At 39.5% G+C, this 55,070-nt stretch overlaps 2 protein-coding genes across 6 annotated transcripts; both read right to left on the bottom strand.

Moving 5' to 3' along the window:
* Positions 1 to 4,427: 4,427 nt before the first annotated feature.
* Positions 4,428 to 18,993, bottom strand: il21r.2 (interleukin 21 receptor, tandem duplicate 2). 4 transcript variants are annotated; one of them, XM_088612528.1, is made up of 10 exons: positions 18,895 to 18,961; positions 18,225 to 18,409; positions 15,619 to 15,713; positions 15,032 to 15,161; positions 14,032 to 14,201; positions 13,622 to 13,770; positions 13,177 to 13,372; positions 11,064 to 11,154; positions 10,079 to 10,163; positions 4,428 to 9,504 (listed from the first exon to the last, which is right to left on the bottom strand). In XM_088612528.1, exons 3-10 carry the CDS (start codon positions 15,698 to 15,700, stop codon positions 8,872 to 8,874), a joined length of 1,536 nt encoding a protein of 511 aa, XP_088468654.1. In that variant the 5' UTR covers positions 15,701 to 15,713; positions 18,225 to 18,409; positions 18,895 to 18,961; the 3' UTR covers positions 4,428 to 8,871. The 4 variants fall into 4 exon arrangements, with proteins under 4 accessions (XP_088468654.1, XP_088468655.1, XP_088468653.1 ...); XM_088612529.1 differs by having other exon boundaries at positions 18,225 to 18,390; XM_088612527.1 differs by lacking the exon at positions 18,225 to 18,409 and having other exon boundaries at positions 18,895 to 18,993.
* Positions 18,994 to 29,190: 10,197 nt separating this feature from the next.
* On the bottom strand, positions 29,191 to 53,322 carry il21r.1 (interleukin 21 receptor, tandem duplicate 1). Of its 2 annotated transcripts, none has more exons than XM_088612533.1 (9): positions 53,093 to 53,322; positions 49,280 to 49,411; positions 47,099 to 47,207; positions 45,214 to 45,383; positions 43,874 to 44,028; positions 42,805 to 42,973; positions 42,292 to 42,376; positions 38,779 to 38,869; positions 29,191 to 31,665 (listed from the first exon to the last, which is right to left on the bottom strand). In XM_088612533.1, the coding sequence occupies exons 2-9, from the start codon at positions 49,332 to 49,334 to the stop codon at positions 30,811 to 30,813; spliced, it is 1,689 nt and encodes a 562-aa protein (XP_088468659.1). In that variant the 5' UTR covers positions 49,335 to 49,411; positions 53,093 to 53,322; the 3' UTR covers positions 29,191 to 30,810. The 2 variants fall into 2 exon arrangements, with proteins under 2 accessions (XP_088468659.1, XP_088468658.1); XM_088612532.1 differs by having other exon boundaries at positions 53,126 to 53,322.
* Positions 53,323 to 55,070: the final 1,748 nt, after the last annotated feature.

The following is a 55,070-nucleotide window of genomic DNA, read 5'->3' as shown; positions in this document are numbered from 1 at the left end:
TGCATACAGGGCTGAGCTCAGAAGCTGCAGAGCCTTTGCTTAGGTGACTCTGCAGTGGAATCCATCTGTGAACATCACGGAAGACCTAGCAGACAGCCAGAGCAGTATCCCCTAAAAAGGCTTTCCTGTATCTCTTGTGGATAACTAAACTAGTTTTTAACCCCTCTTCCACCACTCCTTTTTGTCTCCCTCTTAGGCCTCTCGCCTTCTCCACATGAAGTCATGATAGTGGTGAGGTCTTTGGAAATTGAAGACTGCGGGTTCAAGGCCTGAGTGGGGCTCTAGTGTTGTAAGTTTAACCACAGTACTTGAATCAGATTGCTTCAGTAAAATTCTTAGGTATATAAATGTGTGTAAATGTAATTAGCTTTGGATAAAAGTGTCAGCAGTATGAATTAATAATAACTGCCCTGCTTCACCCCGGTGTCCCTTCCTCCCTGAAACCCACAGCACATCACTGTGCTGGAAACATCTTTCAATGAGTTTGAGTTTGTGCTGCTGATTCAGAAGTCTTGATAGTGATGAATTGCTTATTTGATTATCCATCCATCCATTTTGTAACACTCCATCCATTTTAGGGACTTGGGGCAGCCAGAGCCTATTCTGGCAAGCAACGGGCGCAACAGAGGATACACTGGACAGGACACATCACAGGGCACAAAGACACAAACACGCACACACTCACACAAGGATCAATTTTCCCAGAAGCCAGTTAACCTACCAGTATGTTTTTAGAGGAAACTTGAGCACCCAGAGCCATCCTACAGAAACATGGGGAAAACATACAAACTCCACACAGATAGCACTCCACATCTCGAATTGACCCTCGGGGCCCCAGTGCTACAAGGCAGCAATGCTAACGACTGTTCCACCATGGTGCTTCTTTTATAGATTAATCTTCTTATTATCTTGTTCTTCATTAATCACACTGTTTTATCTAACCATTCTGTATTTTCCTTCATACTGCCTTTAAATAAGCTTTGATCTATCCCTAGTTTCACTCTACCTAAGGCTCATTGTAATTTGATGACATCATTCTGTGAAGCTGTGATTGTTGGACAAGGTGCAATTAATTTATCTAAGTGCCTTTGGATAAAGTTCTAAACTCAGTAGGATAAGCTAGCAGAAGCTTTGAAGGTTTTACAAATGCTTTCTTTATCTCTTTCTTTCTTTTAGTTTCATTATGGATGTGCCTGGAAAAACAAGAGTTGAAAACAAGAGTTGTTTTTCTCACTAACGCTGAAGAGATCTGAAATGAAATTCAGCAGTCTCCACTGGACGATGCTCAGCAAACTGGATATGATTGTGCTGGAGGTCTGTGCCCCATGGATCAGAGGAGAACTAGTAACATTCAAGAGGCTTGGTACTGTACAGTATGTCTTTCCTGTACAAAATGGCTGGATGAGACTCTGGGATCAATCAGTTACTGTACCAACTACCACACCGTCCAAATGGCCTTCTGTGGTTTGAAACTGTTCTTATGTTCTAATAAGACTTGCCTAAAACATTCTTTTAACAGTCACTGCCTTGGAAGAGCTGTGTTTGTACAAACTGCTTTTCATAAGCCTCCAGTCTCTGAAATATATTATATATCAAAGTCGGAGCTTAGCCAACACTGAGAAAAGAATGCCTAGCTCAATCCCTAATCGACTTGTACATGTCAGAAGTGCAGATCAAGAGAATGTCATTGCAGCTCTGGGACAATCAAATTTTGTCAAGGGTTCTGGAACTTTCTATGTGGTTAAGGTGAGGGTGGAGTGATGGTTAGTCTTGATGAATCCCAATTGAACCTTTAATTCAAGGGCCACTGGATAGTCACTCCACAGATAAGTGTGGAAGAAAATGGAAATTCTGGGAATTGCCCTGAAGCTCTTGGAAAAACCAAACCCCAGAATTCAGCCCCCAGCATACTGTATATGTAGTTTATATTTTCCACTTTTGACATTTGTATTCTTGCTAGGCATAAAATACTTAACACCTAGCATCTCAAGCTAAAGGACATGTATTAAGATTATCTCCTAAAATATAGTAAATGCATTTTTACTCCTCTGTGTAAATAAAATTATTCAGGACAGCTGGATAAACACAGAAAAAGAGCATCTTGCTTATCAATTCTTACCAATCTTTCACTTTATACACCGAAGCTGTTTGAAAAACCCATTAGTAGGTGTCAAGGGTGAGCTAAAAAACAATTAACTGAAATGTCGAGATTGTATTACAGAATTTTGTGCTCACCAAGCAAAAAAGGGAAAGCTGAAAGGATTTATTCAGTTCACTGTGTAAAGCTGTACTAGTTCAATTATTCAAAGCAGGAAGTAGAATGACTTACAATCATTTTCATGTCCTATACAGTTTGTACATCTTATTTGTCCTACAGGCCATTCTTAGGAGGGGATCCAGTTTCACAGAAAAATGCTCTCTGTGAGACTCCTGATGGGAGTCCATATATACAGTATGTGGTAGTGGGGAAACAGATTAATGCCGCACACTGTTTTGAAACCCATTGTTCACTGATGGCCAAAGGCAACAAAGATACATAGTCCAAACTCAAGTCCTCGGATTCAGTTTAGAAGGGGATTGTTAGGCAAAAGCCTAACATGAAACAGCCCCATTTCCCTGTCACCATAAAATGAGTGGCCTTGATGACTCTCTATATTGCTCTCACATCCATTTTTACCATAAAAGCAAATGACATTTCTTCTGCTGGGCAAGTGGTGCTGACTTCCTTGTTAAATCTTGCAATATGGGCATCAGAAAGTACCTGCACTGCAAGAAAAGAAAGGAAGCCGAAGAAAAGGTCATCCAGAAGAGATTACACAACCAAGACGGCTACCGCACAGTATATCAAAACAGATAATCTTTATCAGCACCAAGAATGTACTTTCAAATGCGTCAATACATATCCTTTAACAGGATTAAAAAAAATATCATTTTTACTCTTGCAAAGAATCAACTTGTTCATGTCCAGTATTAAAAAAATAATCACTGAGTGGATACTTTTTGTGAACGAGTCCTGAACATGTATGATTCAAGGTCAAATTGTATTTTATGAGACAATATTTGATTGTTTCCTAGTACCGCATAAGTACAACGCTTTCTTAGACAGAGCTGTGTTCTGTGGAGGAGAGATGAGTTGCAAACAAACTTTATTATCAGAAGTGAAAATAACTCCTGTGCACACAACGCATTGTTTTACAAGGTACTAAAAACAATCAAATAACCACAACAAAGCTCTCTGTCTTTATCAGTAAGTTATTCTGAGGCTCAGTACTGTAAACACGTTGCGAACATCATCAAACACTCACCTGCTATGAAAGATCTCAAACAACTTTGTCATTCTGTAACAAATATGATTAAAAGTTTTGCAATGATATTAGAACTATCATTTTTTCCCCCAGAACTGGAACTTTAAAGAAAAAAATTTAAATGCAATACTTAGAGGTGCGATACTTAGAATACATTTTGAGGTGGTGTTTATGTTAGTACTTCTGTTGCTCAGATTTTGGTTCCTAAGTTTGATTCTGGCTTGAAGGTCTTTCTGTGCACAGTTTGCATGTTCTCTCCACATCTTTGTTGGTTTTTGCAGAGAGCTCTGCTTTCCTACTTGTAAAGAATGGATAGATAATCCTCGCATGTATGTTTATGACTGGTATGCTCTGCAGCAGGTAGTTCCATCTTGTGGCCATGAATTAACTAATAAAATAATATTTTTCTGTTATTTTTTCTTAACAGATTGATTGTTTGTCTGGCCAATTGATTTGTGTAATCGTTAAGTTTGAGTACTTATTATACAGTAGCTGCATTAACTAGAACATCTGACTATAGATTGTTTTGTTTGTTTTATAGCAGTAACATGTGCTTGAATTCTGCAATATCCCACAAACAACCAAAGTATCTGTGTATTTGTAGACTGGCTTGCTTTGAGAATTTTGCAGAAACCATCCCAAGGAAGCACTGAAAACTGGTCATGGCTTGCTATGCATCAGAGGGTGTGGCTACCTCATCATTATGGCTTCGATACAGTTTCTCTTTTAAGTGTTTTTACTCCACAAAATGTTGTAATGCCTTTTGTTTTTGTGGACAAGTGCCTGAAGTTGCAAAGTGTTACACAAATCTCACCTTGCATTATTCTTTCACATTGGCAAGCAAAGAGAGGCACAATTTTTCGTGTTCCTTAACATGCCTGTTTCAAGTTTGTTATCTGATAATGGAGTCAAGAGGAAGGACTGTCTTAGAAGAAAATGCTGAAAAGAGATAACCACTAGCATTTTGCAAGATACAGCTGGATAGTTTACAGCACTTTAAACAGATTATCAAGGCCATGATCTTTTCCCCTTTAGCTATTTGTTGATATCTGAAATGTAAAATCGTGGTAATCTAATTTCAAACAACATTTGCTGCTCCAAAGCAGACGAAAGCACCTCAGATCATTCAAAAGATCACTTTATTGGTGATATACTGTACAATTTCTTGTATTAGGAATTTGTCTTTTCATATACCCTAACTTGCTCTCCATGAGACACACAGACAAGGAGAGAAGCTTGGGGTCAGAGCGCAGGGTCAGCCATTTATATGACACAGCTGTCTTAATGATGGACGTTCACAACTTAATGATACTTTCATTTCGGTAGTTCAGTTTCCTAAAACCCAAGCAGGAACTTGCCTGTGGCTCAGGAATTTGCTGAACACGATACTGCCACACATCACATGAATTTCCTTGTAAGACTCCCTTGAAAATGAAACTATCCTTTTTTAAAAACTCTTCAACATGGATGACTTTGAAGATATAGATTCAACAGAGAAAAATTAGAACCTAAGGAAAACCACAAGATAGCTTCTGCATAGCTTTCCTTTGAGCCTGGACCTGAATAAATATCTGGGCTTCACTATTCTTAAACACTTAAAAACAGCTATAGAAATTTAATTATGAGGCACTATAAATATCAAACGAGATATGACATACTTGTAGTAGATGGAAACTTAGTAGGTGCCACTGTCATTCTTTGAGGGGGATGAATTAAATGGACATTCTTTCTAGATTTCTGTTCCAGTTCCAAACTCTTATGGAATTAAGCAATGATGCCATTTAGCTATGGGACTGTTCAATGCACAAATCTTGTCTTTCTCACAACAACTGGGACAAAGAAATCAAGCAAAACATTTAATTTCCACAGACACATGAGGGTCCAGCAGCAAGGAGTTCTTCTATGCTGGCAAACGGTTCAGGTGACGAATCTGTGCGAAAGCACATCACAGAGATTAAAGAATGGAGAACAGCCTCATATTAGGCAGGTAATCAACAGGAATCATTCAGAAGCACTACAGCCCTCCTTTTATAGGTCTAGCCCCTCCCCTCTAACAAAAAAGCAATTGAAATTTAAAACGGCTGTCTTTTTTCTCTCTTAAAGTGCCTTGATATTTACAGGTCCAAGCAAGAGCAAATAGACAAACTAACGGTAACAGGCAGGATAATCTTAAACAATTTGGAGAGCACAAACAGCATTCAAGAGCAGGTCTTTTTAAAGAAAAGAAATACTAAAAAATATCAGAAAAATACATGGGGGTGAGGTGACATTTTGGATGAAACCATAAATGGAATAGCTCTGTAAACTCTTAATTCCTCAAAAGTATCACCATTCTACAAAAAACTACACTTCTTCATACAACAAAAAGTCAGTTCCAGAAAGGGAATAGGGTCTGATCCTACTCTCAAGCACAGAAACATCAGGGAATGGTTGTTCAAGTTATGGTCTAGTGCATTATGCTCTCATTACACCATCTGGAGTGGTTACTCTCTAGTTATAGGAAACCGAATTGGAATTGGTCAGTGTCTCTGTGGCATTGCCCATGTCCCCAAACTGGGAATGCACCAATAATGACAATGACGTCTGAGGAAATAAAAAATTGAAGCACAGCTTGTTTTTTGAAGCATTTCTCCAGAAGGGTTCAAAAGCGCAAAGGAAAACATAAAGACAGAGATGTCCTCCATGATGAAAACAGTGCATGAGAGACAATGGCCTTTAGCGTTTGTTTTCTATATAAAAAAATATTTTCTGAGTTTTCACAATATAAACAGATATTGCTGGGATATTACCGAAATAGCTGTTCCAACATGTGGGAAGTAGAACCTATATTTTTTAGAACCCCACTGCTTGCAAGCCCTTATAACAACAAGAATAAAAGCAAACCACCCACAACTGTAGTGAATTACTGGAAGAGACTGTCACCCACTCATTCACCCTTTGAACAGTGAAAGTTTATTCATTTCCAATTAAGGGTAGCAAAGTCATATATGCTTACATTGACAGTTTCTACATTTGATACTGATGGAAAAACTAAAATAATCACATACCATTAACATAATCTTGTGAGGGATCTTTAAATAACGTTTGACATTTTAATGATAACACAGTAAGCATTGCTCATCCTACATCCAAAGATACAGAACGATTAACATTTTAACAGCAATAACTTTCTTCAGATTTGGTACCTATTCAAGTATGATAATTTGATATTTATCATAAAGTGTGCCATGTGTACAGGGTGATATCAGACGATTTTTGCTATTGGGCAAAATCTGTGACTTTTTTAAAGAAAATGTTAAATACTTGGAGAAGTTAATATGTTGCACCTACTGTATGCAAAAATAAAAAGCAAACTAATCAAAATAAATCGAATGAAAACTGCAAAACAAATATAACACAATTTACCATGCAAGCAGGAGCTGTCTATAAAGTATGTCCACTTTTCTGTTCATCACCTTTCTTCTACTTTTGTGACCAGAGCTTAAAAACATTTGCTTACTGAAACTATAACCACCTGTGGTCAAACTCCAGCCCAGGAGGACAAGAGGGGAATCTAATTTGAACAAACTATTTTCTTCAATTAAGTCCTCATCCTTTCCAGGGCTTAACGAACAGGAAATGTCATCTTGTATGTTCCCATTACATTTGACAAAACTACTTATACAGATTTAGACATAATTATCATTATCCCAAATTTCATAAATTATATCCATGAAATCATAAATTAATTTACATCTCAACATACTGTACCTCATACTTGGATTAATGAATAATTTAATTTTTAGGGTGTGTCAAAATGCAATGCATCACAGGGAGAGGGGAGCAAGAAGGTGACTTAAAGACAGATCTGTGGATTTTGTTTTTTGGGTTTTAAGTTACACTTCTGCTGCCAGTAACCTAATAGAGAGGGACAAAAGAGGAGACGGGCTTTTGTTTCGTTTTGCTTTTCCCTGCACAGTAAATGATGACCACTAGTTCTTCTGTGTCCATTTTAGAGAGTCCCATCTATAAAAAGATCCCACCTCCTGCCCTTGGTTGTGTCACACTATATCAGACACTGTTGATGAAAGATCTCTGTCGATATTCACAAGAAAGAAGCAAACAGTCAACAGTGTAAAATATGTATACCTGTACATACAAATAACCCACCCTAGTGCAGAAGTTCAAAATTAACCCTGACTTTAGGACAAGGCTAGTGAGAAAAGGTAGATTTTTAATATGAACTTATGAGCAATGAAAAAACAGATGTACTTCAATTTAGCAGCAGTGGATAGTGTGATTACTGCTGGGAAAACAGATTTCTGTGAATGAAATAAATATTTTGTAGTATCATGTAACTACCAAAACTCTGTTAAAATAATTCTTGTTCAAAGCAGCTTTCCTGTAGAGGTCTTAAAAGCAATTCATCCGGAGAATTCCCTGGGAGCTGTGTCAAAAGCACTCGCAAACAATATAAATTAATTCACTGCAACTTTCTTAGCAGTTCTTGTGTGCAGCTACTATAAAGTATTCTAACAAAGTAAATCTATTACAATTGAGTAAACCTTGCTTAAGAAAAAAAACTGTAGAAAATGAACTAGCATTTACCAGGGTGACAACATAGTGGAAAAATCAAGAATAACAAAGTCAGAGAAAAAATAAATGTTCATAAACCAAAATACAAAATACAAAGGGACATAAAGTCCCTGCAAAGGTTACACAGAAAACTGTTTTGGAATTAACTAGGTTAGTCTCATATGGTTAAAGCAAACTAGATTAAGATGAGAATGTCCATTATTTTTTCAAATTCAACATGATTTGTGTCAGCATGTACTTCTAAGCAGCGGAATCTAGAAGACAGGAGTCCATGCTTGGTGATTTTTGCTTTGTAGCCTCAGTAGATTACTGGTGTCTATGGTGTGACTGTGAGATAAGCGAAGTGTTGTTTCCCTTCTTGCCTCATAGAGAATACGCAGGCAAGCATGTGCCAACAACAAACTTCCGTCTTGTCATCAGTAAATATGGACCCTGCAGCAGGAGGTATTGTTCAAGTGCAAAACATGGGGCACACATCTTGGATTTCAGATGCGTTTCCATTTCATCCAAGAGGACCTTTGTCAGATGAGTAGGTTCCTCTTTACATGCATTAACAAAAACATTTGTTAAGTGTTGTGAAGAGTCAGGCGGTCTCAACAAAACTTTGGACTTCCATCTGGTCTGCAGATCTGCTCTTCCAGAAGCTGTATGGTTCCGTTCCCTCTCCCAAAGTGGAATGGAGCTGTGCTGAGAGCCAGAGTAATGTATACTGAGAGCCATAGGTTTTAACTGTCACATTTCCTCTCTTTCATGACCTCATCTTTCTACAGCACAGAGGAATTTTGACCCAAAGGAGCTCACAAAAAATCTGTTACCCAGGAAAGGAAGAGTAGCTCAGTGTGGAGATTTCTTTTGTCAAAGACATTCAGGCTTGAAAAACCTAATGCAACAAAAGACATAAAAATGTAGCTAAGGGAGAAGTAAAACATATCGCATCCCTTCTGTTCCCTTCCGAGTGGGAGAGGTGAAAGAGACGGTACCGCTGGAGAATTTAAAGACTGCGCTGGCACAAGCTGTCCACATCGCTCTCGCTGGGGGAATCCTGGAGATGGCAGTCTTGGTCACTGCCTTTGGACAGTTCCATCTCTGGAGGGTTTTCTGCATCAGGCTCCATGATCTTGCTTGGTTGCTTCACCACTCTGGTGGGGACCAGGCCATTGTGGGTGTCGGAGAGGGTGCAGTAGTCATCGCTGTAACACAGGCTCTCGGGCTCAGTAGACACCTCGAAGGAGAGGGTGGTGTGTGGCCAGCTACTGTCCAGACTCTGTGTGGGATCCTCACAGCCAGAATCACACTCCATCATTCCAGAGGAATCCAGCGACAGAGAACTGAACATTTCATCAAAGCTGGCTTTCAGGAACAAGGGCGAACCTGAGCCAGGGTTGCCCAAGTCTGATAATACTTCAGCTTGGTTGTGCAAGCTGTCATCATTCCACATGACCAGAGTGTTCTTATCTTTGCAGTGTGGGTTGACGTAGGTGACCTGACAAATGGTCTCTGAAGGTTCAGCCAAGAAGCAGCTTTCTTCTTTCTTTATGGGCTTGGCATCAATAAGCATGTCAATTTTCAAGACCTCCTCCATCTTGATCAGGTCACCCTGAAGGCCTTGAGACAGGAGCCATTTCTGACCAGGTGCAAAATCAGGAAAGATGGTGTAATTAGATATTGGTATCTTTAGAGGGTAAAACTACAATGATACATTACAAAAATCCTTAAACTACATAATCCCTGCATTATAACTAATAAAACCCAATTTTTGTTTCTTATTAAATCATTCATGCAATTATTACACCAAGCCTGGCAACATGGAGCCTATTTTACAAGCACAAGGTGCAGGTAAAGAAAGACAGTACAAGATTTCCCTTGCCCTGGACAATACTTCAGTACATTATAGGGCCTCAGAGAAAGGGATTTTTTTGAAAACACAATCAAACCTTACCAGCATATCTATGTGCAATGGGATCAAACCTGCATGAACATGGAGAGGAACGTGCAGACTTCACACAGAAGTGTGAAGATTCCTGAGTCCAGAATCAAACCCAGTACCCAAGAAGTGTGAGGAAGTAGCTCTATCAGCCACACAACAAAAGCACCCTCACAATGTACTTATTAAATATTAAATTCACAAAAAAGATCTCTTTAATTAACATTCCACAGAAAATGCTACTGAAAATCTGCTACAGAAAATGCATTCCTACCTGAAAATCTCCCTTATAGTGGCTGTACAGGGGTTGAAAGAAAGGGGCTGGAGTTGGAACACTGGTGCATGTTTTTATCCATATCCTGAAATACAGCAGAGAAGAGATCAGTGGGAGGCCTTCCACACAAGAGCTGTAGCTCCTCAGAAAACACAGTCAATTCCAACGGCATTACAAATGTCAATTCTAAGTCCAAAACTCATACTTTCCCTACATGGACGCTACATGATAAATCTGACTATGGGGTCAGAAAGGGACTTAGAAGTGCTGATTCTGTTCCTGTGTTGCCTATCAGCAAATACTTACAGGGGGACCGCAACACTATTTTTGTATTATGGGGTTAGAATTGATTGAGTGCATTTCAAACCACAATAAAAGTGAAATCTACACCGTAACTTGTAAAACATCCAATTTACATCACAAAAGAGATACAATTTCCAGGTGTGCGTAGCACCATGTTCTACGATTCAGAACGAGGCAACAAAACGTCTGGTGACGTGTGAGGCCCTATTATATTGCAAACAAGCAGGCTTGTGAATACATCTCTTTTAATTCAATAGAAATATTTGGAACGTTGGAACATTTCAGTGAAATATATGCTGCACAACCTGTACTTATTCACTCACACATCACATTACATTAGTCATTACAGGAAGGGCAGCTTCATGTCACAATTCCTGGGAACTCTCCCTCTCACTCGTGGCGAGACCAGGGGTTTGCAACAATAAGGCTACTTACAGTACTTTCATAAAGTTAATGAATTTGGGTTTAATTCAAAATTTGTCATTTTTTTTCTATACCATCAATTAATTATTTTTTTAATCTGAGAAATTGGAACTACAGGTCCCCTTTTAAGAAGAGATGACTAGAAGTATTACTGTAAAATTAGAAAACAGACATCACGGTAAAACAAGTACAATGTGGTATTTCTGTTAATAGATTAGAATTTAATGTGATTTTTAGAATGTGACATAAATCACGTTACCTTGCAGGAAGAGTGCAGTACAAACATGATGCAATGACAGCTACTGCTGCTAAGGATAAGGCTATCTGCCAAATAACTGCTAGGTTTCCCTCTAAAAAACAAGATGTTATAAATCATATATAAAGCATGAAGATATACAAAAATTACTGACCTATCTGGCATAATTTGCATCTGGAAAAATTCACTGACACATTGACACTTATCCCCAGCGTAGAAGGCAGAATTCTAACAGTCCTTCCTAACTAACCTCTCCATTGCTACAACTGGTAATGGCATACTGCTCTAAAATCTGACCCCCAAAACAAAACTCACATTCAGCCCTTAAAGTTAAAGCCAGCTCAACACCTACTAGGGAATGACATTATGCACAGTTCAGTGAGAGAAAATATTGCTCATGGGATAGATGGGTTTCTGGGGATTATTTTCAGGAAGACTGAAATTCTGTATCCCCAGAGACAGAACATTCAGAGAGTCTTGATATGGATAACTTCAAATATGCCATCTCCTGGCTTGAGGCAGTGTCAAGGAACAAGTAATAGGTTTTTTGCATGCTGAAAAAAAGAAGAGAGAAAACACTGTTTCAGCCGTGGAGCCTTCTTCAGGTGTGAGAAAGACAAGGCAGTAGGCAAAGGTAAAGTAACGGGAGAACAAAGGTTGGGAGGGAGGAGGAGTGAGAGGCGGGAGCAGGGGACAGAAAGAGAGGCCAATCAAGAGGTGTGAAGTCAGAATGGGTGCAGAGAGGTGTGAAATGTACCTTCCAATGAATGGAGAAAATTGAAAAGAACAGTAGTCTATCGTTAAGAGAAGGGAGAATGTCTGATCCTAGCTGCAGAATAATTTTGGTTTCGGTGGTCTTTCTGATGTATGAGTTTGGAAAACCGTCTTTGAGAACACAGACGGAGAGATTAGAGTGGTCGTGGCCGTCATAGGTGAAATGAGAAACAATGGGCTTGGATAGATCTTTAATCTTCACAGCCCTGACGTGTTCTCTGAAGCGATCTCTGAGTCTCCTTCCTATTTCTCCAATGTAGATGGCTGGGCATTTACTGCAAGAGATACAGTAAATAAGGTTGCTGGAGGTGCAAGATGCTGTCTGGGTGATCCAGAATTGTCCTGAGGGGCCTTGAATGAGTGTGTTGGTGGATGTGTACTTGCAGGTGATACAGCGAGCTCTGTTGCAAGGGAAAGTGCCTGGTGTGGATGGTTGTTGAAGGCGGTCAAGGGAGCTGTGAACAAGGAAGTTACACAGATTAGGCCGAAACGTTGTGTTCTCTTTCTTCTTTTTTTCAGCCTGGAATAAACCTATTACTTGTTCCTTTGCATATCTTATATCAAACTAGCATGTTCTACATCTTTACACATCCCTTATTTATCAAGTATCAAACTAACAATGGAACAATTTGCAAAAATATTTTTAGTATTTTAGGTGTGTTTAGAGTGTTAACTTGTTTGCAGTTAAAATCTTAGCATTTCTATCAAGCAATTTCAAGAAAATAATCACCATTTATAATTATTTTTTTCACAAGTTTAGCAACTTTGTAAGAATGTTTTACCTAATAAGAGAAAAATCTTTAATTACCTTACTAGAAAGATTGTCTGAAAAACTAACTAAGCCACTGTATTACTTGTATTTAGTATTTAAAAAGGACAAATATAGATTTTAGATATTGTTCTAACATATTTTAGGAGATACTAAACTAAATGGAAAACAACCCACTTTTCAACCCGCATTTAAGGTGCTTAGTTACAGTATTTGTAAAAATGAATAAAAATGTACTTTGCAAAAATCATAAGCATTCATTTCACCTGATTGGTGAACTATTTTACTGAAAGCAAAAGTTTACATTTAGTGAAACGTTACATCTTACATCTGTGAAAAAACACCACACATCTTCTAAAAGTCAACTCTAGTATACCCAGGTACAAAGTCAGAGGAGTATTGTGAAGCACAGCAGGGAAAGGCTCAGCATGATCCAAACCATGAAAAGTGACGTAATCACATGGGAATAGTCTAGGAAAACTGGAAAATACTGTGCCAGTGCACAATGGGAAACTTTCATAATGATCAGTCCCTTGAGGAAACACATTAAAATTGAAAATTTTAATAACCTACTTCTGTCGCTGGGATTATCATCCAGACTTGAGTTTGTCCTCCATTCCACCTCTGAACTCCACTTGCTCCAGTGTCCCTTATAGTAAGAATTTTCAGGACCGGCGCGCAGTTTCGCAACGTACACTGTATCGGGTTCGAGCACTTCTTCATTAAGGTAAATGACACTGGCTGCATCAGTGTGGAGAACCGTGCGCGTCTAAACAGAAAACAAAGGCATTGATTTTAATCACCTTGGTGTTGCAAAATCCTAAAACTAGCAAAAAAAATTCAGCATAGCCCCAAAATAAAGGAATATTGTATGCTATGATTCATAGGTTCAAAGAAATTCTTCATTTCTTATTCCCAATAGTCTAAGATACTGATTAACATATTTCACTTTAAGGTGTATAAATATAAGGAAGTAGATAAATATATAAGTATAAGGTATAATTACACAGGAACGTACCACAGATGGGTTTTCTTTCTTGTAAAACCACAATTCGTGGTGAAGAACGTTATACTCAGCGTACACCTTATATTTGCTCCCAGCCCAGGTGAAAAGGTATTGCTGTGAGGCTGAGGTAACAGTCAGATCTTGTGGTGGAAAAGGCTGAACTAGGAGCAGAAAATGAACAAAACATCAGTGACTTTATATTGTATTGGAGGAGGAATGAAGAAAATAAAGCAGTAAGTCTGGAATGAGTTGAAGAGAAAAGCCTTTTGCTCCAGAGCAAAATTTTCTGCCAAGTCCAAATCCACAATAAATAACTTTGTATGCTTTGATGTGTTTTATTTGACAAATATTGAATTGTAGCAAAAAGCTACTACAGAATAGCAAAGTAGCACAACATTGATTACAATCAATTGATGACTTACTGTTTAGTTCTGGCTCATAACACTCTTCATACACCGTAGATTGTAACTGTCCAGCAAGGTTGTGATGGAGTGTTACATTGTAACAGTCTAGATCACTAAATTTTTCATCAACATCCAGGGTACACTTGTAACTGTCCATAACCTTCTTGAATGCACATGTAAACATAGATCTGTGGCACAAAAAACAGATGACAAACATTTTAAACTTTAAATTACAAGATTCCACTTTTTTGAGATAGAAAACAGCTTGAATTGGTTTTATGTTTCAGTTATCTTTCTTACCCCCAAATCTGCCAACATTACCCATTATCAATAGCCTTGTCTCACTGTTTAAACTCGTTTCCCTTTGAAATGAATTAGCATTGATTGGAGAAGCGACAGGGCTTCCACTGAACACAGTGCATTTACAAGTCTCCATTGTGCCTCAGGGACCATGATGGCTCAACAAGCTGCAGACCCCCTGACCAAATGAAGCCCCCCCAGACCCAGCAGACAGTTGTGCACCACCACTTGGACAGTCATAGCCACAGCAGGCTAAAGCTCTTGCTTGAACCAGAACCTGTTCTCCCATTGAGTACTGAGATTCTATTCTTATTCCAATGTTGCACGTGTTGTTAAGAATAAAATAAAACCCATAAGAGGAGAGAGGTAAAAAATCGATATACTTCTAGAGCAGGAGGCTTCGAAATCTTTCTAAGGGGATAGTCATACTCTTTTTTAATGGGGCGCTGCCTCCTCTGGATTTCCTTCCTGCCAGAGGAAATATTAGTGCCTCTTATCTGAGCCTGAAAAGGCAGCTGCAGCTTCAATTGAGTGTGATCCTCAAACTACAAACTGTAAAAAAGCTTTAATATTTGCAGTTGAGTTGCTCATTAGGTGATGAGAGGGAAAGCCTTCTTATACAGTTTAAAAACAATCTATTCTTATCGCTTAAAGTGTGTCTTTGATCAGCTGTATGGATATTTAAAACAGAAGCAAGAGAAAGTCTTATTTTTCTTACTCTTCAAGTTTTGAGAAGAACTCCACAGAATAGGTGGCATTCTCAGTGCTGGAGTGACTGGCATTGACTTCCAGTGTGCATGTCACTGTAACTCTGTAGTCATTCACACAGATGAGATTAACATCGTTACCTGGAACAAAATGGGAAAACTAGTGAATACACTGTGGCTTCATGCTCACCAGTTTTTGTGCTGAGCTGACTGATGCCCATTGTCAGACACCACATCACCTGCAGTTTTCACCAAATTGACTTCACCATTCAATGCACAAATCCACTTTGGTTAGTGGATAAAACTTGGTCAGTCGTACAAAGGCAGGATGCTTGCACCTGCAGGCTTTGAGAATTCTCAGTGCCGCACAATGGGGAAGGGATCGAGAAAAGCATGATGCCTCCATTAGGGTATTTTGATTCTCACATGATGAGTCAAATCACTCGAAACAGGAAAAATAAATAATGAAGAGATCAAACAAAACTTCAGCAGACGTGTCAACATGTGTGGTCAAAGTGGGGTCTGGGAATGATGTGGCATGCGAGACTCAAGAGATGACAGTAATTACACACTCATCTTCAAAAGCACTGGGAATTACCATTCGATCCAGAGGATCCAGTCAGGAGGGTGCTGCTGTACATCGCCCAGAGAAGGAAAGGCATGCTCCTTGCCCACAGCATACTGAAGGATCGCCTACAAGAACATGGGATGGCGTGTTAAAAACTGCTCTTTAAAGGACAGTTTTCTTTAAATTTTAACAATGTGCTCATATGTTGCCACACCGCCCTTCCAAAATAAAACCATGGTAAATATACAGTTTATGGTAATATCACATTTGTGCCCTGCATGGCAGTTGGCTACTTTACTGTAAAATGAGCCTGAGCTCACTGTTCTTACTGTGGAAATCTTTTGTAAGAGTACACCAGGAAGCACAAGATCTAAAAGGTTTTACCATAGTCTTTACTGTGCTTTTCTGTTCTGCACCATGGTAGATGTGTCCACTGAATTTTTACTATGGTATACTATAAATGAAGCACCAAAGCTGTATTTGCCTAAACACCAAAAACATATATTTGTTTTGATAAGGGAGCTGTCCTTCTCAAGTGCTGAAGAGATGCTGAAGCATGCTATCAGGGTATCTAAATTCAAAATCTTCTTTCTTTATTTCAGCTTCCGGTATCTGCATGATGCGTGGCTATTGTCTGCTTTTGTTTCAAACTGCTCGACTGAAGGAGAGACGAAGAGCGATAAATATAGGTCCCTCGTTAACACATAACAGCGACCAACATCTTTACATCTTCCATAGCCCTGTAAACAAATATTCAATAACCTAGTGAATACTTTTCGTTTCATGCACATAAACACCAGGACTGTGTTTGTGTGCATTGCTGTGCACCAGACATCTTCCTTTTCTTTGTTAGTACAATGGTGGTGAGTAACAGTTGTGGCTGGCTAATCCAAAGGCATAGTGTAATGGGGATGCTGTTTCACGCATAGGTAGGTGTTGTGTTCAAGTCCCTAATGCAGACAGAAGTACTGTACCCCAGCTCCTCCAGTCTGCCCAGCTGTAAAAAAGGGAACCAGCATTGCTGGGGGGAATTCCCCACTATGGATTAGAACCCCATCCCAGGGATGTCAGCTGCTCCCTAGTCTGCTTAACGTTACGGAAACCAGGATGAGCTCTGGTACGGACTTTCCTTTTTACTCAAAACATTAAGCTTAAACCATGCCTGGCAATTTAACCCTCCTCCAATTCCAGCCTCTGAGCAACACAATGTGAAATGTTAGTAACCCCAACTAACTCTACAGTTCAATAATTGCAAACAATAATCAAGGACAGGAACCAATGGAAATATCTTTCCAAAGAGTTCACTGGGAAGATTATCCAGAAAGACAGAGGCAGGCACAATCCTGAAGACGTTTCACTCCTTGTTTCCTACTTACAGCCCACCGATGCAATTTTCACTCCATTCTTTTCAAGCATTTCTAAACGTTTTTACCAGTAAAATAAAATAATTTGTGAGCATTCCTGAAACACATTTAATAGTGAAACCTGAAGGGGAATCTGGAAATGAGCCCTTCATCCACCCACACTACGCAAAGCTCTCCGTTATCAGGGTCTTCATCAGTGATGGGTCAGATAGAGATCTGACTTCCTTGCCCAGAAATGAGCAAGCTGGTGATGAGAAGAGGCAGCTTCGTGTTGAGAAAAACACCATGACAGCACAAAGAAAATGAAGAAGCAGCTTTCGGCCCTTGTAACCCTAGAGTTTGTGCCGATCTTGTGTAGCACTGGGTTCGACATTGACAACTGCACTTTAGCCCTCTTCCTTCCAATTGCCTGACAGTGACTTTGTTTCTGAAGCCACTCTAGGTCTGCACAGTGGTCATCAGTGGAAGTCAAGCTACTGCATTTTAATGAACATTGATCCATGGAAAGGCTTCTCTTACTTTGTTTTTTTTTGGCACTTATGATTTCCTTCTCAAAATGTCAGCTCTATCATCTTTACTGCTGTTATCTCTCAGACTCCATCCTGTTTTTTAGCTCACTGTGACCTTTCTCGGATGTTCTTGGCCCTAGTTATTGTATTTAGAATAATGTGATGTCTTTTCTGTGTTGTCTGCATCACTGGCCTGAAGGCGGTTCAGCAAAGTTTTCGGCATTAAAGGATACTTTCTCATCTAATGTCAAAGGGGGAACTGTCATGCTCTGTAAGAATACGCACAGAGGTACATCTCGCTGTTTTATGATTCGATTTGCTTTGAATTATAGGAGCAAAGATCTCAGAAAAAGGCAGATGTGTAACATCACGTTCAGACTCTGCCTTTTTAAAACCTCCAGTTTAGGGACTTTGAAGACAAACCGCGTTTAATCATCGTTAAACAAATCGTTCTTGAGTGCGTCTGTCCATAACAAGTTAGCCTGTAGGTAGAGAACCCCACTGTTCTACTGTATACTGTACAGTATGTGGCCAAGTATTAGTGTGTGCTGGACTCGAGCGCAGTACATACTACACAGGATGTTTCAGCTTAAAATGCTTACAAACCACAAAAATCCCAAATTTGTGTAACAGACCAACAATTCTATTTTAAGAAGAAAAATATCGAAGCACAGTTAAATGTACTGTATCTAAACGATATTTGTGCAAAAATGTAAAAAGGTTTTATTAATTGTCTGTATTATTATTATAAAATACCTCATACCGATAAACTACTGTTTTCTGTTTTTACATGATGATTGACTCTACTGTAATACGGTCTGTATTCTCCCACACAGTCGAGGAGTGATTAATCCTGCCCATCTCTCTAAGGTTTGTTTTACCCTTTCATCTTTGTTATTTGTTCCCGGTCTCAATATAAGGAAGTTCCCCTACGTAAAGTAAGAAAGTCTTAAAAGAGGGGAGGGGGAGGCAAACAATTTTTTTCTATGACCGTGAAATCGGGAAAAAATCAAAAACTGAAATGTCTCGTTACTCACGTGATAGGTAAATCAGAAATAGGACTTGCGAGGGTATTCAAAACACCAAATACTTATAATTAACTACTGCAATTTCCTTTTGGTGTTAATTCTTGGTAACAATTAATACATCTATTCTTTTCTTATTATTCTATACACATATTTCAGAAAACATTAACTCAAGCTGCAAGAATCATAATTCGATCTCAGGTGAATTTACCGGTTCAGTAAACCTTCACAAAAATCTAGAAAAACCAACATTACAGACCTCAAGAATTCCGCTGTGTCGTGGGAAAGATAGAAGAGTATTAAACCAAATTAACCTCCGTTACATTAAAAAAAATCTTACAAGTACGTTTAAGCGTAGTGTCTGACTTTATTTTTCACTATTCACTATTCAGAACTCACTATTATTACCTCGCAGCGTCTCTACCCCTGTCGCTTCTGCGTGTCCACGGCGGCGCTCTGTGAATGGGATGGTGTAGCAGCTGTCTCTTTGCGGCGGGGAAGTGTGCAGCTCGCCTATTAAAGCGCAGGGGAAGGAAAGTGGGTGTTTCTGTCTCAAGCTTGATTAACTTGCCAAGCCCCCGCGACAACAGCAGGGTTCTACCGATTGCACCTCCTTGCCGAAATTATTGAGTTTCAGGACCTCTGTAGACGGCTATTGTACGTTCTTTGCGGTGATAGAATGGAATTCTAACATGTTGTAATACAAGAAGGTAACGATCTTTCGTGACTAGTAAGTTAATAATACTTTAATAATAATAACTATTTTTAGTTGAAATAATATTTCGCCTTGCATATCTGGTCTATTATGCAGTATATTGAAAGTGCATGGAAAGCAATGTTTAATGTAAAGACATTCTGGAATACACAGCACTATATATCGTAAATCATTGATCCTGGATAATTCATCTGGAAATGTTCTAAGCATTTATTTAATCATTAATAAGAATTCTTTACACTTATATAGTGTTTTCCTGGACACTCCTTTCAAAGCCTCACCTGGATGATGCGACAGCAGCCATAGTGCGCCAGTACACTCACCACACACCAGCTCTCATTGGGGAAGAGAGCAGAGTGATTAAGCCAGTACAGAGATGGGGATTATTAGGAGGCCATGATTGGTAAGGGCCAATGGGAAGTTTGGCCAGGACACCAGTGTAACACCCCTACTCTTTCCAAGAAACGCCCTTGGATTTTTAACGATCACAGAGAGTCAAGACCTTGGTTTTACGTCTCATCCGAAGGACAGCGCCTTTTTACAGTATAGTGTCCTAGTCACTATTTTGGGGCATTAGGACCCACACAGACCACAGGATGAGTGCCCCTTACTGGCCCCACTAACACCTCTTCCAGCAGCAACCTTAGTTTTTCCCAGGAAGTCTCCCATCCAGGTACTGGCCAGGCTCAAACTGGGTTCGCCAGCTGTGAGTTGCAGAGTGATATACAGTAGCTGCTGGTGTTGCAATTAAGGTGGTAATTAAGAGTGGGTTCAGAACAATGAAGGAATGCTACAGAATTACCAACTGTATCTTAATGTTAGTATGTTTATTAAACATAATGTTAGAACAGCTACAATGTGCTGGGCACTATGACAAGATTTTGCATGAGACCTCATCTAACAAATATATTTAAACTAGTATACGAATTTTTGAAATAATCAAGAATATTAAATAATTGATTCAAAGATATAAAGCTTACGCAGTCTACAACAATGTTTTTGCTAAATTGAGACCCAGAACGGATTTTATTTGGGTTCAATTTATATACTTATATTGATATATTTATATCAGTGATGTCATAGTAATAACCTGGACTTGAACATGAGTAAAACAAAAGGACTAATAGTGGACTTTCGGAGACACAGGCCACACACTCATAGCCCACTCAGTATTGATGGAACAGAAGTGGAAACAGTCACCAGCTTTAGGTTTTTGGGAATTCACATTTCTAATGACCTAACCTGGACTGTGAACACAAACATTATCTTGAAGGCTCAGAAGCGCCTCTATTTCCTGAGGTGCCACAAGCGATGGGGGATGCCAGTACCTGTGTTGGTGAACTTCTACCACTGCACCATCGAGAGCATCCTCACCAACGGGATCACCGTGTGGTAAGGCAGAGAATGGTGAATGTGGCCCAGAAGATCATCGGCTGAGATTAAACAGCTCTATGAGGACCGCTGCCGTGGTAGAATTCTGGCCATCACAGAGGACAGTCACCACCCCAGGCATGAGCTCTTCACCCCACTGCCCTCAGGCTAGAGATACTGTACAAGAGCATATAGACACTTACCACCATATTCTTCAATAGCTTCTACCCACAAGCAGTGCGATTGGCGAGCACATTTGGCCATGCCCCTCGGACCACATCTACACCATTTACCTCATTGTAATTTTAGTTATTACAGTCATCGTTTACATGTCTGCATTGTTTACATTCGAACTGTTTACTTGTTTACTTGTACATTGTCTACTGTTTGTATATTGTCTTGATGCACTGCCTGCACTTTGTGTTTTACACTTTTTTTAACAATCGAGAGACTTTCTGTAAGTAAGAATTCCATTGTACCTGTACATTTACCGGTTACATATGGCAATAATGTTCAAGTTCAAGTTCAAATGTAGTACGTTCCTATACATCAAAGCATAAATCACTGGATGGGTGGCTTTATAAAGTCTGTTTTGTAGATTTTTGGCAGCTTCTCTTTAGTTCTTCATATGGCCAGATCTGACAGCTTTCATCAAGTCACTGACAAGTATGAATCCATCTTGATCTGTTTCAAACTTTAGTTGGAAAAGTTGAGTTTTTCCATGACCTGAAGTATGTGCCATGATGTGAGAGTGTTTAAGAAGATAATCAGTTTTCTAGCAAGTAATTCACAATTTTCCTAGGATTTTCATAAGATTTTGTGATGGAATGATGTCTCCGGGGCATGTACAGTAGTTCTCTTAGCACCCAAGCACTAATATTGTGGTCAATATGTGCATTCCTGTGCAAGAACCTGCATTCTCAGTGGCAGTGTTTGTGCCTACTTTGTAATTGTAGTATGTTGTATGGTAGTATGCAGTATGCAATCCAAAAGGCACTTCTTAAAAAACCCTTGTCTTATTCAGACCATTGTTCTTGTGATTGTTACATTAGAGACTTCCCTTCATTTTGTGACTGGACGTGAGGAGACTTTGTGATTGTTTATAGGTCATGCAGAAGTCTCTTGTTTGCCAGCTTATGTGTTTTAGCTCAACTCTGTGTTTAGTCTTAGGTGGTGTAGTGATTTTCGTTGGCTTGTGATAAATCCATTCTTTTTAGCATTGGTTTTCCCAGATGTGTACCATGACTCTTTTTTCCTTGAGAAAATAAAACTGCTCCTCATGTGAATGACATTAGGACAGCTCTTATATTTACTTCTACTGTATTTCTCCAGGCTTTTGTGCAGTAAAGTTTCCCTTGGGTTGTTAGCAATATACTGTATATCAATGGACAAGTATAAAAATGATGCCAGATCCTTGTATCAAGATTCTACTAAAAATAAAGTGAGCAACCCTCTTTTTTCTTGAGTTCTTGCAATTTTCACTTTAGCAAGGTTCTGTATTGAATTATTTAAAAGTATTTAAAAACCTATTCTCTAAAAAGTGTTGTGTTTACCTCAGTTCACACACGCACTATGACTGCCTTTGCAATGCCTTAGTGAAAAATGCCTGGTTTGAGTTTAGAAATAGAACTAGAGGCCATCAGGCACCTCAATATGTAGATCTTGGATGTTGCATTGACTGAAGTGATTGATTAATTAATTGATTAATATGTACTGTGAACAGTATGTGTAAGTGTAAAATGTATTTTTGTTGTTTTTTGTAAGTGTAATAATTGTTTTATACTGTTTTCTGTTTTTTTTTTAAATCTGGGATACATTGGTGCATAAACTACGGCAATAAAGTATTGAACTAAAATTCACTAGGAACAACAACACCCGAGAATAAAGTGTCCTGAAAGAAATCTGGAGTGTTTGTTGAAAAGTTTGCTTAACCCGTTTGGTTGAGGGCTGACGTCATGGCCAGGACCCCTGTGCAAGGTGACCAAGGGGCAGCTGCAGAGGTGGAGATGGGGTGGAGGAGGAATGAAAAAGATGAATGTGAGGGAGAGAAGGGGGTCACGTACGGTTTTTATAGTGTTTTAGGAAAGGGAATGACATTGGGAATGACTGCTAAATATTGACTGCCGGGTCTGATTGAATGTGGTTGTTGTCTTCCCTCCCAAGCTTTGGTTACAAACTCCATTAATGGCAATAAGGTACTGAGCTGAATTGATAGCATTCAGGATACTGCACAGCACACTGTACAGAAAGAAATGGACAAAACGTCATTTTGCACATTTCTGAAAGTAACTTTTTTGCTAGCAATTTCCATGCACTTAGATTCTTAGAATAATGACTCATGAAAATTAAAAGAAAATAACATTTCATAGCTGTTATTTTCTGAGGATGGTGCAAAGTAATTTCTAAACCCAGCAGAAATAGAGAGAAACATCTATGACTATCTTTGAACATACAGTTCAGAAATGGTATTAGGAGCAGATAATATCTGGGGAAATTCCTGGCATGCTTATCTCTTGATATAAAAAGTCACACTTTGTGCACAGATGTCTGTTCGGTGACAGCGATGTCTGTAGCAGTGATATTTTAATGTGTGGGCCAAGGTAAATAAATGCACAAACACAGCCCGAGAGTAAAAATAAGTGCCCTTTATTCTGTAAAGCAGGGAATATACTCTAAACCACATGCCATTAACAAAATAAAAGTTTGAGCTCCTCTATGAGCTACTAAGTACGCACACTCAGCAGGTAAGCTGCTTCCAAAACTCGTTCATCAAAAATACTGCTTTTCCAGAGAATTCAGCCTCTTTCCGTGACTCCGTGAAAAACCCATGTCCAGAGGTCACAAAAGCTCCGGTATCCATCAGTGGCTCGTATTATTCCTTCTCTCTCTCTTCCTCCTTCTGGTGAAATCACATATGATTTATTGGGCAATCATTTTGCTGCATCCTTTTTATATCCAAGCTCTAAAAAGTGGAACCTGAAAAAAACACACACTGAGCGAAACTTTGCCAAGAAAAATATTGGCAAGAAAGCTAAAAATGTCAAATGTGTCAAGAAAGAGGCACTCTCCCATATGTAACATTGATGCAATGCATCTGCCTGAGATGGCCTGTTTACTCTGTATTCTTTCGGTGATATTGCTTCCCAAATTCAAAGCATTGAAATTATTCTGCTTTCTACTATTGTTATAGGCACTAAGTAGATCTGAGTGCATCCTCATGTGTTGACAGTGGAGGAACTGTGTAAATCAACACCTCTTACATTCTCAGCAAAAACTGAATGCTTTCTCATTTAATGCTGGTCAGTTCCAGAGTACTCATCGTCTTTGTAAAATGTGCTTTGCCCATGTGTAAAAGACCAGTTAGCAAACTGACTACTTGGCACAGGATTTCCTGTTTCTAGCAATTGATTCCTTTGTAATGTCTCCTGATTAAAAGCACTTTGCAGCAGCACATTGCGATGCGCTCTCCTTTAGCACTGTAAAAGAGGATCTTGGATGTGTGTTAGCTGAAACATTTGCTTGTATTCTGTGGTGCTGATAACAGATAATTAATTGAGACCACAAAGAAGTCAATTTTCTTATATTTATCATTTCGGGAAAAACAATAACACAAATTTGCACTTTTCCATTGCACTTTGATTTGCAGATCACAGTAGAAATTTCACACACCCAAACACACCTGTGACAAGAAAGAAAATTAAATTAAAGCCAAGACAAATATTATGGTTTCATGTTGTCACAATAAATGGCTCTTAAACTTCTGCTGTGTATAACATTTAGCAAAAACAGAAACAATTGATTTATGTTCTTCCTAAATCCATCCTTATTTAGCTTTTGATTCAGTTGTTAAATAAAAACTGAAATACAATCCTGGAGATTAGATCCACAGAAGTCATGTAGATTGTGCTGGTTATTATATAGTAAGTGCTTTTCTGCTGTGGACCAGAATTAGAGTCAGGTTGAAAGTGTCATCTCATTGCTAGTTTTGTGAGCTTGAATACTATTCTGGAGTGCAGTATATAGTCTTTATTTTTAAATTCTGTAAACAAAACCATTGCTCACTGGAGCATTTGCCTGTAATCACCTTTAGCATTTCACTATTTAATTTTGTTGTCTTTATTAGACAGAGCAGGTAGCAGATTCTCTTTCAAGTCTTTGCACGAATCAGGTTGCACCCTTTTTAAAAAACGTTGTTCATCTATTTTCACAGTTTAGATAATCTTGATAGGCTCCCTAAACATAATTACAATCGTCCGGCGGTTGTTCTGATACTTCTGTTTTGAAAACATTGTCATTTTCTTGTAGAAAAATAATAAACACTGAACGTTCTACTTTAAATTCAAAATTTATAAGGTTGTTTTATCTTTCTCTTAAAATAGCCAAATGTGCTAGGCCTTAATTTAGTATTAAGCTCAGAGGCCAATTTGAAATGTGCTTGTGTTGCATTGTAACTGCTAACACTCTTATCTTTTCTGTATCATATCATGTTAAAGGGCTGTGATATGAAACGGCTCATCAACATAGTATTAAAACATTAACATTTTTACCTGTGTTTACAATACTTGTGAAATGGCATAGCTTTTTCAGTATTGTACTTTACAGTGAAAGTTTAAGTGTGGTGCGTCCTTCCTGGACACTCCCAAACCCTGTGGCACCAAAACAAGGTTGTTTACGAGCAGGAGAACTAATCTGAGTCAATCAGTTATCTAATGTGCTATATATTGCTCTGATCAGAGTCATAAAACTGGGACTCGCTGTACAAAAATGGCTCCTGTGTTCTGCTATTGATGTGCAGGTGGCTGGTTAAGACTGGAAACTGTATTTTTCAGTTTGTAAGAAATAGGGTTTTCTAAGGGAATCATCTGGTGCAAAGAGTGTGACATTTTTCCTTCCATGAATAAGGTTGCAACTTATGTTTGCCTGTCCAATTTAGAATTCCCAGTCGGTAGCTCAACTATGTTCCTGATATACCTGGGCCACCTAGAGAAGTTCAAGTGCTTATGTGTCCAGGTGTCTGTTTCCAGGATAGCCAGTAGAAAAACTGGCCTTGACAGTGAGTGAAACAGAAGACAGATGCTGTGTTCAATAAGAAGATGCATTTTTCTTTACTTGTAAATGCAATATTTATATGGGTGTAGTGTTTTACCACTTGACAATGAAGAGAAACTTTGTAAAGGAAGTGTGTGATCACAAGGCACACAGTACAGATGGCTGCTTAGCAGAAAAAGATGAAGCTCTGTGTGGCTCAAAGATCAGGCTCTCTGGTTCAGCTCCCGGAGGTTAGCTGTGACCAAAGTTCCCCAGGTAGTGGTTTACAGTTGTAGAAAGCAGTATAGGAGAGCTAGGTGGGTCTGAGGCCTACCAAGTTATCCTTAACATTTTTTTCAATAGTGTGATCTTGGCTTGTGGGGCATCTGGAAGATTGCAGCAGTATCTGTCCTCAGTCCAGCATTATGTAGCTGGGATCTGAACTGCGCCGGGAACATGGAAGAAATGCCCTGTTGCATCGGTAAGTGTGACTGGTGAAGTGAAATACAACTACACTGCAGGCAATCCAATGCCTTCACACCACTCGTGAGTATAATATATCTCACTTACAGCTGCTGTGTAGGAGATCTGCATGGACAAACACTTGGGCAAAATTCATCCCATCACTTCATTAAAGAAACATTGGGCACAGTACAATTAACTCTGTAATAGATAGATAGATAATACTTTATTAATCCCGTAGGGAAATTGATGAAAGTATTATTGGGCACAGTACAATTAACTCTGTAATAATGTTAGACCTATGATTAATATCAATCCCAACCAATCCAATCTCATTCACATGCTTCATATCCATTTAATATGCAGTAAATCTGTGTGCAGAGTTCCCATATTAGTACCAGCTCAGTGAAACAGGACTCCTTGTGACATCACCAGACTTTAGACATTGTATTTCTTAGTAATTAAAAAACAAGCTTCAGAATGCCATAAAGCAAGCTAACAGCACAGGGTATTAACACTAATGATTATTAGGAAGTAAAGTGGAAAGCATTAATATTTTTTGTTTCACGATACAGAGCATGACACAATGATTAATTGTTTGTATCTAGCTAGCTATGGTTCGGCTTTTTACCCAGGAGGGCAGGGGTGGATTCATCACATAAGCATTGTTTCCTAAAAGGTTTGATCAACTGACACAGCAGCGTGTGAAGTGAATGCTCAGATGCTGATACAGATAATTGTAAAACTGATGCCTTTGCGTTTGAGATCTCAGAACCAACAGGCAACATTGGGCAGTATCTGTTTCGCGTAAGCATAAATCTTGTTCTGCACAGCCAGATGTGTCCTAAATAAATATGGATTTATTCCAGCCCTTCCTCTGTTTTTGTCTGGAGATGGGATACCCATCCCTGTTGTCTCAGTTAATTTTTCCCAATTCAGTAATGAAATCTACCATTATAGAATGTAATGTAATGAAAACCTACATTGCAAGCCAGGACATTTTCTCATGATAGAAATTGCTCAGACACAGTCTTGTTATTTAAATCCTGTGCAATACACTTGGCTGTTTAAAAATTGCTCATGTAAGAAGGCTGTGGGTTCAAATCCCAAGAGAGATTCTGCTCAGATATTCTTGAGCAAGCCTCAATCCTCTTTCCCCACATTGCTCCAGTACCCTGCTGTGTAATTTGGTACACATGCTTTGGATAAACTATCAATTCAACATAATAAGTACAATAAGTATTAGGTATATAATAATAATAATAATAATAATAATAATAATAATAATAATAATAATAAGAAGAAGAAGAAGAAGAAGAAGAAGAAGAAGAAGAAGAAGAAGACTGGTAGAACTGCCATCAAACGGGGAATATTCCAAGGCAACTCCTTGTCACCACTGCTATTTTGTGTGTCACTGATTCCACTGACTAATATTCTTAACAGCGGTAACTTAGGATAAAGAGCACAGGGTCAGCCACCTGCTTTACATGGACGTTACATAGCTGTTCGCTAAAGATGTTGGTCAGCTGGATCAAGAGCCCAGCATAGTCAAGACATTTAGTGATGACATCCAGATAGAGTTTGAACTGGACAAGTGCTGCAAAGTGACCATCAAGAGAGGCAAACTTGACGCTGGCCCGAACGCCAGACTAAATGATGACGGCGAAATCCAGAATCTTGAACAAGGTCTACAAGTACCTTGGTGTAGACCAAACCAATGGTATTCAACAAAATGAAAGAGAAAATCCAGAAAGAATAGTACCGCCGAGTCAGACTCATCCTTGGCACTGAGCTTAACTCGAAGAACAAGATGTAAGCGATTAACAGCTTAGCAGTACAGCTTTGGAACCATCGACTGGAGAGAGCAGGAAATCCAGGAGATGGATAGGAAGACCAGAAAATTGCTAACAAAGCATGGTCTCCTGCACCCCAAAAGCCGATGTAGACCAAATATATATACCTAGGAACAGTGGTGGCCGAGGGCTCACTGGGCTGGAAACCGCATACAAGAGCGCAATTGTTGGCCTAAGCGAGTGCATCAAGCAAGCTTTCGACAAATAGGCTCATAATAAGACATGAAGAAACAAAGAAGAAATACTCTCTGGTCAACATCGGCGAGGAAACCAAGAGCCGATACATCAAGCCTGAAATCAACTCCCATACAAAAAGATCTAGTCAGGAGTTCATCAAGAGTAGAATGAAGGCCTCGCTCATCGAAGAGAAAATCAACAAACTCTTGTCAAAGCCACTCCACGGTCAGTTTTACATACAGACTTTTAAAAATTATGTTGACAGAAAACTGACCTTTGGATGGGTACCAAGCTCTGGGCTACAAGGAGAGACAGAGAATCTTCTCACGGCAGCTCAAGACCAGGCATTGAACACTCGCTATCATCAGAGGAATATCCTCAAGATGGATGTGAATGGCTTGTGTCATCAACAAGAGGAGCATATCAGCCATATTGTTCCTGGATGCTCTAATCTAGCGCCAAAAGAATATACGCATCGGCACAATAAAATAGCTAGCTACTTGCACTGGTCAATGCTTCAAGAGCTTGGCCTAAAAGTGCCTAATCACTGGTACGATCACCAGCCTGAAAATGTTGTGGAGACGGAGAACATCACCATCATGTTCATCATCATCATCATCACACCGATCATACCATTGGAGAAAACCGACCGGACATCATCCTGATCGGAGCAAGAAGCGATATGTTCTCATCAATGTAGCCGTTCCAGATGACCCAAATGTCTGTCTTTTAAGGAGGTCGAAAAATTAAGCAAATACAAGGCCCTTGAGATTGAGATATCGCGCATGTGGAACACAAAGGCGCAGTGTGATCCCAGTCGTAGTCAGAGCTCTTGGAAATATGTAACTCAGTTTTCAAAAGCACCTCGAGGAGCTGCCAGGTAAAGCGAGTGCGGCTCAGAAGCAGAAGATCGCTCTCCTCGGAACAGCCCACATACTCTGCAAAGTCCTGACCATCGGACAATAGCAGGATCTAAGGAATGCAGTGGATTCCTGGTCAATAGCAACCAGCAGAAAAGCTGAGAAGATAAAAATTTTATAATAAAAATAATAATACAAAGATCACCCAAGTCCCATAAATGTCAGAATTCAAACAGCCTTCTTTTGTGCTCTTGTTTTATCAATCTTTATTTTACATTGTACACTCCAAAAGACATTGCATGTCTTTGCACTGGAAAACAATGTCAGAAAACCAGCTTGTAGAATTAAGACAGAATCCAGGCAAGTCCTTCAATCACAGTGTAGAGTGCCACGTTTGTAGGAGTCAGTTACAGTAGTATCAGTACCCAGTACAAGAAACAAATAAAATTAACACAAACACTAATGAACCTCAACATCACAAAGATAATGTCACTGAGGGTTTTCCCTTCTGTCTTTAAAAATACACTTGCATCAGCTAAAGGTATATAAACATACAAGTCTTACTTGTGCTGTAAGAATAACTGTGTATTTCTAGGGTTGTGAACAGTACCACTGCCTACTGTTTATTTGTAAGGCTGCGAATAGTACCAGTGCCTACTGTATATTTACAGGGTTGTGGGTGTAACTACAGGATTTTCATCTTTATGTCTCACTCTCACAAGGCAAGAAGGGTCTGGATGGCACTGATCCTCAGCACAGTCCAGTGTTTCATTCTCAGAGGTTCCCTGGGCTTTAGCCTGATGTTTCAGCTTGCTTCTCTGCCCTATTCATGGAAACCACAGCATTGCGTGTGCTGAGGGCTGACAGGCCCCTTTGTGTGACTGAATGCGAGAGAGATTAAAAGAGATGACATTTTGACCAGATTATGAGAAGAGGAAGGATGAGATACCAACATAACAGCATTGTGATATCATTGAAAAGTCTTAATGGCACTCTTATAACACAGGTAAGAGACACAGGCTTGCAACAGATCAATGTGTAATATGTAAAACAAGAAACGACAAAGGTCAATAACAATAGTTCTTAATCTAATAGGTTTGGTTTTATTTTGCAGTATAATATGAAGATGTATTAAATATCACAGAGATCATTCAAAAACACCTAACTGGTTTGTCAGTTTGTTTCAATTGCTGATTGATCACCAGTGGTTAGTCCAGTCCACCTCTGGGTTAATCAGTGTAGAGTAAATAGATATTTATTGTACCATATTGGAGAAAAGACATGAATGAGTCCCTCCATTGTGTATAACACTGAAAATCAAACAAATCAATCAACCCAAGCAAGCTATACAGTTAAAAAAGTTACTTAATACTGTGTATAAAAAGCCTAAAAAGATACCAGTATGTGTTATTTAATACTGCGGTAATCTCTAAAAACATTGCATTCTGTCAAGAATTTCTGATTAGCATGTGGGTTTTGTTAGTACAGTTCTTCTTGCCCATTAGGTCAAAAACAGCAGGTAGCTCAGCTCGGGGGAAATGGTTTCTACCTCTTTTCCACAGCAGAGGCATCGCAAAGTGTAGCAGTACATTCTGAAGGTCTTGGCAAATGTAAGCAGGCAGTAATGCAAATTAAAAGTGCAGTTTGAACCATAAGGGAAAAGACCTGACACCGACAACACTCGCACCTTATCTTCCTGCATGCAAATTGTAACTGTAAAAAAAAGATTATGTCCATTATTGTCTCTTCTGGGCTCAGTCACATCCACAGATGTGTGTAAGGCAGAGGGCAGGCTGCTGAGAGACAGCTCAATACCTCCCTGTTCTGTAGAGATGTTCCAGGTCCATGGGCCCATGCTTCAGCTAGAGGAGCAGCCTTCCCCAGACGCTGTTGAAGTGTACGCAACCCACTGTTTCACATAGTTTGTGCAATGCTCCTGGTCATTTAACACGGCAGAATTCATTTGGTCCTTGTCCGCAAAGTCCGACTGGACCGGGCTACTGCAGTCTGATTCTGCAAACCCGCTGTCAATGGTGTCCAAATCCAAGCCCACCCTTGGGTAGCCATCATCTTCGGATCTGTCGTTGGAAGCATACGAATCCAGGGAGAGGCTCTCCAGCTCATTGTCTCCTGCCTCCAGCGGCCACACTCTGGACCCATAGAGGTTGTAGAGCCCGACCTGTGCTGGCGAGCTGGCCGAGCTCTCCTCGAGGCCCAGCCTCGGCTCCTGGCTCCTCCTGTAGCCCGCGGACACATGACCGCAGGAAATAACGTCGCACCTCCTGGTCGCCGAGCCCAGCAGCCCCTCCTGCTCCGGGCTGGAGGGCCCGTCCAGGCCGCAGGCGGGGTAGTCAAAGCAGTTGTGGCTTCCTTGGCAGCCCCTGTACGGGTCCTCACCCCCCAGGGTGTTGTCAGGGTAATCTTGCTCTTCCTCGCCCCACACTGTGACTGTGTCAATGGAGATGTGGCCTGTCGATTTGTCGGTCAGCTGGCCTGAGGCCCCGGGGAAGTACAGCTTGGAGCAGTCGCCGGTGGACACACTCACGAATGAGGTGTCGCCTTTGCCACGGCCCCCTTTGCTGTCCTTGCTGCTGTCCTTGGCCTCCATCTTACACAGCTTCTCCAGGGAGCCCTGCTTGTCACTCACGACAGCCACCACGGTGTCCTTCTCCAGGTCGAACACTGGGAGAGTGCTGATTGGGCCTACCCATTTCTGAGAGAAAACACACACAAGAGCACAGACATCAGGAATGAAACCGAATGCGGATGTTACTCTTCAAAATTACGCGCAGAAGCAGGTATTATAACAGGCAGTGTTATGTTAGCACTTGGGAACAAAACTGAGTTATTTTTTCAGCACACTATTGTATTTACATTGCTTGGGGACTCATTGGCTTGTAGACAGGGCACAGGAAACAAACAGTGGAGTTCAAGAGTTAGATTTTTGAAACAATTATATGAGAATCATTAAACAGAATGATTAGGGTGATCAACGGCATTGCTGTAGGTTGTGAAACTGTAGAAAATTGCTGATTTTGAAACCCTATCTTTAGGCATCTTGTGGGGATTCAGCAAATTTGTAACCACATGACTTACAAGTGTTCTTGATACCACTACTACAAAACCTTCTCAGTTGCTGTCTTTACACACTTCTGTAAGTAACACTTGATCTGCCTGTTGAGGCTTGTTATCACAAGCAAATCTGCAACCTTTTAAGGCCATCTTAGAAATGAGAGGAGGCCATTTGACCCATCTAGCATGTTTGGTAGAAGTTCAAAGGTCCAAGGATCCCATCCAGTTATTTCTCGAAAAAGCCCAGGGTATCAGCTTCAACAACATGGCTGGGATACTCCAACATCCCTTTTGGGTAAAGAAGAGCCTCTTGTTCTCAGTTTTAAAAACCTATTTATGTAGATATCACTTGTTTCCTCTAGCTCACTGATTATGCTAGATTATTCTAGAGTTCACTGGGTTGACTCTGTCAATGCCTCTGAATACTGTGAATCTGATAAAGTCCTTACATCTCTTTGCAAGACTAAAAAGGTTAAACTCTTTTAGTTTGTCAGGGTGTGATATTCTTTTAAGCCTCTGAATGTATCTGGCTGCTCTTCTCTGAACTGAATCCAGAGCACAAATAAATCTTGTTATCATTACCATTAAATCTTAGAAATGATCATGAGGTTCAGCAGGCTCGTACTGATAACCTTTGAGTGGATGCATGAATGAGAGCTGCACAATAGTTTCACTACAAGGTGAAAGAGATGCAACTGCATAAATGATTCCTGGTCACTTTCTTGTTCTACCTTTAATTTGTGAAGATTTGCACTTATACATTTTCCCACAGGTGCTTTTATATCCCATAATGCATTTAGTAGCACTTTCTTCCATGTTGCTGTTGCAGAGACTTATAAACACATCACTATGTTTGTCTTGAGAACTACAGGCTTGTGTGTCTGCTCTGCCCAGCACTGTCATTGAGATTGTTGCTCAGGAGTTTCTTACTGGCAGTGCAGGCCACAGAGAGAATTGTCTCCTGAGTCTTAATTAAATCCACTTAATTGTAGATTTCCCTGTGTTACTCTTACCCATCTTGTCTTATATTCTCTTTAATAAGTATTTCCAGTCTTTCTATATTCATTTTTAAAAGCTACAGTACAGCATGTTCTGAAGTAAAGTGCACCTAAAAATGACTTTACTCAGAACTTTGTAGCCTTGTGACTCAAAGGTGGGTGTGCTGGAAGAGCCTGCTTACACTTCCTCACTCTCCCCATGTGTGCTTACAGGGTTTGTAGCTGTGAGCCAGAATGTGAAAAACACAGACCTGGCAAGTCCACATTGGGTGAGTATATAAAAGATTTCTTTGTTTGTTTGGCTTCTCCAGGTGATCGTTCCGCCAAAAAGCCTGCACCCCATGCTTCAGCAAAGTTTGTTATGACATTAAATACCACAAGATAGCTGAAAGGTAAAAAGGAAATAATAGCACTGCAATTTCCCTCACGGGATCAATAAAGTATCTATCTAGATGATTACGAAAATTGGGAGCTTGTAAAAAGGGTAGTTTCATTACTTTACAGCAAGAGTGTATAATGACAAGCACTGCATTTTAATTTGTAAAGAGCGACTGTTTAGTTTTCTTGTAGTAAAACCCAAATATGGAACAGATAAGAGGAGATATGTCAGAATTCAGTGTTGCTGTGTGTCCATGCAGCTGGTACCCAATGCAAGTCTGAATATACCTCATTGGCATGGGTGAAGGATCTTAAGAACTGAGCATACATAAGATCATACCTCCAGTATCTTTTAGCCTCTACTTCATTATACTTTCAGTGTATTCAGCTTATTTTAATGCCTCTCACTCTTAAAGCACAGCTCTTTATTTATACTGTGCTTACTCTTATTCACTTTAGTGACGTGACGTGACAGCCCTGAATGGACATGATTGTAAATACAATGTGAAAGCCTTGTGGTCATCTTAAGCTATAATTACTAATCAGCCCCCGCCTAGTGTGCATGCACCTGAGCAGGCAGTGTGGCATGAAGAATGATGAGAGCTACTGACAGGCTTTTGCATCAAAGCAAAAAAGCCTTTCATGAAGGGCCAGAAAGAAATCAACATTGCATCACTGTGCTTCTGCCTTATTTTTAAACAGGGTGGTTCATTCTCTGCCTCCAACATAAAAATACGCTCCAGTCATCCTGAGCAATACATGCACGTCTGCCTTCCCCTGTGTGTGCTTTGATAAGACCAAACAGTTCCCAAGGTCATCATAAGAATCCATATATTTAGATCCCTGTTTGTATTCGGGATTTGTTAAAGGGAACTCGGCCCTTCCCTGGAAAATTGTCAGGATGCATTTCTTCAAGGGAGTGGAGAAGGATTTCTCAAAAACCTCCCGAGTTCTTCAGTGAAGCCAGTTTTTTTCTAAAGCTTGACATCCAGACATTTCCTTGTTATTAATTGCATCATGCTAACCCTTTTCGGTGTCTTCAGTAAGAGCAGCGATGGCCACAGCTTTATTTTTTAGATCTGGATTAGCAATCCCATTTTATTTTCTCAACACATCTTGAAGCGGTGCTTTTCTGCACGGGTCTGAGTGAATCTTGCTTTTAATTATAATGTCTGCTTTTCTGTGAAGAGACTCCCATACCATCAGCCCTGTTTGAACCTTGGCCTGGCCTTCAATGATATTATTTCCGTGTTCGAGGTGGGTCATACCAAAAAATGAAAAACTCAGACTCTCCTTGACAACTTTCTGCTGGGCCAGGCCAAACTCGTCATCTACAAGACTCGGAAAAATAAGATCTCTGGTTCTGGGTCTGTAGACTTGGTGAAGATGTTTGAAGGGTTGGTGAAGAACAGGATATAGTTAGAATTTATGTTTTATAAATCTCATAACGACCTCTGAACTTTTGAAAAACGTTGGTGTTTTGAAAACATCCTGTGCAAAATTGTGAACAATGAAAAAAATTGTGAACAATGAAAGACTGATATTCCAGTTATGATTTTTTTTATTTTTAGGGTGGGGTTTTAGGAGGAAAATCTACACTTTGTATTTTGCTTTTCTGTCAATAAAAATTGATTGAACTCTCACATTAGAGAAAAAAAAATCATTTTTGTACATTTCAGAAGAAATAGTTATGTAGTATCTTATGAATAGTGAAGGACAGTCAGTTTCAGTTTCTGTCTTTATGATCAATCAGAGTTGCACACTTTTCCCACATTGTAACTAGAAACCCCATTCTCAAAAGCATAACAAGTCTCTGCAGGTGGGTGGATAGACTCCACCCAGAATGGACAGAACAGCTACACACACCTGAGTGTTTTGATGCTCTTCATTGTGCTTGCCTCTGAGTTTTTGTCCTCCTGAATGTATAATGTGTTTATTCCTCAGGTGCTTAGAACAGGGAACATTTAAACTGCCTTGTTCTGGGGTGACCACATTGCCAGGCATTTTACATGGATATGTTACTGCTGTTGTGGCACAGATTAGGAAGAAGATGAAACCAGCAAACAGAGCTTGCAGCCTTCCTGTTTTCTGCTTGATTTACAGAATTTTATAGTACTCACTCTATAAAGACTTTTACATTGTGACTCTTGTGCAATGACTACTCAAAAATAGACAAGGCTATCTGAATCTCTAAATGGAATTTAGAGGTGATATAATTCACATAACCTCAATTACAACAAGGTATGCATTTGTGAGCGCATTGTCAGCTTTATTACAGTCAGACTTTTGTCACTACAGTAGATGAAACTTCAGTGCGCTGTATCTGAGATATTTTAATACCGTTAAGCTTACCTTTATTTTTTGCAACCAAAATAAAGTTGTTACTTTAAACCTCAGGTACTTGGTTAGCTTCCTTTGCACTACATTCGATAAAAAGAGCATTTCCGCCAAACACTAATCTTAAATAAGATAAATGAAGACGAGATTGTGTTTTGACGTGTGAGATATGTGCAGTTGCTTTTACAAACAGCACTTAAAAAACACCGGAGCAGTCTCCAAATAGGTCACTGGGCAGGTACAGTTAAGACAGGGGCAACAAACAAGAGGCCACACTTACTACATGAAAACATGGGAGGCCAGACTCGCCACCAGAAATAGAGGGTGTCTATCTGTGCATATTCCTTCCCAATGCTGCAGTTTAATCAAAGAATGAAACAATCAATAAAAAAATAAAATACTCTTCTCAACACTAATGCGTCATTCTGTGACTGACTACTTCTGAGTATTTTTCAATAGGTGTAGGCATTTTGCCTTTCAAAGGTGTATTCATTGCTTGCAGAGTAAAGGAAGAATACTGTACCAGGTATTTTGCCATCTGTGATTTTGTTTTAATGCTATTTTCACGAGCGATAAGAATCAGACACAATAAGTGGGTGTCTGCCTAGCAACGCCTACAGCTACCCATGAGCCCTGTGTCAAGATTTGGGGTAGATTAGATCAGCCATGCAGTCCAAAAAAAAAATACAAAACACAACAAAAACAAATCCTGTTTCATGCAGAACTACTGCTTCCTGATTATTCACACCAATGAACTGCTGTGGGAGCATTATACCCACCCTTAGGAAAAGTTTGTAGTTCATGTCTCCAGCTGTACGTTTTGAATGGAAATTACAGTGACCTCACATTCAGTTTGTTCCCTTTTGTCTTTTCATATAATAGACAAGGTGGAAGGTGGAGATGATAGGCTTGCGCTCAGCAGGGTTAAGAGTTTCCTCTGACCTGTTATGTGGACATCCTGAATACCATGCAGTCACCCAGAACCATAGTTGTCCACCTTAAAGATGACAGATTTCTAATTTCTGGCAACCCAGATTAAAGTCCAGATCTGCAACAGCTCACTGTGGCTGGACTTTATTTAGATTAGAGAAACAAAATCCAGCATCCTCTTTTAAACAAGGGGGTGATAAAATAATTACAAGAGGTATACTAAAAGACTAGCTGTGTGCATATAGTTCCAGATGTTACAGTTATGGCTTCTTGCACCTCACCTTGGTAAATTTGCGTGAATGTCTTAACTACTACTTGCTGGGGTAGAGGTCTCAGTGCACCTGCTGCTCTTAATAAGTTTATAAATAACATTCTTTCAAATATAGGATGGCCATAGGTACATCAATGAGTGTAACACATGTAAAATAGTCAAGTGAACACAGGGACACCAGCACAAATTGCGCCTTTTCTGTGTCGTTTATTTACACAGTGAAGTGCTTCCCCCTTCTGGTTAAATATGCTTAAAATTTTCCCTTGAAGCAGATGTTGAGTGTGCAGCATAGTGCAATTGTCTGCGATTGACTTTTGTTGCACTGTGTGCTTTCACAGCTGTTTAGTGAACATCTCGCTTCTACAGGAAGGACCAAATAACAAACCACAATGATCAACTCTGTGTCTCTGCATGTGGATTTCTAACACACTGAGTACTTAAAACTATTTTTACGTGACCTTTGAAACAAAAACACAGACTTGACAGTTCAACCCCAACAACACCATGTTTGACCTTCCACCATTAATACAGAAGATTTATTCTACTTATATGTAAAGGATTCTGTAATAAACATTTTCTATTTGTTCATTGTTCATTTGTGCAACGGGCAGTTCTTAGAATTCTTAGAATTATTAAACAGTTCTTAATAATTATAATACAAAATATTATTAGTTATAATTTTTAATCATTTAGGCACATGAGCAAGTGCAGGAGAGACTCTTAGATTGTTACACTAAAAAAAATAAATTGAAAAGAACGGCTCCAGTTGCTTGTAACTTTTCCTATGTTCTTACAACAACAGATAGATCCACTTCTGTCGGTCTCTCATTGATTAGATACAAAATAAATGTGCAAGCTGAATGACCTATTCTCGTTTGAATCTCCTGCTATGATTTGACATCCCTATATCGTACCTAAATAATGATCCTACTTGGGCAAGCAACTTTGCTACATTCTTGCCTCAGGTTATGTTATTAATTCCTCAAAGTGATTCTCTTTTTAAAGAACAAGACAGTCCCATCCACTCCCCCCACCCCCCAGCAAGGTGAACAGCTACTCCATGCAATGTGTTCAAGGTTTGAAGATCAATTGTATCTATGGATCTGCTGGCTTGTTTCCTGAACTGCAAAACAGTCCTTCGAAACACGTGTTATTTATTCAGGCCATTCCAAGTCAATTCTACCTATGATTCAAAAAAGCCTGAAAGTATCACCTCTTGGTGACACTTTTAGTTTGTTAAAATGTCTGAATTCTGAAGTAGCATCTCCAGATTTTCTGTTTCTTAAATGCACAGTTACTTCTGTCATATTACAACACAGCCATTTGTCTCATGCAATTTGAGGAAACTGGTAGCTTGTTTACTTCTGCTACTGCATTGTACAGTTGTAATAATAACTGTAATAATAATACCTTCCTGAATTTAATAATACTTGAAGAGAAAGAAGTCCTCCTTCTTTCTTAACTATGTAATTGAAAGTGACTTAACCTATTTAACTGATTCTATTTGGATTAGAAAAAGCTTTCTGAAAGAGGGTCCCCCTTGAACTTTTGGAATATTTCTCAAATTACCCTCCAGAACTGTAAACAGCTAAAAATAGTCCTCAAGAGCTAAACGTGTAACTGCTGGAGCTGTGGTACAGCTCATGGTATTTTCCGTGAAGTGTGAACTGCGCTTACAACAGGGCAAGTGTTTCATCAAGGCTCCTCCTATAATTTCCCCTCTTCCGTCCTCCGACTGTGTGAAACCCCCTCTGGGCTGACACTGACACAGGCAAGCTGCAGATGAGTGAGTCACACGCGCCAGAGATGGTGTGGTTCCTTTTCAAGTAATTTTTCTTACCTTAAAATCGCCGTCGTACTTAACGTAGAGGGGCTTGAAAAAGTCCTCAGGGCTGGGGATGTAACAGTGCAGGTAGGGCTTCTTCTGCAGTCTGTGGAGAAACGAATGGGGAGAGACTGTTAGGACTGCATGCTCCTAAGGGTTTCTGGAGAAGACAGCCCTCAAGGTCTGTGGCCAACACTGTGTTATAGACACTGGACAAGGGCCGCAGGGTAAATAGGCACTGGCCGTGGGCTGTAGGAAAACTTTGACTGTGGCCAGCTGAGTGGGTGACAGTCTCCCCACAGGAGAAACAAAAACACAGAGAAACTAGAAAACAACACTGACGTTCTTCTTAATATGTTCCATTTCGGGAGGTTAGAGAGGGGAGGTGGTGGGGTTAAGATGTCTCCCCAGTCAGAGGTGTCTCAGAAGTAGGCGTGAGGAAACTGCTGAAAGGGATGGAAAAGCTACAGCACGTGGGCAGGCAGCAGGGACAGCACCCCTTCCCTGTCTCCCCTCTTTCCCTCACATTCTTCATCAGATAAGGGCAGAAGTGGGCAGAAAAGACTTCTGCTAGATTTTGAAAAACAAAACTAAAAATAAACCAACCTTTCAACATCATTCTTTTAGAAAAGACTGGGTGGCACTGCCAAACACTGTTTCCTTTCGTCTTCAAACTCGCATGCTTCTCTCATAGTGTTCCATCACATATTTCTGATAACAGTGATCACTCACAATCTAGTACTGCATGATATTAAGTGAACTAACTGGCTAAAGGTTTGGAACTGAGTCCAAACACTTCCAGAAGTTAATAAACTCCTGCTTCCTTCCCTGGCTAAACTAAGGAATTTTGGTGTGGTGTACCTTGCAGTCTGTTATTAAACGGCATGTGACACAGAAGTTGTTTTGAAGTCTTTGTGCTTGTGATAAATAACAACATGTCAGAAGAAATATTGAAAGAGCTATGGCCTGGGCATTCATCTCTGAAAGCCTGCTCTGCTTCAGCATAGAACATGCACCCACATGTTATTGGGAATCCGAAACCTCTCACTATTGTTCTCTGTCTTTCCAAGTAACTGAGTGGTCTCTTTACCCCAGGGATGCCAGCCTTGATGCCTCTGTTTGCTCTGATTGCCTGTTTTTTCAAGCATGAAGCAAAGAGGGCTAGCTTAAGGTCAGTGAAAATACGTCCACACCCACAGTGCAAGAAGCCATCAGATTCAGACTGCTGCCCATGCACTCATCCTGACATCACCCAGCAATGAGCGCACAGGCCAATATCCTGCATCTCCTCCTCCGCATGATCAGCAGCTCTCAGGGTGAGCAGCTGGTGATAATGTTTGTCACCTGCACTTTCATATAATCTCCCAGCTGTGGTACAGGACCAGTGTCTGATCTTGGAGTGTTTCAGTCAGTCTGTGGAGGGGGGTAGCTGTCACAGACAAATGTCATGCGGTAAACCAGTCACTTCAGGATCACGGCCAGCAGCTTGGTCTGGCCCCATTTGCAAGAGGTTTCTCTTGTGATGCTTAAGGAGTGGTAAAGCACACTGACCTATGTACAAAATGCATGACTCACAGCCCTTGCGTTTAAAATGTAAATGTGGAGAAGGGGCTTTGAACAGGATGCATGAAAGGTGCTGAGTAATAAAGGCTGCTGCACTGTGACAAATAAACCAGCCCAAGACAGTGTCAGCACTCTCTTAGGGTGCACTGTGCGAAGTGCAATGAAAATAAATGGCCACATCATGCAAACTAAATATTGCACATCTAATTTAAGAAGAGAAATATCAATGTTCTCCTTGTTCAAAGAATTATTAGACATAAACCTTATTGCCACCAGAAGTAGAATCACATGATAATCGTCAGGTTTGGTATTTAATCTTCATATCACAAGATATGTGGACAATTCTGGATATTTTGCAAAGATTTCTATCTTTACGGATTTTGCAACATTTGCAGAATGCATAAAAAATGAAACAATGTCACACGTCTCCTGACTCTTTTGAATGGGTAAATGATGTTGTTTCTAAAATAAGCCAGAACACATTGCAGTGCACGTTTCCTGCGTTCACAGGCTTATTGCTCTGCACCTAGCTTATTTTGTACATGTACAGAAATGACTTGCAAGGCTTGTGGTTTCTTGTCTGTGGGAGGTATTGCAAGGAAAAGGCGCTCATGATTAATCAAGCACAATTTCAGATATAATGGACCAGACAAACATGTAACTAATTTATAGGCATCCTAAGTACATCCCTTGTAGCTTTTGAATTGTATATTAAATGTCTGTAATACCCCTCATAAATTAAGTTCTGTTCACAAAGAAAGACTGAAATTGCATCCAGCATGGATTTAATATAACATTATTTGCTGCTATCATACTAAAAGGTGTCTTAATCTTCTCTAATTGTGTCAGTTTTTGAATATGTAAACCGATGTACATATTCAAAATGCCACTGTGTTTTCCACTGTAGGTCTGGCCTACGTCACTCGTTTCATGGCTACTGTTGCCACACATCCTGCGGCACAGTTCTGTCTCTGTTTCACACGGTGTTAAGACAATTTGTTTTAAATAGAAACCATGCTGGAAACAGACATGAAGATTTAAGTCAGCAAAAGTGGCCAAAGGCACCTGTGTCACTCCAAAGCAAAACCCACCAAAAGCTGAACGCTTGTGAAAACAGAACTGAAGATGCTGCTGGTGCCCCGATTCTCTTCACCCCCACAACTGTCTGAGACTGCCTCGGTCGTTAAAGGTTGGAAAAGACAGACAAGCTTTTAAAGGCAAGCGTGTGGAGCTGGTCTTGCTGGTCAGCTTGACAGAAGTCGGGGGGGTGAGAAGTTGAGGAGATATGAACAGGTACAGATGTAGGCCGAGAGACAGAACATAGAGATCTTCCAAGAATCTCAATGAGCTGCAGCCTGATCTTCATTGCAAGCATACAGGTCAAGCATTTTCAATTTCGGTTGGCCTAGTTTAGATTGCAATCCCAGCACCGTTTGACAAAAACTGAAATGCTTTTGATTTGCTTTTTCATTTAGCAGAAACAAGGATGAAGGCAATAAGAATTACAGGACTTCGAAGTGAGTTCTGTTAATCCAAATGGATCAAAATGATATTTCAAGACTCTTAGTGTGCATTGCTGCTTCTGTGCCATCTAATAATAACCATCAGACTCCTGCTCAAGCTCTCCAGACCCTTCCTTTTGAGCAGTAGTTCAGGGTGCACTCACTATTTTCCGATACTGATGCTATTTTCTCAGAGCCCATTTCCAAAAATATAAATCACTATTTAATTTTTTAATGATATCCTTCATTTCATTCAGAATACGTTGATTTTTAAAGACAGATTTATTCAAGCAACTTATCAGAGTCAATGTTATTATACCAGAATTGTTCTACTTGGTTTTTTTTAAAGAAATTTGCTGAAAGTGTATTTTCTCTTTTGCCCTTTTATGATGCCTGTGACATTCTGGTGTCATGCTTGATTAACACAGACAGATAACAATAGACAGATTAATGTGACACTTACATTTTCCCCACGTAGCACAGGAGCACAAAAGGTACCAGAATGAGTGACAGAAAACCATAAAACTTGTACTGGTCCACCTCTTCAGCTGTTTAGAAAAGAAAAATGGCAGCGATCAGTAACACTTAAGCATCTGCATTTAGAAAGGCCAAATTCACTGCCCAGTATACACCTCCTTCTTGGTGACAGTTAATAAGTCTCCTTTTCCAGATCTAAGAGTTACAATTAAATTTGGAGCAATTATTTTAGCCTCAGTAAAAGTTTGTTAATCATTGCACTTATATGGCAGATAGGGAGAATGACTGAGTCAATGTGAAAAAAACCTTATGAAGGTCAAAATGTGATTCAGTATTAGGAGGAACAAACTTTCTTTGGATTGTTAGCCAGTGAGACACTTATCGTTTCTATAACAGAAGAGCTTTTTATAGAAAGAATAAGTGATGGATCAGTGCCAGTAATAGCCTTGCCTGAAGACTAACGAACTGTCGTCTCTGGCTTTAGATCAAAGAGCCTTACACTTTGTTTTCCATTCAACTGTGGGGCTCCATTCACTCCAGGAACCAGAGTATGTATGCGGTCGGACTTGGGCCCGAACCCTAGCAACATAATTCTTCCCCTTCTTCAAAACAGCATCCGGAATGGAGAGGTATCTCGTGTCGTCTGTGATGGGATAATTTCTCTGCTCCTGGGAAGAAATTATGGAATTTGAGACACAATACAGAAAACACACACACTTACAACACAAGCTCTAATTTGTGCTTCTCTTTTGTCCTTTATGTTTCTTCATAATATGTGAACATCGCTTGATATGAAGGTGTTTTGCACATTAGTGCTCATCTCTTTAAACGTAGGGTCAGCACATTCACATTTTAGTGTGCCCATTCAGTGCACCCAAGGTGTGACTGTGAAGCTACTGTCTGACACCCCTAAGCTTTCAGGAGAAACTCCAGCTAGGGGCCCTTCCTTTGGATCAATGGAAGAGTGCATGCCTTGTAGTTCACAGTAACATCTGACAGCAGACTTCACAACACCTGATGCTGCACTGAATGCAAACTAGCATCCTAAAGGATGTTGCAGTGGACTCATAATTTGTAAGTTTTAGAGCTTGACAACAGGGTCGGAGTTTGCAAAAAGAATTGCAAGCGTAAGGTCAGGTTTTCTCTACAAATCCTCTGTTGCTTTGTCATCAGGAATTGCTTTTTGCACAGAATAGAGGGAATTATGAAGAAACTCCTTAGAACCTAAGACAAAAGAACAGACAAATGCTTTCAAATGAGGGGATGCCTTTTATTCTTCCCCATGAGAAGATTAGCACCTTCATGATCCAAGGATCCCACTGCAGCAGCTTCACTGGTATGGGAGTTTGTTTCAGACTCCCACAGCTCTTTGTTCATAGTGCCTGGGCTTCCTGTTTTCCACCCAAACTTGGTTAAACTACAATATCAATTTAACAGAGGTGCAATTCTTACTTGATGCAACTTCTTCTTTCACTTTAAAGTCCCAAAGTCCCGCTTTGTCTCACAGCATGACTTGTTTGCACTCCAAAGCTTCTGACTAACTTCCAATACTCCAAAACAATTCCTACCTCTGGAGGTGCCTCTTTTTCCCCTATCTGCACTTCATATTGCAATTCGGAATTGAGGTAATAGTTTTCCTCCGGCGTGTACACCATTTCCCAGGAGAGGTTGTAGGCATTCTCGTTTCCCAGTAGCTGCACATTGAAGGGGGGCTGAGGTTTCACTGCAAAAACACAAAGGTTACAAAGATGTGAAATTGGCCTGGAAGTCCTCTGAAATCCTACCGTAGTGTGGAGTGCAGAGTGTAACATGGGAAAAAGAAGCCCTGGTAAACCCTGTGCATCCCAACCTCACACTTTGGTAAACTGTTAGCAATATTAACTAAGCACAAAAAAACAGGGTATAACTATGGGAAAGCTCTAAAAATACCTACTGTATGTAGATTGATAAGAAAAATGTTCATTAGGAATAATTTAAAAATCATCCTTCATTTATTTCAGAAATCACCAAGTTGTTTACTGGAACTGGTAAATAATCCTATCAACTACAATAGATTCCCACTGGACTTATATGAATTGCTAACTGAAAACAAGAAGGTGACGTGACTTTCACAGAGTCACATGCCTCTGCATTGGGGGCGTACTGTTAACCACAGTGGCTGGTTTTTGTGACCAGTGATACCTTCTGTGTGAAGCCAGAAAGGATTACATAGAAGACACCTGAGACAATGTGCAATTACATTTTCCAAGAGACGTGAAGTAACCCCACTCTTATAAAACATACTCCGGTACATCATGGCAAAGTGAAATGTGGTAAAAACATGACAAATTGTTCATGGGCACAAATTGTGGGAAACCATGCTAAAGCTAAGTGAATTAATGGTATAAAATACACACAATACCCCTCATAAGTTTAGAGTACTGCTCTCCACCTCCGGCAACAACTACCTTGTTGTTAACTGAGAGTAAGTTCCTTTAATCAGCATAAAAACTACTTTGGGGCACAGACACAGAGTACATAAGGAAAGACTAGGATTTGTAGAAAGATAACAGCATGGAAAAAAGGACTTATGACAAATTAGCTCATGAATGCAGGTCCCTTTTTTAAAAATATCTGGAATCTCCAACTATCTTCCACCAAAGGTGGAGTCTCCAGTTGCTTAGGACTGGACTTTATGGATACACCCTCAGTCCTGAACAGGAACATCAAGGACCTGAGGACTTGTCTCCTGAAGACTGAATCATGCAAAGCATTTGTTAAGTCTTATTAAGGCTTCAGAAGAACAAAGCGCAGGATTAACAGTTATTTTACACGTTCCTCCTTAAAGAACAATTACATTAAAACTTCGGGAAGGAATTTTTAACACACCATAACTCCTGAGAGTCCACCAAGCCTTTCACTAACTTACCACTTGCTTTCAGGTACACTTGAGTAAAGTCAGTTGTGTCGTTATTGACCCAGACCTTGCAGCTGGAGAACATGCTCATGTCCAAAAAACCATCACCCACAGTCATGTCACACCAGCGCCGGGGTGCTTGCATCTCACACTGAGCATGAGAGATTTCCTCATCATCGGTCCTGCAGAGGCACGAAAGCAAGAGAAAAGACAATGTTATTATAAAATATTCACTTAAAAAACACTTTAAACTTCCTCTCAAAAAGACACCTGCTGTAAGGAACTCTTTGAGCACAGTTCTCAGTGGTTACTGATGCACTTGAAAGGCTCAGCGTTTACATAGCTGTATTCACTTCTGAGGGATGGTACAGTAATACAGATTCATGCATTTTGCTTCTATAAAGGATGTGAAGACAATATGTTAACATGACAGGGATAAAATAACCTTGGCCAAAGAAGTTGGGCAGGCTTTTTGGGTGCTCCCCTACTTTGAGTTTACCATTAAGCTGGATTTCTCTGAGAAATACCCTTTGAAGTTAAAATTAGTGAAATGTGTATTACAAAAAGTTGAGTATGAGAGAGAGTTGACTGTAGAAAGAAATATGAATAGGTCTTAATTATGATTATGGAACAACTCTTTTTCTATTTCCTATTTATTGAGTTACAATGAGCGATACTGCTACAAAAAATGATATAAACAGAGGGAATGTGAGGTAAAAATAAAAGCATGGCTTCACATTTTGTGGAAATTTTGTGGAAGCCAGCTCAAGTCTACATCTACGGTAATAACTGTCCACTCTTATGTTCTCAGAGCGATATACAGTATTATATTAGGTCCTTCTGCCACTAGAGGGCAATATGCTCTGAATTCTGCCCACGACCACTACAGTAAAAGCTTCTCCACACTCAGGGGCAGGAAAACCACAGCTTGACTGGGTTCTCACTGTACACCAGGTGAATGAATTAACATATTTTTGTTTTGACTGAGAACGTGATTAACATAACACTGATCCTGTTTCTGCAAAAACACACATGAAAATGCAACTAATAAACACAAGTACAGATAAAAGAGATCAGATTGTGTGGTCTGCTTCTTCCTGTAATTTAATATGCAGCTTGTTTCATATCCTTATATTGTAGTCTTCATACTGAAATGTTGTTCTTTGTTTAGTTACTTTTATACTTTGGCAGACAGCTTTACTCATAATGACTCCCAATAGTAATACAGTTGCATTATACAGTGCAGAACATAAAGTAAAGTCATAGACAACTAAAAAATTACAGTGTAGTGAATTATCAGGAAGGCTGTCCTTACAAAATGCATGACTCTAGATGACTCTAATGCATCAAGTTAGTAAAGATAAAATACAGCACATGATCATTACAGACAAGGACAGTAAATTAGGTGCTGGATTCCAGTATATTCTTTTCAATATCAAGCAGGTAAGCAAGCAAAGAAAACCTTCTTTGATCTAATCTAACCTTTGAGTGGGTGTGTTGTAGTGAAGTGTTGGTAATATCAGCTTTTACATCATTCTGGCATTCTGATTGAGTGGGCAAAAAATTGTTTTATTCCAAATAAATTCCTCACCATGGAATATGTTATAATAAACTAAAGCTGAATGTCACTGTGGCACAGGCAGATCCAACACTGTTTCACTACACTCCTCTCTTTAATCTTTTGACATATTTTGTTTCTAAAGAAACGGGAAAAAATGATCACACTTCACTTTTTAAAAATGTCATTCTAACCACTTGCCCTTTAAATTTCAGACGCATTACCTCTTTTATAAGACTGATGAGCTGCTGACATTTAATGGCAGGGAACCAGTCACGTACGGTGAAAAGGTTTAGACTGTTCTTTCGAGACGCATCAGAAACAGGCAAGTGTACTTACATACAAGCTGCCACCAAGACATAGGAGGAGGAAGTCAGAGTGTCTGAGCAGGAGCAGTTCAGAGAGTCAATGTAGTCGGTGAAGCAGGTCACACTGCAGGTGCATGTAGCTACAAGAGAAGAAAGAGACGTGTTTTGGATTTGACAAATTTGTCTTTTCCCATGTGGGAGTTACTGTATATAACACTCTTGTACAACAGTCAAGAACGCTTTCTTAACCTGACAGTTGCTGCATGGTTAAGAAATCCAATGCTATTATCAAGGATCCTGATTTCAACCTCTGAAAGGCTACTGTAAAAATTTTTACTCTAGTGGAAAATGTACTCTTGATTTTCTAAAAGGCAGTGCAAACGTCTGCCTCTGCAAATTTGATGAGTGGTAACGTACGAACTGGAAAGACAAAATGATTTTCTGTTATTTAAAAGTGCTGGACTTTTAGATGTGTGTTGTTGTTGTTGTTGTTTTAAACTGTGTTGTGGGTTTTCTCAACATACTGTAGATAGCATATGCTAAAGAAAGTTTTTTTTTATGTATTACACCAGTCTTTTTTACCAACTGCAATTCTCATCAGAATATAGACTACCCAAAAATTGAAAAGAAAAATGGTATATAATTATGAAAATTTCATACCAATGAAAGCTGCAATAATTTCATACCAACATGATAATTAATTAGAGGAGGCAACTTGGCTTATCTTGTTAATGTTTTGGTGTTTGTTTTACCTAACAAACTGGAAATTCCCAAAGTAAGTCTTGTCTCTTAGCTCAGTCATCAAGTGACCAAGAAAAAGTGTTGACAATGAGCATACTCTGCTGCTGGGCCAGTTCCTCTTTTAGACAAAAAGGCCTCTCCTCTCGGAGTCACCTCATCCAGTGAGGTGGGAACCCCCAAGCTGGCACAGGTAAGATGAACAGTGAATAGAGACTTGGCCCACGGGCCAGCAGACAGCCAGCACCCTGTCTGTTGGCCCGTGAGACATGTGGGAAGGTTTTAAGTATACGTATTATTTGCATCCCCACTCAGGAAAAGCTGCGTTCACAATGGCAGAGTCTTGCCACTTTTAATATCTCTGAGTTAGTCATGAGCAGAAATACACAAGTCAGGAGGTCTGGACTAATACATTTCCACATTTTGGAATCTTCCTTAGAAGACTTTATGCCTCCTCAGAATGTGAATGGCACATGTGGAAATCATGCTGTGCTGCAGTGAGCAGCTCAGATTCTGGGCTTTAAGGGCCATAGACCAATGGCCTTTCCAGGTCTGTCTAGTTTTCTTCAAATGACCAAGTGTTCAAGCAGCTCAGACCAAGTTAACTAGACTAGTCCTGGCCATTTCCAGAGGGCTCAAGCTGATCATGTTTTAGAGAGAAAAGAATTGATGAATGAAGAATTGTGCTGCAAACATTATTTATTACATTTTTTATTAAGTTCTTTGGAAAAAAGACAGTGTCAAAGACTAAATGGTTCAAATTGCACTCCCCCAATCCACCCCTCTGCATCTCTAGCTTCTGCTGAAGACTTCAGTGACTTTTCAGGCTTAGTTTAGTGTAGACCAACTGCAGACACCATTTAATCTAACACTTGTGGTTGCAGCAGGAACCAGAATCTCTAAGCGCCTGTATAAGAAGATGCCTTATGTATTGATTTCAGGTCATCACAAGCACAATCACATTTGTATTTGAACATGTAAACACCCAGCATCCTTATCTTTTAAAATTACTAGAATTTATGATGCCTCTCCCTTCAGTATGCTGTGAAAGGGTGGATTTTTTAAGAGATACTTTGTCTTATTTGCCCTGTGGGCTAATAAGTACCAATGACTGGTAATGTTTGCCAGGTGCACTGTTGCTTCAACAGCTGTATACAGAGTACAATGAATGCAAATGAAGGTAGGTGTGAGGAATGACTAATGTCAAGACTTGTCTTTTACAGTAAACCTGTGTTTAGTTCTCTTCTGGACAGGATCATTTAAGGGTTTAAGGTTATTTTGAAAGGCTCATAACCATCTTAAGAAGACTCTCTAAATGACACTGGTGCAAAGGGATGAATGGACATTGTGAGAGCATCTAAATAACCTTCAAATGCACTGAAACAATAAATGACAGTGTGGCGGAAAACTGCACAGAAAGTTTCCTTTGGATACAATTAATCAAAAATAGTTATGAAAGAGGGAGAAAACCTACTGTGTGGAACCAGACAAAAGAGAAACAAAATGGCGAGGACTTGTAAGGTGTCCATGACAGTGACAGGCCAGACCAAAGGTGCTTCTGGAAGCTATGAAGTCACTATAAATTCATTGAAGGTGCTGAGGGAACCTGCGGGATAGAGAAAACAAAAATACCTTTAATTGAAAGGGAACATTTTTTTAATCTTTAATGCTGCATTGTGACACACAGGAGACTGCTGCTGCAGTTTCACTGAAAGCATCTTTTTTCTTTGTCACTATACCTGTAGATCATTACTATAATTTACCCTGGCCATGTACAGACACTTGCAGAAAGAAGAGGTGTCTGATGATAATCCCACCTAAAAATGCCATATCGGGACACACCGGCTATTAAGAGTGGTAACAGATGGGGAAGGACATATTGAAAAGGGGTGTGTGTTTATGATCCATTACTTTTATGACTTCATTCCACTGCCAGGATAAAAGCATATTCATTAAACTTAGAAGAAGCACTGACATTTAAACATAGTATAAGTTAATGGATGACTTGTTTCAGTAACAGGATTCAAATAAATATGTAAAATTAAGCCTTGACTGGACCAGTCTAACACCCCTCGAACAGGTTTTAAGCATTGTGATTTTAAGAGACCTAGAAACCCTGCTGAAATGTGGCATTGAGGACCAGATTGAGGGACCTTTGACCTTCAGTGAATGACCATACATCATACATGCCTGTATCTTATTTTAATAAACTGTGAGGGGAACTGTTTATGGAAGATTTAAGTTGGGAAATACTGTTGAACATATCATCTGTCATCTTTTGTGTCAGAAAGGGATTTGCTGGGTTAATATTTTTTAATAGTACTTGCAAAAAGAGCAAAACCTTCTATGGCCTCTAAAAACATCAGTTGTCATCAGTGGCCCCAATACACCTGCACTGTTTTTACACATAAAGACACTCGCATGAACCTTGAAAAAGATTTTCAGCCAATTTATGACTGTGTAATAATAATTTACCCTGGACATGGCAAGGAATCCAATGCTGTTATGAGGTTTATTGCTTGCTGAAATCCTCAGAACACAAGAGTAATCTTTCTAAAATCCGCCAAGAGCTCTTTCCTCTCACTTCCATTTCACTACCATTTTATTAAAGCCCAGTTTGTGACAACAAAACTGCGGGAGGCCACAAGACCCATGGATTCACTTTTAATTCAGAGCCCGACAGCCGACTTTTGTGTTTACATCTGCACCTTTGTTAAATCCGTTGAGGTCAGGATTTTATGCTTTACTAAAACCACTTGTTTTTTTTTCTTACAGATACTTTCACTTCAATACCCAACCCTGCTGCTTCTCTTTCTCTGTTTTTTACTAGATAAACAAGTGAAGGGATGACCTTAACTACAGCCACATTGATGGAAAAAGAGGAAGTGCTCTTTTAGATTCCAGTTAAGGAAGCCATGCTTTCCACTTGCTCTTTTAATTAGCAATGAACTTTGCATTATACAGTACAGCAACATAATTCAGTTGATCATTAACTAATTGGACTGATTAAACTATTTCTTCCAGTTCTTCAGGTGTTGCTACTTAAAATATACCTAGAATACCTGCAGACACACTGTTCCTTCGAGACCAGGACTGGACAGCCCCGATCCACAGCTGTGGCTTAGATATGTGATTAATGAATCTCTCAGTGGTAGTTCTCGTTAATGTTTTTAGCTCTCTCTGCAGGGCACCTGTATGAAAGTTCAATCATGTAACTCTTTGATAATTTCTACGGCAGATAATGCTTTTGAAATAACAATAAGCAACTGTACCAACAAAGGTGCAATTTTGACATTTTAAAACTCTGAAAGCTCAATAAACCTCAAACATGTTTGCAAGCAAAAGCCATGTGCCAAAAACAAGGGAATTTTCCACTTTCCACTGGCATGTGTGATGAATATGAGCTTTGTGGGCTAATCTTCTTTCAGCTTTCTTTTCTCTAGCTGCTCAACATGAATAGATTAAGTCAAGTCATTTCAGCATATATAAGCATATATGACAAAATACTGTACCATATTGACACCACTTCATTTTGCTTTACATCTGTGATAACAGTTGACTCAGAAACTGTAGCTTTTTAACATTCATCCAGCAGCACAGTGTACAGTAGCTTTCTTTTCACCTGACGAATTAATGACATATCTAAACTTGTAATTAAATCTCCTATACTCCTTTTAAGATGATCATGAAGAAGGAGAGACTTAAACACTCAATGAGATTGCATACCAGTGGGAGCCGAGCTGAGTACCACTGAGGATTGAAATAAATGAATAAACAAATAAATCACTCAGTTAATCAATCAGTCTATCGATCACCCAGTCCACCAAACAATCAATATTAACAGGTACTTGGTTTAAACCAAAGTTTTTTGAAATGCCCTGCATTAGTTAACAGCTATCTATACCTATCTTAGAAAATTAAAAAAATTCCCAGTGAGTCAAAGCTCTACTGATTTTTGACAGTGTGTGTTTGAGAGCTGCTCTTGGAATTACTGTAATCTATACATCTGTTGATTAAGTCTAGTTGGAGTCCCTAATTTCCCTTTTATATCATTGTTAAGTTAAAAGGGAACACATATACTCTCACACAACTATATATCTGATATACATACATATGCACATAACAACTTTGTACATGTAAACGAGGAAGAATTTAGTGTGGGGGATTCTCAGAAACATTTGAATCACTGTGTATTTCAAAGCATTTTTATGACATCTTGTTGAATGGAGCTTTTCAATGCTTTTATTCGTTAAAAAAGGTTCGTTACAAATTCTAGGGAACTGAAAAAGAAAGTATACATCTTCGGATCGTCTGATCCCTGGTGGAGAACTCTTGCGTATAATGTACTGTTCACTCAGCATAAAAACGTCTGATACATTCCACATCACAACATAGAAAAGTTAATTTAATTGGTTATAAATAATATGTTCATGATGATATTGCAATATTCCCTCTTTCGGTTCTACTGGAATGATTTTATGTAATACAAATTTAAAATTTAGAAAGTCGGAAAATACCACATCCGTTTTGTATTTTCATTGAAACTATTGAACAACGTTAAGATGTCGCATACAATTTACTATGCAGTTAACTCTTCCTGCCTAGATATACAAATCAGATATTTCTTCCTAGCTGCTTTTAAAGAACAGATTCCCAGGTACTAACCCAGTAAAGAACCACTTTAAAAAAGCAATATTTTTGAATACCTCAAAATACATGCAGCACATTTTCTCCTTTTGTGCTTATGTTTGAGTTTTATTTCTGAAATTCTGAAATTGCTAAATATTAATTTTAAAAAGCGGTAGAGACGAATATTTAAGATTAAATTACATTAAGGGAAACCCGTTCGCCTTTAAAAAACGTTTGAAGACATACAGTACTTTTACATTAACCGTATATTAGCTACATAGCCCCCAAACGAGTGTTTACATGGATAAAACTATCAATAAGGGAATAAACTGCAAGTCACATGCGTGAGGTCGCAGTAGACAGAGGGAACAACAGCCGTACCGGTGTCGCTAATCGAATGAATAATCGAAACATTACTGTATTTTTAACTCTTTGCGGAGAGTTTTGTCACTATCCCCACTTTTGAAAACCTACCAATGGATTTCAGAGCGTCTTGATGGAGCTGAACAGCGGGGATGCCGCTCTTTTCTTTTTTTTTTAATCAAGTGTAAAGCAACATTGTTTCTTCAGAACCACACATTTTCTAAATTTAACAACAACATGCAAAGCATATTGTAAGTGGAAAACACCAGCTGAAGTGAAGTAAAAAAATACATACGTTATAGATTGGCGAGAATTTGTCAGCATTTACCTTCTCCTTTTCTTTGTTTGCGATAGAACAAAAATAATCCACAAAAATGGTAGCTTTCAGTTCCCGACTTCAATTAAATAAAAAAAATCAGTTTCTTTAGCTGTCTTATCATCTCACACGCGCCCATTGACTTCTGCCGCGGATCGATCATTCCTTAGTTGATAAAGCCCCAACGCATGTAACTGCAACGTCATTTTGCTTTGACTGTATTAGGAGTGAGGATGTGGTTAAGAACTATGCATACTGCTGTTCAGAATGATGCTCCCTCACCCACACATAGCTTCTGCTGAGCAAAATAAAGTCCCTCTTTCGTGTGTGTGTGTGAAAAAAGTGGGTGCCTGGCTCTGAAAAGGTCAATTGTTAAAGGCTTGTGTTGCAGAAGGTAAGACTTTCAGGTCTGATCACCGTGCACAAAGTTTCAACCTTAGTGGGATCGCACAAACATGTTCTTGCTACGTACAATACATGAAACCGAAGTTAACACATCGGAGATATGGATGTACATGAAGCAGTCTTCATAATGACGACTTCATAAAGTAGTTTACAAACCCCAGTGGAAGTGCTGCGGGGGGTATCTACAACAAAAAAATCTTCTATTGATGTTACTGTTTTCAGTGAGCGTTTTTGTGAGAAAAAAAAAGAAATGGCAGAATACATTTCAACTATGTAGTGGTAGTTTGGGGATCCTCAATGTAGAACAATATTTCACCAGGGCTTCACTCTTCTTAGGCTGGAGAGGGGTTTGTAAAATCACTTACAATTAAACCCCCCCCCCCCCCGTTTAAACACACGGTCAAATTGAAGTATAGAATAGCACAGAAGTCTAGAAATCTAAATAAGTTTGTTATTAATTATAAATATAAAAAGAATAGCTGCAGGTCAGAAGATCTATTGCGTTGTTAGAGTAGTTAAACTAACGGTATCCAGTTAGTTAGCACTAGCTGACAAACAAGCGGTGGTCTGGTTCAATCAATAAATAATATTTGACTACACTGAGCTTTCATCAGTGACATCTCGCTGAAGACTGGATAATAGTGGCCAGAACGTTTTAACACAAATAAGCACGGAAACTGCCCTGGTCAAAGTCACTAACGATCTTCTAATAGCTTCTGATTCTGGTTCTCTTTCTATACTCATCCTTCTTGATCTCAGTGCTGCTTTTGACACTGTTGACCATGAAATCCTACTTTATCATCTTGAGACGTGTTTGGAGTTTCTGACACTGTTCTCAAATGGTTCAAGTCTTACCTCACTGATCGCTGTCACTTTGTCTCTCTTAATGGGTATACATGTAGGTCTGAAATTGGTCTTGTTAAGTCTTGTGTTTCTCAGGGCTCAATACTGGGCCCCTTGCTCTTCAGTATTTACATGTTTCCACTTGGTCAGCTTTTAAGATCACATGGCCTCAGCTATCATTTCTATGCTGATGATACTCAAATATATAGTACATCCATACCAAACATGACACTGATGTGGCTGTCTCTATTCTATCTAATTGCATCTCCGACATAAAAACTTGGATGACTCAAAATGTCCTTCTTCTTAACTGTGACAAGACTGAAGTCATGCTTATTGGCACCCCCCATCAACTTCGTAAAGCCAATCCTGTAACCCTATCTGTAGATGGTTCTGGACTTGAGCTTCAGTCGAAATTGAAAAACCTTGGAGTGATTCTGGATTAACATTCGACCCACATGTGCACCATATTGTCAAAAGATCTTTTTTTCACCTCAGTAATATCGCTTGACTACGCCCTATGCTATGACTAACTGTGGCTGAAAAGCTGATCAACACATTTGTGTTCTCTCGAATTGACTACTGTAATGCTCTACTCACGGGGGTATCTAAATCTACTTTGAACAAACTGCAGTATGTCCAAAATTCAGCAGCCAGAATCCTGACCAGGTCTAGTGGAAGTGATCACATTACTCCTATCCTGGAGTCC

Source organism: Lepisosteus platostomus, chromosome 19, assembly GCF_059453375.1.
Source record: "Lepisosteus platostomus isolate fLepPlt1 chromosome 19, fLepPlt1.hap1, whole genome shotgun sequence".
Lineage (NCBI taxonomy): Eukaryota > Metazoa > Chordata > Actinopteri > Semionotiformes > Lepisosteidae > Lepisosteus > Lepisosteus platostomus.
This window is presented reverse-complemented; position numbering and strand designations above follow the sequence as displayed.

Coding starts and splice junctions, on each gene's coding strand:
- il21r.2 (XM_088612527.1), bottom strand. CDS start 15,700: ATGCTGTGGGCAAGGAGCATGCCTTTCCTTCTCTGGGCGATGTACAGC. Junction 13,771..14,031: donor TTATGAGCCAGAACTAAACA/GTAAGTCATCAA, acceptor TTCTGCTCCTAG/TTCAGCCTTTTCCACCACAA. Junction 9,505..10,078: donor ACTATAAGGGAGATTTTCAG/GTAGGAATGCAT, acceptor GCACCTGGTCAG/AAATGGCTCCTGTCTCAAGG.
- il21r.1 (XM_088612533.1), bottom strand. CDS start 49,334: ATGGACACCTTACAAGTCCTCGCCATTTTGTTTCTCTTTTGTCTGGTT. Junction 45,384..47,098: donor GTCTTGGTGGCAGCTTGTAT/GTAAGTACACTT, acceptor GTGCCTCTGCAG/GACCGATGATGAGGAAATCT. Junction 42,974..43,873: donor AAAAAGAGGCACCTCCAGAG/GTAGGAATTGTT, acceptor ATTTCTTCCCAG/GAGCAGAGAAATTATCCCAT.